Below are 72089 nucleotides of genomic sequence, written 5' to 3'. Positions count from 1 at the left end.
AGATGACGGCTGCGATGGATGCTAGGAAGCCCACCACTGTGGCCTGCACCTGAGAGGAGCCCGGGAGTGGAGCATTTCTCAGCTGAGGTCACCGAGCACTTAGCCAGACCTCTTCCTGGCCCCCCCAGTAGCCCCAGGAGGCAGGCAGGGCTGGATTGTTCAGTCCTCACAGGCTGGAATGATGTCTTTATTTATTTAGTTTCTCACCAGACATTAGTACAGGGCCATGTACACTGCAGGAACCCAGCACATATTACTGACTGAATGAGCGTTCCTCTAGGGGCTGGGTGGATGTTTAACAGAACTAGAGACTTCAGTTCAGAAGATTCCCAGCGGGGAACTCATGTGGCCTCTTTGGGACACGGGACAATGGTGTTAAAGGACACTTCAACATGCCTGAGTCTGCTCCTAGAGCCAGGATCTAGGGAGCTCCCAGCCCCCTCACCACCTGGAACAGGGCAGTGATAACAGAGATGCTGGGACCCTTCTCCCACTGGCGCTTTTCTGGGGTGACTTGAGTCCCTCCTTGAGTTACTTTGGAAGAAGCCAGCTCAGCAAGGTGCTGGAGCTTCACTCAGGAGCCAGCTGGGTGGACCTGAGCCTCTCAGAGATGCCTAACTAAGGGGGGAACTCAGCCCACCCTCTTGGTCCCCTCCTTACTCACCTGGATGAGGGCCATATTCCCGGTGATCATCCGCCAGAGCTCCTTAGGTGTATCCATGTGCCCGATGTTGGCCTGGGAGAGGGAGGCAGGGGAGTGAAATACCAGGCTAGGCAGTGCTTGCAGCTCCACCACTGGGCCCCCGCCTGGATCAGGAGGCTGTTGGTGTGGCCCAGGACTTGGACTGGGACATGGCCACATGAAGAGTTGGTAAGAGGATTCAAGGGGCTTAAAAGCAGTTTCCAAGGCAGCCTCTTCTTTTCTCCTCCCCTTAGCATATCTATTGAGAAGAGGCAGCCCCCTCCCCCATCCCCTGCCCGGCCTCCTTTATCTGGATAGTCCAGATTAGGTTAGAATGACCTAACCCTTTGCCTGGAAGCCAGCTCATTGTTTTGGGAAAGGGGAAGCCAGCTGTTGGCACAGGAGTGAAGCTATAGGAGTGTTTGGGGAGGAGGGAGGTGGAATGGACTCGAGTAGGGACAAACTGGGATGGGCTAGCCTGGTTGCCCCTTCTACTCTGCTGCCTTCTCCAGACTCTTGACCATGCAAGGACACCCTGACACGTGGCTTCCTTGGCCTGCTGAGTTTCATCACCCCATGGCCCTGTTTGTGGTCCAGTCTCTGAACTGTCAAGGCTGATCTAAATGGTGGTGGGAGGGAGGAGCGATGAACCAGAGAGCAGTCCCTCCTTGTCCACTCCCCTGAAGAAGGAATGGACTGGGATGCGAGAGGGGCTGGAAAGCCTGGCTGGGCTCCTGCCCAGCTGCAGAGTGGGGCTGGAGATCAGAGGAGACCCCCATCTGTGCAGGTGGAGGGGCCAGCATGGTGCCCGCCTGTCAAAGCTGCACAAACAGTCAGGAGGTGGGCTGTGAGGCAGGGGGTGGGGCAGGAGTCCAGGAATGGCTGGGACATTCAGAAACTAAGTCTGGGAACTACTTTGGGTGGGGAGCCCCTGATCAGGCGCAGGGTGCCCAGCCTGGGATCTCCCTCCATCTGCCCAGCCAGTCCCCCTTCCCTTCCCAGCCCCTCACTCTAGGCCTGGGCGGTCATGAGACACTGTAGCTGTCCCCAAGTCTGATGTGCCCCTCCCAGCCAGGGCACTCACTGCGGTGGACAGTCTTGAGGCCAGGGTCATTTCTAGGTTCCCCTTGAGCCCCAGCAGCGCAGGCACCAAGATGAAGACTTCTGTCACCTTCTGGAAGACTTCCCAGTGCTACAAGGTGAAAACAGAACCCAAGAATTTCAGTGCGCAGAAGGGCTGGCGTTGAGGCTAAAATGATAGTTGGGGATCAGGGGCTTGAAGAGGAAATGGGATCCGCAGGGAGCAACCACACTGGTTGCCTTCCCTCCAAGAACCCTGGAACCAAACCAAGCCCACAGTTCTTCCAACAATACAGTCCCCCTTTTTGCTGCCCAGAACAGGGGAGGCAAAAAGGCTCTCTTTTGCTGAGGAGGCCCCAATTCTGACTCTATTTCCTATGCCTGTTTCTCTAGAGTTGGGTGAGAAGCTGCTCAGTTCAGCCACCTCGGACTGACTCCCACCCACAACTTCACTGTAAGCCCACCTCAAATAGCAATCCCTAACCCCTTTTGCCTTTAGTCCACTTTCTCTGCAGCCTCAGCCTTGGGTGATGTTGTCTCAGCTGTTGAGAGCTGGGCTCCATGGGGCTGGGGCTGAGGAGATTAGAGGGTTTGTTTGGTTTCCATCTCCAAGGGCTTTGGGCCTCAGCCACAGCAGCTCTCTAGAACAGGCTCTGGGTTACAACTGTGGCCCCCCAAACCTCTGAAGGCTGGTCTGTAAGAGGCTGTGTATTCCTATTGCTTTCCCCAATCTCTCAGTTAGGAGAAGCAAGTGTGACCCTGTGGAATGAGCACCGGACAGGGAATCATAAGAAGTGAGTTCTAGTCATGGGTGGCAATGGAGCCCGGCTCTCCTACCTGTTGCTTTAGTTACCATTTGCTAAGTACTGACTATGTGGCAGCCAAGGTCCCTGGGTAGAACAAATGGTTAACATGCTCAGCTGAGAACGGAAAAGGTGATGACTCGAGTCCACTCAGTCAAGCTCCACGGAAAGCCCTATGGAGCTCAGTTCTACTCTAACACACGTGGGGTCAGCAGGAGTTGGAACAGACTTGACAGCAAATGGTAAAAATGCTAGGTGAATTCCTTTATGTGTATTTTCTCATTACATTTTCTTAGTGAGGGATTATTGTTCATCCCCATTTTTCAAAAAGAGGCAAGAGATTCCAAGAGTAATATCCCACTTTATGTTAAGGAGGGAAACTCTAGGAGCTGGGATTGACTACTTAGAAATCACTTTAGTTGAAAATGAAATGGAGGGCTTGCAGAAAAGGGCTGGCGTGGTGTCTCAGACCTCATGGCCTGGACGGGGCAATGCTGAGTTTCCTTTATTTGTTTTGAGAAATGGAAGGCTTCCAGGTTTGGTGAGGGCAAAGTGAGCGATAGCTGGGCGGATGTGGGAAGGTGGCTCAGGGAACCATGGTCTATAAGGCAAGGTTCTGTCATGGGCAAGGACACTGGATTAAAAGTTTTGGGGCTCCTATTAGAGGTCTCAAGTGAGGGGCTTCTCCACGCAGACCAGCTGGGGACAATAGGCAAATGGCAGAGGCCTAAATTTCCTGACTGTAAAATGTTCAATTCAGAGTCCAGATGAGATAATCTCTGAAGGCCATAGTTAAAGATAAGCAAGGATATTGGAGGAGACTGGGAATAGCATGAGGAACCAGGGCTGCCTAGATACTGGGGAGGGGCAGGAAGAGGGGTGGCAGTAATCTATAAGGCAAATCAGTTGCCAGTGTGTCAGAATTGACTCTTGGTGACATTAGAATAGAGCTGTGCTCCACACTATTTCTAGTGGTTGATATTTTGGAAGCAGACCACTAGGTTTTTCTTCTGGGTGCACGTGAGCCTCTGATGTTTCCTTAGCAGCTGAGCATGTTAACCATTTGCATCACCTAAGGACTCTGGCTGAAGACAAGGATGTCTTTTTTCCTAGATTTCTCTTTACGGGGGAGGGGAAGTCCCCCTACAGGTAGAGGGCATAGCATTCTCCTTAGAGAAGTCTCTCTCTGGGGACTAAGGAGGGAGAAAAAACTCTGTTGCCATTACCTCTACCTCAGCAACAGTTGTTAACCCACAGGAGGAACTAGCCTCACCCAAATGCTGGAGGAACATGAATTCTTTTTTGCCCACAGGGCCCCTAAAGAGAAGGTAGCCCCAGTAAAACAAAGGTGCAGAAGCCATCTCATTTGCCCTGGAGCAACTCTTGGCTGTTGGTGGTACATACCGCTGGGGCTCCAGCTCCCCACAGTCACGCTCCTTCTCTCTCAAACCTGATCCAGTAACTCTGGAGAGGGGGACCATCCCCCTTTCACCCCACCTCCATAAGGGTGGCTGTGGCTGACTGGATTTTTGAAGAGCCTCCCAGAGCAGGGCTTCACGTCCTAGCCTCACCTGTCCTATCCTCTATTGCCTGATCAATAGGAAGTGTAGTTCTCTGTTGTTGTTGTTAAGTGCCGTCGAGTCGGTTCTGACCCATAGCCACCCTGAACAGGGTTTCCGAAAGCCTCATCTTTCTCCCGCGGAACAGCTGGTAGTTTCCAACTGCTGACCTTGCAGTTCGCAGCCCGATTTGTAACCACTACGCTACCAGAGCTCCTTCTTTAGGCAGGTCTAAACAATGTGAATGTACTGACAGTGTGAAAAGTCCTCGAAGGAGACATCCCAAGTGCAGGCAAGTTTTTGGAATTGTTTGCAATGACTACCATTGTGGTTGGGTGGCACTGAGTTGGTTCTGACTCACAGTGACCCTCCGTCATAGTACAACAGAACGAAATACCTCCCCATTTTGAGCCATCCTCACAACTGTTGCTATGTGTGAGCTCATTGTTGCATCCATTTTGTTTATTGCCTGTATTTAATGTTGTTGTTTTTTAAGGTGTAAAGTTCAGTCCTGGAGTGGTGCTGTAGGATAATCACTGGACTGCTAACAACAAGGTTGGAGGTTCAAATCCACCAGATGCTCCTCATAACCCCTATGCTATGAGTTGGAACAAATTCAACAGTACTTGACAACTACAGTTCTTCTAGCTGCCACTATAAAACCAAACCCAAATTCCACTGCCTTTGAGTCAATTCAGACACACAGCAACCCTGTTAAGTTGTTGTTAAGTGCTATCGAGTCAGTTCTGACTATAGTGACCTTTTATAGTGACCTATAGTGACCCTTTATAGGGTTTCCGAGGAGTGGCTGATGGGCTTGAATCGCCAACCTTGTGGGTGACAGTTCTGTGCTTATCCTACAGTGCCATACGAGGTAGAACACCCCAAGTCCTTCTATCACTCCCAACCCTCCATATAACTTCTTTTCAACTACACAGTGTTAGTAAGGATCACACAAGGCAGGCGGAAGAGACATGGAGAGCAAGCAACCTTACCCCAAAGTCTTCAGAGCCCTCACAGAAGATTATTTCACATAATATAGCCTGGAACCTCACACTATCTGCTCCCATCCCAGCCAGAGCCTTGAGTTGGCACTTGAGTCATAGTTGCCAAATTTACAAACATACTTTCTCATTTACAAGACCATCTCAAAGATGCAGTGCAGGCAGAGAAGTCTCTGACACACAGGAGATTCTGGGAAGAAGTGATGCTGGAAGACAGGTGAAGTGGAATCAACCCAGAAAGCAGGGGGGCCCTGAGGCCAAAAAGTGGGCAGGGTGGTAGGGACAGTCAGTGAGTACCTCTACTTCCTCCTCTGGCCTTAATTCACGCCCATCTAGACCCTGAAGCCAAACCTGTCAGCCAAGTGGCAGCCAAGGTGCCACCCACGTTTTCCTGCTCTGCTGGGGATGGAAAAGGGCACGTTGCAGAAAGTGTAGCCCAGTGCGAGTGGGGAGTTATTGACAGATTTTCACTGTTTCTTAGAAACATAGCGACTTTGCTCCTTCTTTCTTTATCTTTGAGGGGCTCCTTAGCAATGGATATTCTGGGGTTGAAGGATGAGACCACTCTCCCATACTCAAAAATAATTTTGCTCAACGCAAACCCCCTTCCAAGACTAAGACTCAATGGAAATGCACACTCTGATTGGTGACCACACACATCACCGATGGGGAGAAGTGGGGTAAAAGCAGCAATGAAGTGGCAAGCTAAGCCCTACAATGTTCAGTGAACTTCTGTGGACCCAGTTGGGGACCTGGATGGCAAGCAGTGTGAAGAGGCCTGGGGACTCTTGGGCCCCCAGAGTCAGTGGTGTAGCCACGGAGGACTCGAGAGGAGAGTGGAGCTACCGGCTGACGGGAAGAGAGGGCATATGCACAGGAGCGCCCACACTTGCAGATGTGACCTGGACTGGATGACTGGATGATCGGAGCTCAACCAGGAGAGGAAAGAAGAGGGGGGAAAAAAAAAGAGTGAGCTGATACAGTCTGATGAACTTGACCTATACCTATGGAGCAGCGACTCAAAAGAGGGAACAAATCCTCACAGCAAGAAACATTCACACACACCCCGACACACAGAGTAGACGGAGAAGGGCAGCTTGGACATTGGATACGCAAATGGGGAGTGGGGGACTACAAAGGCAAGAAGTGACCAGCTTACAAACTTTCAAGAGGGAACCTGGTGCTAGGGAGCATGGCGGAAGGCAGAAGCTCCAGTAGGTACTATTCAATCTGTCTGGGCGGAGCTGATGAAAGGAGATACAGATGGGTAATTTGTGATACTATAGTGAATAATGCTTATCAGGACGGATTATGAGGGTTAGAAATGCAAAGGTGGAAGCTTTGTAACAAGGAAGGGAGTGATTAATTCTCCAGGATAGGAGCGGAGGCCTCTGGGACCATCAACGGAGAAGAGCCAAGAGCGGGACCCTGCCCAGAGAAACAGAGATGCCTGAGATGGAAACAGTGATGATGACGTGGAGTGATGAAGCGACTGGGGACTTTGGACCCAGAGAGGGAAAGGGACTGTGGGCTGAAAACTGGGGGGAGGAGGGGGTAGTGTAGGGGGTGGGTTTCTGGGATATACCCTTTGGGTGGTTGATGATGCATGGAGGGGATTGGAACCATGGCAGTGAGATGATACACGATGGAATGAATGTAAAACTAAAGTTCTCCCATGTAAACTATCATATAATTCACAATAAAACTTAAAAAAAAATAATAATCTTGCTTCAGAGCAATCACCCTAAGCCTCACACTGCTGGTCACACGCCAGCACCTCTTGTCTTTCTGACCTGCCTCTTCCTTCCTCACCTTCTCCAGCCAGCACTTCCCACTCACTCCCACACATACTGATCCCCTGCTCTTAGTGTTCAAGCCTGAGCCTTTTTACACGCTGGGAGACAATAACAGAGAAGAAAGTTGCCACCAGGAAGAGAGGGAATCAACATATCAAAAATATCCCCTGAACAACTTAGACATTGGCTACCCAAAATGGGGGGGTGGGGACTACAAAGGCACGAAGTAACTGGCTTACAAGCTTTCAAGAGGGAGCCTAGTTCCAGAGGGTATGGGGGAATGTAGACTCTCCGCTGAATGGTTTCCAACCTGTCAGGAGGGGGCTGGTGAAAGGAGATGGGGATAAGACTCTTGTGGTTCAGCAGTGAATAATTGCTATCAGGACTGACTGTGAGTATTGCAGATGTAAAGGTAGACGTTCTGTAACAAATGGAGGGGAGTGGTTGATCTTGCAGTCCAGGAGCAGAGGACCCTGGGACCATCAAGGGAGAAGAGTGGAGTGCGGAACCCTATCCAGAGAAGCAGTAACACCAGTGATGGAGGCAGAGATGATGATGTGGAAAGATGGAGCAGCTAGGGACTCTAGTCTCAGGGAGAGAGAGGGGCTGTGTGCTGATGGCCGGGGGGCAGGCTTGCAGTGTGTATCCTTTGATTGTTTGAATGGTTATATATTCCTGAGTGTTTCGGTGTACATCGCCCCCTCTCCAAAAAAAGACAAAACCAGAGGGAATGGAAGCAAATGCTGTTGAATGGTGATGCATGGAGGGGATTGTAATCATTGCAATGAAATGAAATAAGATAGGATGAATGTAAAGCTGATGTTCTCCCATGTAAACTATCACTCAATTCACAATAAAAACTTACCAAAAAAAAACAAAAACAAAACAAAACAAAACCAAAAAACCCTGGAATCCTCTTACAGTCGAACAATATAAAAGTTTAGGTTAACTAGTTAAAAAAAAATGTTTTAAAAGGCTGCCTTGAGCATTGTGCTCTTTTATTAATTATCCATGTGAGATCATATTGACAACAGCAACTGAAGAGGTTAGACAGGAACCTTAGGGGGTAGTGAGTTTATGTTAATGGGGGAGCAACAACTCAAGAAAGGAGGGTGAGAACGGTTGCCCAACTCAAAGCATGGAATTGTTGTCATTGAACTGTACATGCAGAATTGGCATGTTTCACTGTGTATATTCTCAACAGTAAAAACAAATAAATAAAATTTAGGAAAAAAGGCCAAAGGACTGAAATGTTCAGATATAAGCTGCAAGCACCAAGCTATGGAGAGTCTGGGAAGCTGAGCTAGAGATGGCCTTGCAGGACAAGAAGTGGGTCAGATTGTATTCGGGTCAGTCCAGCCTTCACTGTTTGAGGTTCCACACCAAGTGTATTCTAGGTGTTCAAGGAGAAAGGCCTCAGGGCAATACTTGAATATATAAAGCCATCACAGAAAACAAACAGGTTCCTGACAGCAAGCAGCAGGCAGAGACATGAGGAGCAGACAGGGTGGTTAAGTGAGACCACCTGTGAACATCCTGCCCAAGGAGACCAGCAGCCAGGAGAGGAGAGCAGACCACCTGTGAGTGAAATGCTTCTTTCCTATTCCCCTGACCCAATCCCCCCATGTGTTGCCAACTTTCATCTCTCTCACACACACAGCCATGAGTTCTTCACTTGGCAAGACAGTGAAGTCAAGAGTTTGGGGAAGGAGGGTCCGCTTTCCTTGGGATCCTTAGCCAGTAAATAGCAAGTTAAAACAAGGACTTAGGAGTCCCATCTTTCTTAACATCCCTGAGAATTTGCACACCAGGTCTGCACACCACCTCCTGCCATTCCCACTCCTGCCAAAAGCTGGCAGAAAAAGGGAGCTAAATGTTCTGCAGGAGCCTAGCACAATTGGGAAGACACAGAGAGGCTCCTATCTCCCAACCAAATAACGGTTCCACCAGTTGGCCAATCTTGCTTTCCCTCCCAGTGCCACAAGAACTTTTGGCCACCTTGGGGAACTTAGAATGGAGAACAGTCCATTTATCCTTCTCTTACTTTTGTCCAGTGTGCCAGCCCTTTTCTTGCAGTCATGGTTGGCTATGCTTATTGAGTGGAAAGGAGGGTAGATAAGGGGACAGAGAAACAGGCCTTCCAGAATGAAAGGAATCTTCTGCAATAGTAGGGGAGAGGTGACAAATCCAGACCAAGGAGAACCGAAAACCACAACCAGCATGGGTTCTTGATCAGTTGCTCTGAGACACTGGGGACACTCGCTCCTGATGGCCCCATTTTCTTAGGCACTCCCTGACTCTCTGGCCCACTGAGGGCCATCTTAGTTTGTTGATGAGAAATACAGGTGTGACGCCTTAGAAATGATCTTGCTCTTTCTGGCTTCAGGATTGTGAATCACTCCTTTTGCCACCCTGGATGTGGAATAGGAACCTCCCTGTGGTCTCATGTCTGGGCCCTTCTGCACCTACCCCTACCCATGATAGTATTGTAGTCAGCTGCAATAGGTAGGCTGGGAGATGGGGAAAGACAACCCAGCTATTATCATCCATATTAACTGAACCCTAGCTTTTCAGGTGATCCTAAGTACCACATAGAATGCAAGTGTTGGTGTCTGTGGACACAGTGGGCAGGCTCCAGCATTCGCTTCTTGGTGGTGGTGTTGGTGGTGTGCCGTGGAGTCGGTTTCGACTCATAGCAATCCTGTACAGGGCTTCCAAGGCTGTAAATCTTTACAGGAGCAGAAAGCCTCTTCTTTCTCCTGTGGAACTAGTAGTTTTGAACTGCTGACCTTAAGGTTCGCAGCCCAATTCGTAACCACTATGCTACCAGAGCTCACTCCTTAGGCCTCTCAATGTCTCAAGGGCATTAGATAGCTTTGGAGCAAGATGTGAGAAGGCTTTTCCAGCTCTAGACTTATCTAAGTGTTTGGGGTGGGGTCTCTGTGTTCCCCTGCTCTAAGAACTTTGGTTCCTACTCATGTCAGAAAATGACTTGAATTGTTTTAGATTCCAGTCTACCCTGCTCTGCAGGGGAAGACAAGAAAACAGCTCATCCCAGATTCTCTAACCAACTGGTGAGTCATGGCCATGGTGAAAGCTCCAGGAGTGGGTTCTAGAATCAGATGACCAGGGACCAGTTACCTAATGTTGAGATGATTATGATTCCTACCTCACAGGCACACCAAAGAGTCCAACAAATACTTCCTAGTGCCATTATTATTATCCAGAAAATAAGTCTCCTAGTTCACATTAGATCCTGGTTCTGTACCCCTGTTGTTGTTGTTGTTATGTGCCATCTAGTCGGTTCCGACCCATAGCGACCCTGTATAGGGTTTCCGAGGGTGTAAATCTTTACGGGAGTAGAAAGCCTCATCTTTCTCCCGCGGAGCAGCTGGTAGTTTCGAACCGCTGACCTTAAGGTTCGCAGCCCGATTCGTAACCACTACGCTACCAGAGCTCCTTATCTGTACCCCTATGTAGGCACCAAACTACAACTCACAAATTGTAAGAATGTGAATCAAGGTCATAGGAAAGGTCTAGAAGAGATGGAGAAACTGCCACCTCAGTCCCATTTCTCCTCCTCTGAGTACTTTACTCACTGCTCTACAGAGGAGGGATGAGGAATTCAAAGTCCATCTCCCTAGCTCCAGGCTGGTTTCCTAACCTTCAGGCAGAAACAAGCCTTATGAAAACAGTTTACAGGAGAGGGGAGGCAGTATAAGGTACTTTGGCACATCATAAACATGATCCTCATTAGTAACCAAAGGACAGAGTTCTCCTGAAAGTCCAAGTCAAAGTGGTCCAGGTGGATACTGTTGAAGGAATCACCTGGCACACCAGTCACCTGGGATATGGGCACAGTGAGACCCACCAGTAGGACTCACTACATCATAACCTGTATTGTCTATGTTGTTGTTGTTAAGTGCCATTGAGTCGGTTCCGACCCATAGCGACCCTGTAACAGGGTTTCCGAGGGTGTAAATCTTTAGGGGAGTAGAAAGCCTTATCTTTCTCCCGCGGAGCGGCTGGTAGTTTCGAACCGCTGACCTTGAGGTTCACAGCCCGATTCGTAACCTCAATACAGGGAAAGTGATGTTGAGCTACCTCTTTTCCTAAGACACTACATGGTTAGGGACACACTGTGGAGTCTGAAGCGGCAAAGGCCAGATCACCAACTGCCTCTGTATTTCTCAGGGTACCTAGGACAGAGCCCAGTACCTGGATGGAGTTTGAAACAAGCTACTGATTAACTCTGATAAACCCCACACCTTCAGAAAGCTCTGTGTATCTTACTGTGCTTCAAAATCTCTTATCTGGACACATGACTTGATCTCTTGGACCTGGGGTTCAAACTCACAATACACTAAGAGCAAGTGCTCTGCTTCTCAGCTTCCAGGTCCAGCCAATTCTTATCCATAATTCTACAGGAGCCTCCCAAAGAGCCCCATTGCTTAGAATAGTTTCATGAAAGACCGGTGATAAGCAAAGAGAAACAGTTCTTCCCAGGCCTGGTTACATTTTGTCCCCAAGTATATCACATAATTAGCACTTTTAGGTCTTGTCACACCAAACCTCCAAATCATAGATCAGACAGCATGTACCTTCCCCGCCCCTCCCAAGGAGATCAAGCTAAGGTCACAGCCAGATAAGCAACACAAAATGCCTTTAAGAGCCTTCCCACTTCATTTGAGACCCTCTTGGCAATAGAGCAAATTCCTGCCCAGCAGGGAGATGGAGGGGAGACTTGAAACTCAGCTTTTAACTACTGGCATCCCTGAAACTCCAAGTGAAGGGAAAAGAAAGCCTAAGAAGGGAACCTGTCTAAATGTCTCCTACTGGGCTGGGGTCAGCAGGAATATCCAGGAGGGTCGGCAAGCAACCAGCCTCTTTCATCTCTACTTTTCCAAGCCTGATCTCTGGAACCCCCTTCTGCTTTTGTTAAGCAATACCAAACTGACCACCTCCCCAGGGCTACTCAGCTTCCTTGAGAATGCTGCAGAAAGTAACTAGACCAAAAAGAAACTAAAGCCATAATCCAAAGGGAAAGAGTATTCTAGGAAGCAGCAGCTGCTTCTAACATGGAGAGAAAGCTATGAGAGGTAACATTTCCCAGTAGGAAAAGGTGTATGACCCAGAGTCCTACCTGCACAATGTCCAACACCATGCCAGCAGCCACAGTCCCAAAGCCTGCCAGGAGGAAGGGAAAGAGCACTTGCAGCCCGATGGAAAACGAGGTCTCCTTGAGTGGGGAGGGTGGTGCAGGGCCACGGTCTGCGCTGACGTCGTCACTTTCGTTGCTCTGGCTCCCGTTCTCCAGCAGGGCGTCCTCCTCCCGAACCCCCTTGGCGTTGGCCCGAGACTCAATCACCACCACCTCCACCCCAGCCCCATCAGGACCCAGGAACTCCGAGGTCCCGGCCAAAGGCTCTCGTCCGGGGTCATCTGTACAGCAGGGTGAGGCAGTGGGGCCAGTCCCATTCAGCTGGTGGATGTCCTTTGGTTCCGGCTTAGAGGACATGACGGGTAGGGAGGAGGGGAAGGGGGCACACGCCTCTCTTTTGTCCCTTTCTCTCTCCCTCTCTAATTTGGAAAAGAACTTAGTCTTGGGGTGAGCCCAGGCTTGGGTGCCGCGGGACCTCTTCCCACGGCTCTCTGCTCCCACCAGGCACTGCAAAAACTGATCCACCAACAGGCAGCCCCATCAAGCACTGAAGCTGCTAGCTGGAAGGAAGCAAGAAACTCAACAGACTCAGCAGCCAGCCACTAGGGGTGCAGATAGATGCCTGACTCCACTCGGCCTGCACTGTGCTCAAGGGAAAGTGATCTGGCCTCTTATCTTCTTTGGTTCACAGCAGCAGGCTCCTTAGAACAGAGCTGGGAAAGCCCAGTCAAGTGTGAGGTACCCTTTGACGTGGTCCCTCTTTCATGAACAGTAGCTTGAGTTCAGTCTTTCAGAACACAGCCTTGGCTTAAAGCTGCGGCTCCTTCCTGCTCTTCTTGCTTAAGTCCTTTGGCTTCCCACAGCTCCTCAGGCTCTGCTGGTTCCAGGACAGAATCTGCTGTCTGTCTCCTCTCTTCCAGATATCTCCTTCCTTTCTGGGAAGACCTTGTATCTTCCCAAATCCCTGGTCCTTAAAGTCACAGGAACCTTGGTGGAGTACCTTATGGGGGGGAAGAAGCAAAAAAGTAAAGAAAAGGTTATGAATCAGCAAAGTACTGTGTATACTGGGAGAATTCCCTCTCTGAGAGGCATCTTTACTTTTTTTGCCTCTATCTTTCCAATTAAACTACCTATCTTGCTCTGCAACATGTGTCCTGCACCACCATATACAGAGGTCCAGCAGTTGCTCTTTTCACCATCCTTTCAAACCATAACCCACTGACCCATAGGGCCCATCACCACCAGAGTCAATAGTTAGGAAAAGGCTCCACATAGGAAAGCTGCTGTGTAGGAGACCTTGGCATTGTCCTTTCAGCAAGTGGGGATGGGCAGCAAATTCCCAAGAGAGATCCTTTCTTTATGCACATTATGAACCCAGGATCCTCTAAGTGTGGTCTCCCAGTGCCATCAATTGCACATTCAGTCACAAATTTTCTGCCAATGAACCATCTGCCATAGAGGGTGGCTGTTTATATCATAAGGTATAAACAACAGTAAGCCAACAAAGAGAAGACTCGCAGATGCTCAAATGCCCTATCCCAAGATAAAACTCAGAAAGACTCACTCCCTGGGCAGTGGGGCATGCCAGACAAATGCCAAGAACCAGAGGCCTACCCACTCCTGTCCCTGAGAGTCAACAGTGCTACGAAAAGCTCAGATGCTGACTCGTATTCAGGCCTCTGTTTTCTCTTCTTTCCCTCTGCTACTGGCCCTGTGATCTGGCCAGATAGGATGAGGGAGTTATTGAAGTTAGAAGGGAAAGAGAGCACAATTATTAGGTTACCAAGAGTTGGATACCAGCTGTTCCGTGGGAAAAAGATGAGGCTTTCTGCTCCCGTTAAGATTTACAGCCTCAGAAACCCTGCAAAGGGTTGCTATGAGTCGGAACCGACTCCACGGCACTTAACAACAACAAGAGTTGGATATAGTGGAACTCTTCAAAGAAAACAGAACAATAACCAAACAACGACAATAACAAAAGTAAAGCACAAAAATCAAAGTGCATATGGAATGGCCCACTTATTTTGCTTGAAGGAATCCTGGGCCTGAGTCCCACCCTATTTACCCAAATGGCTCTTACAAGCAGAAAAAAGAATTTCCCCAGGTAGGATGAACAGGCCCTTAAGTATTCTAAACACACACACTTAGTCAACTCCACTTTGGGAAAGGTTGGACCAAACTCCCATAATTGGCATTGTTTTGTCTTTCTATCAGTCAACTGCCAGCACCGGTTTCTAAAACACACAGTACTGTGGCTCCTTCAAAGACTCCCGAGGCATCCAGGCAGCAGGACAGCAGCTTCTGCCCTTTGGTAGAAAAGTTTCTGGGTCCTCTAACACTTCGATCTCTCCTTTCCTCCTCCCTGTCTTCTTGGCAGATGACTCAACCTGAAAAGGGGGCTCGACCGGAAGGGAAGCCAATCTCTCGCCCCACTCCTTCCAGTAAAGGCTTCAGACAGGCATAAGACTAAGATGAAAGAAGCAAAAGTGAACCAGAACGCCCTACCCCCTCCTTCCAGACACAGACAGAATAGTCCCGTTTTAGTATACCCCAACCCAGGAAGGAGGAGAAATAACTGGGTGGCCTCCCCCGCCTTTCTCCAAGACTCAGACTCAGCAAATGCGCGGCGCGCCAGGGCTCCCGCCCACCGCCACTCACCCCCACCCCACCCCAGACCCAGGACTGACCAGAGCCTCGCTTGGGAGGAAGGGGGGCGCCTGGCGAGTGGCAGCAGGGACCCGTGGTTTCGGGGGGTGCAGGGTACCCCCTCTTCTCATCACTCCTCATCAGCAGTCCTCCTCGGCCCCAGGCGTGCTCCCCCGACACCCCCGGCCAAGGCGAGCGTCCAGCCGCGACACCCGGCTCGCTACATTTCGCCTCAGCGTTACCGCGAGGCCGCCGCGCTGCTTCCACGAGGGGGAGGTGGCCGGGGAGGGCAGGATATACGGCTTCGGGCCAGGGAACGGTGTACCCGGACTGAGGACTCCGGGGCTGAGCTCACTCGCCCCCAATCGCTTCTTCCCCGCCGACTTGGGCTCCACTGGTTGGCTCTGGTGGCAAACGTGATTTGGGGCAGACTGGGTGGCACCCCCCTCCCATCAAAAATAGATTCTGGATGGACAAGAGCAGCTTCCAATCAGGGACCAGGGAGAGGGCGGGCTCGGCTTCGGCCCATCCCCTTTCGTTGGCTTTGTGGCTCGGAGGCGGACACGGGGAAAACGCTGTACGCAGAGTGACGGAACTAGGAGCCAGCTCGCGGCGCCCATCGGCGGGTGGCCCCAGGTCCCGCGGCCCAGCGCTCACTGCACAGTGTTCCCTCCCTGCTCCTCGTGCCGGGAGCTTCTCTAGGCTTTTAAAAGCTTGAGCGCCTGTGCGCGTCTTCTCTTGCATCCTGAGTGTTTCCTTTGAGCCTCTGGCCTTTGGGAAAACCGAGAAACGTCGCTGTGGAGCCAGCCAGCCGGCCAGCTCTAACCCGGCGGGCTCAAGCTGAGGTACCTAGGCTCTAACCCGCTCTCAGTACCTGGAAAGAACCATCTTTACCTTGTTCTTGGACTGAGCTGCTCTCCTGCTGGCTCGCCACTGCTCACTTCCGACAGATTCCGTATTCCTCTAAGCAAATGGCTCAGTCCAAACGGAACCGGCCTTAATAAAGCCCCGGCCCTGAAAGGGGTGGTGCGGGCGGGAGGGAAAAGAGGTCAGACTCCTGGCTGGGGTCCCACTCGCATCACCTGAGGTAGGGGTGGAGGGGAACCTGGGTTCCTTTGATCCACTGATCCTGGTGACTGTATGGGGAGAGAAGCCTCCATCCAGGGCTAACCCAAATCCAACTTTCCGTGACGCACCTTGTGGAATCAAAGAAGGGAGTTCCTGTGATTTTTTTTTTTTGCCACTTCCTCCCTGGGGTATCTTCACACCCCACACCCCACTCAAACTCAGTACCAGTTCTCTCTGGGATGTTTTTGTGTAAGTATGTTTTGGGTTCCAGCCATAGAGGAACACCCACCCCAGGCTTTACCTCTGGTCAGTGGAACCTGTGACCAGTGATTCCTTCCTACCCTTTTCCTCCAGGGAAGTGGCTAGGGGACAATCGATCATGACTCCAGAACTCTGGATGGAGTTTGGAGCAGAGATGGACCTGGAGAGGGGAGAACACTGCACCCTTCCTCCTTCTGAAACACACAGAGCAATCTGAGCAGGTAATACCTTTGGACAAAGATGAGCATGACAAATACAAACAACACTTCCCTCTGCACAGGACCCAGTAGAGGGAATGTCAGTGTCTTAATAGAATCCCAATATTGGCTTTAAACATTGAGTCTTTCTACTTGAAGAGAAACTAGTAGAAAGACCAGGAGAAGGGTATCATGTTTGGTAAAGTGGAGGGTCGGAGAAAAAAAAGGAAGACCCCTAATGAAATGGATTGGCACAGTGATGGCAGCAATGGGCTCAGGTGTAGCAACGATTGTGAGGTTGGTGTAGGACAAGGCAGTATTTCGTTTTGTTGTTCATAGGGTCCTTATGAGTCAGTACTGACTTGATGGCACCTAACAACAACAACAAAGACAAGGAAACATTGTGTCTCATATTAAAGGATCAGATTTGTAAGTGGGGTGTGAGGAGTTGGATGGGGAATTAAGGCTAATGTATCTAGAAACATTTCAGGCAGGGACTGGACAAAATTTCTGTCCTGTTCCACTCAAGATTCTCCCACGTGCCTTCCTCTTGCCATTTAATATTGCCAGAGTTGAGCCTCCTACACTCCTCAATTATCTACTATCTCATCAACATTTCACACAATAGTAAAAAATAGCTACTCTCCAACTGTTGTGTGCATTGACAATGTATATACATCTGGCAATAATGAAAGCAAAGGTGAGAGGTGAGAGGAATGCTGGCTATGATGAGAAGGGTTATGTGTCAACTTGGCTAGACCCGATTTTCAGAAGTTAGGCAGTAATGTAACAAGGTAATTTGGCAATTATGTAATGATGAATTTCGGAAGTTATGACTAATGTAACTTGGCAAATGTGAAATGATGTAGTCATCTGCCATTGTGTGATCTGATGTGGTCCTCTTCCACTTTTGCATAACACCAATTTTCTCATAGCAACATGGTCTTTGAGCCCTAACCAAGTTGATAAGTGAAGAGTGGATGTGTATTTGTAAAATTTGGATATCCTGTGGATATTTAAAAGATTGAATATACAGACATATGGGCAAGTACACAAAGCTTAAATGTACAGGTTGATAAATTATCATGTAGTAAACATACCCATCAAACCAGATCAAGAATTAGATCATTTACCAACATCCCCCACAGTAGTTGTTGTATGCTGTTGAGTTGATTGTCACTCACAGTGACCCTACAAAGACAGAATAGAACTGCCCCCATAAGATTTCCCAGGCAGATCTCAGATCTTTTCTCCCACAGAGATGCTGATGAATTTGAACTGTCAACCGTTTAGTTAGCACCTGAATGCTTAATCACTGTGCCACCATGGCTCCCTAGCACCCCAGAAGTCCCCTTCAAATCCCTTTCCAGTCACTACTTGTCCTTCTTCCCAGAAGTAACCTCTGTCTAACACTATGAATTAGTTTTACCTGGTTTTGAACTTAACATAATAGAATCATTCAGTTGTTATTATTTGGTGTCTGGCTTCTCTCACCCAATATTGTGTTTGTGAAACTCATTTATAATGGACTAGCAGTACCATATTAATTTTCATTGCTGTACAATATGTCATTAACTGACTATAATTTATCTATCCATTAATCTGGTGATAGATACTTGGGTTGTTCCAGGTAGAGGAAATTATGACTAATGTTACTATGAAGATTCTTGTTTATGTCCTTTGGTGCACTTTATGTTCAGATTTCTGTTGAATATATAAACAAGAAGAGAATTATTGGGTCATAGGGTAGGCACAGGTTGTTGTTGTTAAGTGACATTGAGTCGGTTCCGAATCATAGCAACCCTGTATGGGGTTTATGAGGAGTGGCTGGTGAGTTTGAATCGTTGACCCTGCAGTTCAAACTGACCTTGTGGTCCAGTTTTTATACTATAGCGCCACACCAGGACTTCATAGCTTTAGTAAATGTTGCTAAATAGCTTTTCAATGTGATCATATTAATTTACACTTCTACTAGCAGTGTCTTAGAATTTCAGTTGCTCGGTGCTGTGTCAGACTGCAAAGTCGTTTGAACTGCAAGGTTGGTTGTTCGAGCTCACCAGCTGCTCCTTGGAAACCCTATACAAGGTCGCTATGGGTCAGCATCGACTCGACGGCACTTGACAACAACAAAAAATACCGTCATTGATTGGAGGAAGACTCATTAACAACATGCGATATGCAGATGACACAACCTTGCTTGCTGAAAGTGAAAAAGTCTTAAAAACATTTGCTGATAAAGATCAAAGAACACAGCCTTCGGTATGGATTACATCTCAATGTAAAAAAAAACAAAAATCCTCACCACTGGACCAATAAACAACATTCTTATCAACGGAGAAAAGATTGAAGTTACCAAGAACTTCATTCTTGGATCAACTATCAACACTCATGGAAGCAGCAGTCAAGAAATCAAACGATGTATTGCATTAGGCAAATCTGCTGCACAGACCTTTTTAAAGTTTTGAAGAGCAAAGATGTCAGCTTGAGGACTAAGGTGCACCTGACCCCAGCCCTGGTATTTTCAGTAACCTCATATGCATGTGAAAGCTGGACAGTGAATAAGGAAGACCGTAGAAAAATTGATGCTTTTGAGTTCTGGTGTTGGAGGAGAATATTGAAAGTGCCATGGGCTGCCAAAAGAACCAATAGATATGTTCTGGAAGAAGTGCAACCAGAATGCTCCTTTGAGGCCAAGATGGCCAAACTTCATCTCTCGTACTTCAGACATATTATCAGGAGGGACCAGTCGCTGGAGAAGGATATCATGTTTGGTAAGGTGGAGGGTCAGAGAAAAAGAGGAAGACCCCCAGCAAGATGGATTGGCCAAGTGGCAGCTTCGATGGACTCAATCGTGACAACAGTAGTGAGGTTGACCTAGGATTGGGCAGTGTTTCATTCTGCTGTGCGTAAGGTCGCTATGGGTCAGTACTGACTCGATGGAACCTAACAACAACAGCAACATACCCTCATTGACATTGTTGTTTTTAAGTGCCCTTGAGTTGTCTGACTCATAGCAACCCTGCATAGGGTTTCGAAGGAGCGCTTGGTGGGTTTGAACCACTGACCTTGTGGTTCAAACTGACCTTGCAGTCCAGTGCATTATCCTGCAACACCACACCAGAACTCCATCATTAACATTACATATCGCCAATCTTTTTCATTTGAGTCATTTCAGTGGGTCTGTAATGGTATGTCATTGTGATTTACATTTATATTTCCCTGATAACCAATGAGATTGATCACCAGTACATGTATTTATTTGCCATCTGGGTATCTATTCAAGGCTTTTGCCCATCTTTATATTGTTGTTGTTGTTGTTAAGTGCCATCGAATCACTTCCACCTCATAGCGACCCTGTATAGGGTTTCCAAAGAGCAGCTGGTGAGCTTGAACTACCGACCTTGCAGTTCAAACTAACCTTACAGTCCAGTGCATAAATCCACAGTGCAAGCTTTATAGGAGTTTTTAAAAATATATTTCAGATACCAGTCATTTATTGGTTATAGATATTGTAAATATTTCTGAGTACAGAAGACATTGATGGTGGGATCTTTCAAAGCTTTAGGGCCCCTGGGACAAGACTATACATTCTATGTTTATTTTGACCATTAATGTATCCCCAGCCTCTGGCATATAGTAGGTGATCAAAATAAATGTGTTGAGTGATTGAATGGATGAGATGGATGAGCACCATCCCTGTAGTTTTCCCTGTGCTGATCCCTAGAGTTGTAGACCAAGAGAACCTGAGGAAGCTGATTTCCTTCCAGTCCAACAGCTGTAACCTTGGGAAAGGGAAGACACCCTGACCCTTTTCTATTGAAAGGGCAGAAATAGCTACTGTCTGTCAAGAGAGAAACACAGGAGTAGGGACAGAGGTCACAGATGAAAAAGTAGTAAGCCAGCTACTTGCTTAAGAAGGGGACTCCATTGGAGGTGGATGGTGGATGGAGCTAGTAATGCCAAGGGAACAGTAAGGGCCATTTGAGTATCATTGTGAACTTCTAAATATTACACTGGCTCTCCTCCTATCTTAAGACATGCCCACTCTTTATTTTCAGGGGCACTAGATTTATTTAATTTTAAACACTGAATGGCTTTAAATGAAAAAAGATGTGCAACAAGGTTGTATTCTTTCACCATACTGATTCAACCTGTATGCTGAGCAAATAATCCGAGAAGCTGGGTTCTATGAAGAAAAATATGGCATCAGGATTGGAGGAAGACTCATTAATAACCTGTGATATGCAGATGACACAACCTTGCTTGCTGAAAGTGAAGATGACTTAAAACATTTATTGATGAAGATCAAAGAACACAGCCTTCGGTATGGATTACATTTCAATATAAAGAAAAACAAAAGTCCTCACCACTGGACCAATAAACAACATTTTAATCAACAGAGAAAAGATTGAAGTTGTCAAGGACTTCATTCTTCTTGGATCAACTATCAACACTCACGGAAGCAGCAGTCAAGAAATCAAATGATGTATTGCATTAGGCAAATCTGCTGCACAAGACCTTTTTAAAGTGTTGAAAAGCAAAGATGTCAGTTTGAGGACTAAGGTGCACCTGACCCCAGCCCTGGTATTTTCAATAACCTCATATGCATGTGAAAGCTGGACAGTGAATAAGGAAGACCGTAGAAAAATTGATGTTTTTGAGTTCTGGTGTTGGAGGAGAATATTGAAAGTGCCATGGGCTGCCAAAAGAAACAATAGATCCGTTTTGGAAGAAGTGCAACCAGAGTGCTCCTTTGAGGCCAAGATGGCCAAACTTCATCTCTCATACTTCAGACATATTGGCAGGAGGGACCAGTCGCTGGAGAAGGATATCATGTTTGGTAAGGTGGAGGGTCAGAGAAAAAGAGGAAGACCCCAGTGAGATGGATTGACCAGGTGGTAGCATCGATGGACTCAAGTGTGGCAACAGTAGTGAGGTTGGCCCAGGATTGGGCAGTGTTTCATTCTGCTGTGCATAAGGTTGCTGTGGGTTGGTACTGACTCGATGGCACCTAACAACAACAAATTTATTTGAAGTCCTGGTGTGGTGCTGTAGAATAAGCACTGGAGTGCAAGGTCCTTTGGGCCACTAAGTTGGAGGCTCAACCTAACCAGTCACTCCTTGGAAACCCTATACAGGGTCACTATGAGTCGGAACAAATTTGATGGCATTTAACAACAGATTTATTTACTTTTTAAAAATAGTAAATATACTTCTCAAAACTTAACAATCTAACAGTTTCTATATGCACAATTCAATGGCATTGATTATACTCTTTAAGATTTTCCCACTGTTAGTAATTTTCAGCTAAGAGAGCTCTTCTATACTTACCCCTTTCCAAAGTAGGTCCCCTGAGATTTTGGTTGCAGGGTCTTGTTCCTACCTCCTCTTTCAAGAACTCTTTTTCAGATCTGGCTTAAACTTCCTCTTGGCCTGAAGATGGAAGATGATTTGGTCACTGCCAGCCCTTTCTTCCCCAGGAAGTCTTTTCACAGATCTGTTGCATTCTACAATTTTCCATCACTGTATTTCTTCCCATGAACCTTTTCTCTTCCTTTAGTTATAATGCCAAGACAAGGTCAGGTCAGGAGTACCATTGCTGTGGGTGACAGGGATCCTCCCCCGATGTAACACCCTAACAAATTCCCAACTTTAGAAGATGATAGAGCAGTAGCAACTCCAGAATTTTTTATATAGGATGAGCTTGTCATTGTTAAGTGTTATTGAGTCAGTTTTGACTCATAGCAACCCTGTAGAGAGAGGGCTTCCAAGGAGCAGTTGCTAAGTTTGAACTGCTGACCTTGTGGTTCAAACCAACTTTAAAGGGTTTGGTGTTTATCCTATAGCACCAAACCAGGACTCCATAGGATGAGCTTAGTTGTTGGTGATTGTGGTATGCCATGGAGTCAGTTCCGACTCATAGCGACCTTGCATAGGGTTTCTGAGGCTGTAAATTTTATGGGCGCAGAAATCCTCATCTTTCTCCCACTGAGGCTGGTAGTTTCGAACTGCTGACCTTGAGGGTAGCAGCTTGATTCATAACCATTATGCTACCAGAGTTCCTTAGATGAGCTTAGGAGCTACAGTTTAGAGGAACTAGGTGACGTGCCATGAAATTGTGTTTGTGTAGTAAGTCCTGTTGTGGCACTGTGGTTTTGAACCACAAGGTCCTGTTGTGCAAGGTTGTTTTGAACCACAAGGTCAGTGGTTCAAGCTCACCAGCAGCTCCTCAGAAACCCTATACAGGGTCACTATGGGTCAGAACCAATTTGATGGCACTTAACAACAAATCACAGGTCACTTGTCATGAAACTGTGTTTGTGTAGTAAGCAGTGTTTTTACTTAGGCTATAAGTTTATTTGGGAGTGGGAGTTGGTGGGAAAGTAATGGGTTGCTGATTACTGCCTGGGGCTCATGGAACAGCCTGGGAAGGAAGAGCCTCTGTGGGGTAGACTTCTTAAGTCTTGCTTGTTTCTTCTCTCCTAATATAAGGAGCTCTGGTAGCGTAGTGGTTACGAATCGGGCTGCGAACCTTAAGGTCAGTGGTTCGAAACTACCAGCCGCTCTGCGGGAGAAAGATGAGGCTTTCTACTCCCGTAAAGATTTACACCCTCGGAAACCCTGTACAGGGTCGCTATGGGTCGGAACCGACTCGATGGCACTTAACAACAACAACAATATATGAATCACTTAGCCTTGATCCTGAGGTCTTCCAAGCCAGCTGCTATGTAGCAGTGGCTTCTGAATTGAATTTGGTCCATGGTTTCAGGGTAGGACTGTACTCCACTGGGATTTCAGCAGCTGTGATCTTTCAGGAGTACGTTGCCTGGCATCTCTTGCCAGGGTAGATTAAAACCACCAACCTTTCATTTCTTAGACGAGTGCGTATCCATTTGCTCCATTGTAGGGCTCTCCTAATCATCTGGATTGTTATTGTTGTTGTGAAGTGCCACTGAGTCAGCTTCCATTCATAGTGACCCTGTGTAGGGTTTCTGAGGAGCAGCTGGTGGGCTTGAACTGCTAACCTTGCAGTTAGCAGTTCAATGTTTATTCTACAGTGCCATACCAGGATTCCACTCATCCTGAAATGACAAAACTCTAGAGCCCTGTAGATCCTGGTGTGGCACTGTAGGATAAGCAACTGGAATGCTAACCACAAGGTCGGCGGTTCAGACTCACCAGCTGCTCCCCAGAAACCTTATAGAGGGTCCCTATGAGTCAAAACTGACTTGACTACACTTAACAACATAGATCCTGGACCCCCAAATAAGCATGGCATAGTCACAATACTGGCCTGACATGGCTGGAAATTTTTCTACCCTTTGTTTCTGCTGGGAGAGGGTACCCCCTCCCATTTTTCCCCTTGCTATAACCCCTCCTCTGTTATTTCCCTCCCAGAGGTCAACTTCTTTCCTGCTGCCCAGAGCAGAGGTGACATCCCCTTCCGGCTTCTTTCAGTCCTAGGAGGATGTAGTGATGGGGGTGGAATGGGGAAATGTGACCATCTGTCTGCCTGCTCTGGTCACCATCCTCTTTGCTTCTCTCCAACTGAATTCTCTTTTTCCAAAGCTCCCTGAATACCCATCCAGGGATTACTTTCAGCAAGATGGTTCCAAGTATTTTGGCGTTTCAGTTCTGAAGTTACAGGCATTCCCCAGGTTATGAAAGCCCAATTTCCAAACATCCTTCCCCCTCCCCAAATCCTACTGTATTAAAAAATTGAAGATGCATACTATGGTTTGTAATAGCAAGTCGGTGCTACTTTGTATGCCAAAAACATTATTATTATTCTCACTGTATTAATATGTTAAAGTTCTAGAAGTGTTTAATGTTTTTTAGAAAGACTACACTAGATATTAATTTCTTCAATGCTTTTTAGAAAGAATATACTACATACTAAGGCAAAAATTTGACTAAATGAAGTTATACACAAATTGTAACTAACTTCCAATTTACATACAAAATTGATTTAAAGATAGATTTAAGAGAGGAACTCGTTTGTAATTTGGGGTCTGCATGTACTGAGTATAGCTAGGAAGTCACAATAAAAGCAAGTAAGTTCGTCTGGTGAATTATATAACTGGGAACTAAGACGTATTCAACATGCACAGGGAATGTGTGAGAGCTTTGTAATCGTAGGACCTGGGTTTGAATCCATATTAGCTATGCAACCTTTGGCAAGCTACTTCTCCTCCCTTTCTCAGAGATGTTGGGAGGATGAATGCTGCTATAGCTCTTGTAGCATTCCCCACACAGTAGGATTGTTAGAACTTCAGTGCCAACAAAGACACAGAACACAAGCAAGGATTAGGTGTTTGGAGAGAGAACTCTGCCTTTCTCTGGGCCTCCCACTGAAGTCTAGAATGTACAGAGTTTGATAGCACTCCTAAGTGGAAAGGGTTAAAGATGGATACCCTCTGGTACATGGATGCTGGTGGGGAACAAAGATGAGCAAATTTTATTTTGTCAGAGTCGGTATGCAAGAAGATTCTATCTTCCAAACCAGATGATCTAGTTTTAAGCTACCCTCTGTGTTTATTGACCTTTGATTATCCCCCAATCCAAGGTTTCCTAAATATATTGGCTTATCTCCTGGAAATTCTTTTTCTAAAGATCTGGTATGGTGTCAGGATATCCACCCTTTTAATTAGTGTCCGGAGTCCTGGTGTGGTGCTGTGGGATAATGCACTAGATCACAAGGTCGGTTTCAACTGCAAGGTTGGCGGTTCAGGTTCACCAGTTGCTCCTTGGAAACCTAGACAGGGTTGCTATGAATCAGAACCGACTCAACAGCACTTAAGAACAACAATTAGTGTCCAGGTGATTCCCATGATCTGACCAGTTTGGGGAACAGTGCTCTAGTTGAGCAGTTTTCAACCTGGGGTTGCATATTAGAACCTCCTGGGGAGTTTTAACAAGAACATACTGTTGTTGTTTGGTACCTTTGAGTCATTTCCTACTCGCACTGAACGAAACCCTGTCTGGTTCTGTACCATCCACATAATCACTGCTCTATTTGAGCCTGCTGTTGCAGCCACAGTGTCAATTCATCTCATTGAAAGTCTTGCTCTCTCTTTAGCTGACCCTCTACTTTGCCAAGAATGATGACCTTCTCCAGGGACTGGTCCTTCCTGATAACATATCCAAAGTATATGTGGCAAAGTCTTGCCATCCTTGCTTCTAAGGAGTACTTTGGCTGTACTTTTTCCAAGATTTGTTGTTGTTGTTAGGTGCCATTGAGTCATAGCGACCCTATGCCCAATAGAATGAAACACTGCCTGATTCTGGGCTAACCTCACAATTGTTGCTGTGCTTGAGCCCATCCATCATGCTGGGGGTCTTCCTCTTTTTCTCTGACCCTTCACCTTACCAAACATGATATCCTTCTCCAGCAACTGGTCCCTCCTGCCAATATGTCTGAAGTATGAGAGATGAAGTTTGGCCATCCTGGCCTCAAAGGAGCACTCTGGCTACACTTTTTCCAAAGCGGATCTATTGGTTGTTTTGGCAGCCCATGGCACTTTCAATATTCTCCTACAACACCGTAACTCAAAAACATCACTTCCTCTATGGTCTTCCTTATTCACTGTCCAGCTTTTGCATGCATATGAGGTTACTGAAAATACCATGGCTTGGGTCAGGCACACCTTAGTCCTCTAGCTAACATCTTTGCTCTTCAACACTTTAAAAAGGTCTTGTGCAGCAGATAGATTTGCCTAATGCAATACATCATTTGATTTCTTGACTGCTGCTTCCATGAATATTTTTCAAGATAGATTTATTTATTCTTCTGGCAATCCATGTTATATTCAATATTCTTTCTCAACAGCACAATTCAAAAGCATCAATTCTTCTCTGGTCTTCCTTATTCATTGCCCAGCTCTTGAATGCATATAAAGTGATTGAAAATACCGTGGCTTGGGTCAGGTTTACCTTCGTCCTCAAAGTGACATCTTTGCTTTTTAACATTTTAAAGAGGTAGGTCTTTTGCAGCAGATTTGCCCAATGCCATATGCCATTTGATTTCTTGACTGCTGTGTCCATAGGTGTTGATTGTGGATTCAGGTAAAATGAAATCTTAGACAACTTCAATCTTTTCTCTGCTTATCATGACGTTGTTTATTGGTCCACTTGTGAACATTTTTGTTTTCTTTGTGTGATGGCATAATTCATACCAAAACTGTAGTTTTGTGTTTTTTTTTAAGTTTTTATTGTGAATTGAATAGTAAATGTTTACAGTGAAAGTTATAGTAGTGAAAGTTTACATCAGTTTTCCATTCAACAAATCATACACTTTGTTTGATTACAATGATGATAATCCCCTCCATGTACCATCAGTTAACAGTATTTCTCTCTATTCATTTTAGCTTTTTTTTTTTTAAAACACTCAGGCATGTATAATAATTTAAACCACCAAAGGGCACATTCTGCAAGTCTGCCTCCCGGCCGCCAGCTCTCAGTCCTTCTCTTCCCATGAATCTAGAGTCCTCAGCTACTCCGTCTCTCCATGTCCCCATCTCTGCTTCCGTCTTTGGTGTCGCTGCTTCTCTGCTTAAGGTCCTGGATTCCGCTTGTGCTCTTCTCCCTTGATGGTCCTAGAGTCCTCTGTTTCTGGACCATAAAATTAACTACCCCCCCATTTTTGTTCCAAAACTTCTACCTTTACAATTGTGACAGTCGCAATTAGCCATGATAGCAATTACTCACTATTGAATTATAAGAATTTTATCCTCATCTCTTTTTACCAGACCCTTCTAGACAAGATGAAAATTATTCAGTGGGGACTCTATCTTCCCCCACATACTCCTAAACTAAACTCCCTCTTGAAATCTTGTAAGCCTTGTAAACCTTCATGCCTTTATTGCCCCTTTATTTTAGGTAGCCATTGTCTAAGTTGCCAGTCACTATTTACCCTGTATACAGAGGGGATAGAATTGATACTTGATGTGAAGACTCCTTCCCTCTCTGTTGGTATTTTGAGCTACTGTCTCCATGAATATAGGTCAAGTTCATCAGCTTGTAGCAATTTACCCTTGTTTCCTTTATCAAAAATTGTTTTTTTAAATTTTTTTTTTATCTTCCCCTACTCGAGTTCTGATAATCAAGCTGTCACAGCTTGGGTACTATCTGCAAGTTTGGGTGTTCATGTGTATCTCTTCTTACTTCATATCTGCTGGATGTTTCACTCTCAGCTCTAGTCCTCTGTGGTTATGTCTTTGTCTTTGGGCTCATGTGTCCCCAGGTCTCACCACACTTTGGACCAATCAGCCCTTCCTCTTCTCTTTCATCACCAGGTCTATGGGAGTCTATGGATCGTGGTTGAACTCAACCCATTTATTCATTGCTGCCTTTCCCCCTTTTCCACTCACCAGTAGACCAATATGGTTGCCAACAAGTTTGCATGCCTGCTCATCTGTTCCCTTTGAGTTTCAGTCTTAGAGGGGGATTTGTCCTGAAGGGACTTGATTGCTTGCCTGGATGGCTTCCCAGCAAACAACTTACTTATTCTTGTGGTAGCCAACCATACTGCCATTTTTGTTTTGGGTTTTTCTGATGATCTTTCTTTGAAGATGTATCTTCTGTCACTCTAGCTGTTTCAGGCTGGTCTGCTTGTCCTTTCTAGTGAGAATGTCCCATCTCAGAAGGTTCTGGATGGGGCTCAGGATTCCACCTAAGGTCCTATACACTGCCAAAGCTCCACAGGAGGTCTATTTCACTGAGTAAATTCTAGAACCCCTTTTAGGATTCCAATCAGTTATAGGCTGAAGACAGGCTTATAAGCTTTGTGTAATCATGTTTCCTGACATTCCTTTCTATCCCACTCAAGTGTCTATTTTACAATAGCAGGCAAGGGAAACCAATATTCATAAGACAGTGAGGCATCTTAGTATTGTTTCCCCTCTTCAGACCATGCCTTGATCCTTGTATCACAGAGCCCTGTTGTTTCAAGGCTCAGCATGCATCACTATTTACCCCTGTTCCATTTAGGCTCATCAGCTTTTAAGATTTCATTTGCTACTCACCTAAATAGGATGTAGAACATTGTCTTTGTGGACTATGTTATTTTGACATCATTTTTATCATCAAGGCCAAAATTTTCAATTACCAGTCCTTTGTTTCCAACTTTTTAATTCTATTCATCATTAATTATCAATTGATCTTGAATGCATATTTGATCAAGTTCAGACTGCAGGAGTTGGTAAAAATCTTCAATTTCTTCATCTTTGGTATTAGTGGTTGGTGCATAGTTATATTAATTGGTCTTCCTTATGGGTGGATGGATATTATCCTATCAGTAACAGTATTGAATTTTAGGTTAGATTTTGAAATACTCTTTTTGATGATGAATGTGATACCACTCCTCTTCAATTTGTCATTTTCAGCATAGTATATATGTTTTCTGATTCAAAATGGCAAATATCAGTCCATTTCAGTTCAGTAATGCATAGGATACTGATCTTTATGTGTTCCATTTCATTGTGTTCCATTTCATTTTTGATTAATTCTAATTTTCCTAGATTCATACTTTGTACTTTCCATGCTTTCATTATTAATGGGTATTTGTAACTGGTTTTTTCCTCATTTTGTGTCATGCCACATCAGCAAATGATGGTTCTGAAAGCTTTACTCCATCCAAGTCGTTAAAGTCGCTATGAGTTGGAATCGATTCATTGATAGTGAGTTTTCCACTTGAAGAGACAGCTTTTCCTCAGTAGTATTTTGAATACTTTCCAACCTGATGGACTCATCTCCCAGCACTATGAGTATATCAGACACTGTTCTGCTGCTTTTATAGGATTTTCACTAGCCAACGGTTTTCAGAAGTAGATTGTCAAGTCTCCCTAGTCTCTCTTAATCTGAAAGCTCTGCTGAAGCCTGTTCATTATGAGTGGGCCTGCTGGTATTTGAAATAGCAGTGGCATAGCTTCCAGCATCACAATACACTAGCCCCCACAGAACAATAAACTCATGAATGAGTGGTAAAATAAAAATATACCTTTGTCAAAAACTTGCAAGTGGATACACAAGGCACAACAAGTTGTCTCTATTTACCTGAGAACCAGGAAATGGAATAGGAGGGAGAAATGCAATGTGTGCTAACTGCCTCCATAAAGAACTCTGTATCTATTAATTTATTAGAATCATCCAGGACTCAGATGTCAGCATTCCTCCTGAAAGTATACATAAACAAATGAAATTGGGAAAGAATCCAAATAAAAATGATATAACAAAACAGCATTCCATCACAAAAGTGTGTAAAATTATAAGAATGCTATTTGGAAACACTGAAGAGAAAGATCATCTCAAAACTCACAAAATTTTCAAATTGTTCCTTAAGTTTGAGTTCAGCAAGTAACTGTACCTCTAATGAGGAAGAGTTTGGGTTTTGTGAAGAAAAAATAAAAGTGGAATACATTGATAGTTGGTAATGAGCTGTGAAGGTCATGTCTTCTTTCCTCATGTTTAACTTATAATGGGATAAACTACAACATAGGGAAATATACCCTATTTTAAATGTGGAATCATGTTAGAAGATGGCCTAACTAGAAAATCTAATTATAATAGAGAATCTCAAGTTTCTGCAACAGTTCATACTTAGATCAATGGGAAGGTGGTCATAGCCAGCGTTTTCATAGAGACTTTGTAAGGTTCTACCATCAGCAAAAAACAATATGGTAGCCTTTTAATTTAAGCTCTCGCTTTTGAGGATACATTCTTAGACCTTCTTTAATGTGGAAACTATAAATATAACTGTCATTGCATAGTAACGGGAGCTAAAGAATGTATAGTCCTCACATACAAATTAGAAAATACCTTTCTATTAGTCCTCCAAGGACAGTCTTTCAGAATGTGTGGTTCTCATAGTCTCATCCCACAAATAGATACTGGTTGTTCTTCACTTTGAAAATGTGCTACCTGGGCTATGTGAATTTGTTATCAACTGATAGGGATTTGCATGTCTGTTATGAATGAAAACGTTTCAACTCCACTTACTAAAGTAGTCAGGGTGTGTAGATGAAAGCTTTTTTTTTCCAGTCAGCTGAATATATGACAAGATGAAAAATATAAATCATGTGACCCAAAATGGGCAAAAGCAAGACTAGCTTGTCAGTCAAGAAGAACCATATCAGAGCTAGGAAAAGGACAACTTGTATCTACATTCAGAATATCAACAGAACAGCAGCAACATTCCTTTTGTTTGCAATTACAGAATATCATTCACTTACCAGAACAACAATCATTTTGTATAAGCTGCATTACTGACAACTAAAGATGAATAAAAACAAACTACCATTCCCGTATATAACTTCTTTGTGCTGTACACCAGCAAATACCTGCTTTAAATTTCCATGCCAAGTTATATAACACCCATACTGTACCAGGCAAGGCTAGTGGCTATTAAAAATACCACCAGGACAGTGCTAGCTAAAGACCTATTAGGTAGTGTGTTAATTATACAAAAAAAGATGCTGCACCTTTAAAAAACAAATCTAACACAGCCTTAGCATCTCAATGTTTTTCCTTTTAAAGGAAGGAGTTGTGTATGTTGTTGTTTGCTTGTTCAGACTCATAATGACCTTATGCACAACAGAATGACACACTGCTCGATCCTGTGCCATCCTCACAATAGTTGTTAAGTTTGAGTCCATTGCTGTGGTCACTTTGCCAATCCATCTCATTGTGTGTCTTCCTCTTTTTCGTCGACCCTCCACTTTACCTAGCATGATATCCTTCTCTAGGGACTGGTCCCTCCTTATAATATGTCCAAAGTCTTACCAGCAAGGCTTCTAAGGCATTCTGGCTATACTTCTTCCAACACAGCTTTGCTTGTTCTTCTAACAGTCCAAGGTACATGATAATATTTTTCTCCAACACCATAACTTAAATGAATCAATTCTTCTATGGTGTTCCTTATTCACTGTTCAACTTACCCATGCATATGAGGTTATTGAAAATACTGTGGCTTGGGTCAGGTGCATGCACCTTAGTCCTCAAACAAACATCTTTGCTTTTGAACACTTTAAAGAGATTTTATGCAGCAGATTTGCAGAATACAATATGTCACTTAATTTCTTGATGGCTGCTTCCTTGAGTCCACCACTCATCTGTCAGTTTGCTGTACTGTGGTGGCTTGCAGTGTTGCTGTGATTCTGGAAGCTTTGCCACTGGTATTTAAAATACCAGCAGGGTCACCCATGATAGATGTGTTTCAGATGAGTTTTCAGCCTAAGACTAGAAAAAAGGAAAGACGAACTACTTGTGAATATTTAGTCAACTGAAAATCTTTTGAATAACAATGAAACACTGTCAGATAGCACCACAATACTGAATATTGAAACATGATGAAAAGAACCCGTATATTGCCAGATAACAGTGCTGGAAAATGAACCCCTCAGGTTGGAAGGCACTCAAAGTACAATTGGGGAAGATCTGTCTCCTTAAAGTAGAGCTGACCATGAGACACAAATGGAGTAAAGCTTTTGGGACCTTCATTTGCTGATGGGGCACAACTCAAAATGAGGAGAAGCAGTTATTAACATCCATTAATAATCAGAACATGGATTGTATCAAGTATGAACCTAGGAAAACTGGAAGTTGTCAAAAATGAAATGGAATGCATAAACATCAATATGCTAGGCGTTGTTGTTGTTAAGTGCTGTTGAGTCAGTTTTGATTCATTGCAACACTGTATAGGGTTTCTAAGGAGTGGTTGGACGGATTTGATTGGCAGACCTTATGGCTCAAACTGATCTGTGGTCCAGCACATTATCCTGCAGCACCACACCAGGACTCAATCTAGGCGTTAGTGAGCTGAAATGGACTGGAATTGGTCATTTAGAATCTGATCTGCTCTATAAGCCTTCACTCAACTCACAATAAAAAGTTTATGTAAAAAATAATCAAACAGTGTATTTGCAGTTGGCAAATTTGCTACACAAGTTATCTGTAAAGTGTTAATGTGCAAGATGTCAATTTAAGGACTAAAGTGAGCCTGACCCAAACTTATAGTATTTTCAATAGTCTCATAGGCATGTGAAAGTTGGAGAATGAATAAAGCGGTTGGGGTTTGGACATGCAACTCGAATTGCCAACTTCTATCAAAAATGATCCCTCATGATATTTGGACATGGGCAATCACAGGGAGGAAGTGGGACAACTGTTATTGCATGGAGGAGATTGCAGTCATTGAGATCAAACAAAGTGTATGATTTGAATGTAAAGCTGATGATCTTGTTAGTAAACCTTCACTCAACTCACAATAAAAAGTTAAAATAAAAATTATCCCTCAGAAATTTACTGGGCTTGCCAGTTGTTTACTGAATGAACAGAAAAATAAAAATGGCAAGTTTTTTTTAAAAAAGAAAGAAAGTTAGACAAAGAATATAGAAGACTGTAGAAGAGTTGATGCATTTGAATTATGGTGTTGATGAAGAATACTGAAAGTGCCATGAACTGCCTGAAGAAGTATAGCCAGAATGCTCCTTAGAGGCAAGGAAAGTGAGACTTGGTCCCATGTAGTCTGGACATATTATCTCCCTGGAGAAAAACATCATGCTTGGAAAAGTGGAGGGTCAGTGAAAAAGACGAAGCCCCCTAACAAAATGGATTGACAAGGTGGCAACAGGAATGGATGGGCTCAAACTTAACAACAATTGTGTGGGTAGCCCAATACCAGGCGTTGTTTGGTACTGTTGTGCCTGGGGTTGTTATGAGTCAGAATGACTCGATGGCTATTAACAACAAATTCTTCTCTTTCTCATTGTTTTTAAGTTCAAAATCTCCATCCTGACTTACAGGGCTCAAGTAAGTCTCCTCTCAAAGCCCTGAAGGTATCATGCTTTCATTTAATTCAGAGTCTTCTCACACTTTATTCTCGGTCTGGCACAATGTCCCCTTAATTCTTTGCCGAGTTAACTTTCATTTAACCTTGAAGTCTCAGCTTAATCAGTACCTCCTTGCCACAGATGCCTTCCTGAATGCCAGATCAAAATAAGACCTCATCTCTAAAACTTGGGCTAGAAGGAACCCTGCGTTTGGTATCATGCTTTAGAAGGTACTATATATATATATATATATATTCCCACCTCAAAAGAAGGGAATCTGTTAAAAACACAGAAGTGTCTCTGTCCCATGAGATTCAGAACTCAATGCTGATACAAGCAACTGGTAACACTAATCACACATTCCTGAAACTATTCAAGTTCAAGTGTATAGGAAAACACTTTTTTACATCTCTTACCCTGTCTTCAGATAACAAAACCGCACAAAAAACTATGTCTGGACACCTTGGGGGTTTGTGGGTTGCATCTCTGTGAACTTTGGAGACAGATAATGACTTTGGAGGGCACGAAGAAATCAAACTAAGGTAAGGAAAGAAAATGAACTTGTTAAATCCTCCCTCTCATGTACTATGGCTGCATTAGATTCTTACTTGATGGGCTATTTCCCAGTAGTGCTAAGTGTCCATTTTCTTATTACTCTTTGAGTTCCAGTTTCTGGTCATGAATTAGTATAGTATCTGCAACAGCTGTATATGGTGGCCTGAGGAATATTTTGTACTATTGAACCATTTATATTATTCTTAAATTTTTATGTTTGTAGGTTTTGATGTAACATACGTGAAATTTAATACCAATCCTTTCCACTGACAACTGTTGTTACATGTCTTCGAGTTGATTCCCACCCATAGCAACCCTGTATGGGTTTCCAAGGAGTAGCTGGTGAGCTTGAACCACCACCCTTGTGGTTCAAATGACTTTGCAGTCTGACGCATTAATCTACAGCATTACACCAGGACTCTTAGATGAGCATTAAAAACTAGAATTACAGAGCTTTAGTTTTATAAAAATATTTCATTAGATTTAAGCTTTAAAAACATTTTATTAAAATGTTCTACTCTTGAGTAAGAACTTTGTCTCCTTCTCTGACCTTCTCTAAAATAAAAGAATACTAGGTCCAGAATGGCCCAAATGCTTAGCAACCCAGGTTCAAAATCACAAGGGCTCTAGCCAAATTTTATTTATTCTTTTCCTTTCCCATTCTCTTTGCTTATGAATGAGTGAGGGATAAATTTGAGCTAATTCCCCAATGGGGAGTGGGGTATAGGATACACCTCTGATTATCTGTCAGAGCTCTCTCAAGGTAGATTTAGGGAATGGTAGGAGTCCTGGGTGAGGCGCTGTAGCATAAGCACTGTATCAAAAGGTTGCTTTGAACTGCAAAGTGCGTAGTTCAAACCCACCAGCCATTCCTGGGAAACCCTTATACGGGGGTTACTATGAATTGAAACAGACTCAATGGCACTAATCAACAACAGGAGTCCTGGTGTGGCGCTGTAGCATAAGCACTGGACCGCTAACTGGTTTAAACCCGCTGCTCCTTGGAAACCGTACACAACATCACTGTGAGCTGGGACTGACTCCACTGCATGTAACAAAAACAAGATGGATAAGAGTAGAGTTCTCGGGTAGTTAATATACTGGGTTGCTAACCTAAAGGTTGGAGGTTTGAGTCCATCCAGAAGTGCCTCAGAAGAAGGCCTGGTGATCTAAAAAATTAGCCACTGAAAACCCTACGGAGTAGTACGGAGTCATCATGAATCAGAAGCAACTTGATGGCAATTGGTTCACATGAATGAGGGTGGGCTGAGCAAAGTCCTTGGGGCTCATGCTGTCTTGGCCAGGTTAGCAGTTTGAACCACTCTCTCCAGAACTCTCAGAAGCTGCAAAGCTGGAATGTCTGTGTTCTCAAAGTCAATATTTGCACCAGTTCCCACTCAGGACTTAGAATAGTGTCCTTTCTGGGGCTGGAGAATGGGATGGGATGGGAATAAGAGTCCCCTGCTCATTCTGTGGATCGTTAGAGACCTGGCTGCCCCCAACTCAGAGAAGCAAGGAAACAAGCTGAACTCAGAAACTGGCAGTGGAGGGTGGCAGAAAGAAAGAGAGAGGGAGATGTGAAAGGGGGAGGGAAGGCCAGCCAGGGGAGCAGAAAGCCCAAACTAAGAACATAATCCAAAGGTAGATCAGCCTTTATCCTTGAGATCTCCCTGGGTCCAAATGAATGAGCCACACACCACAGGTTCTTGTGGCACACAGCATGGTGCAACTGAAAAAACACTGGATTTGGAGTTTTGTTTTTGTTTTTGTTTTACTTTCCTTTGAGCCTCAGTTTCCTCTTGAGTATTATTAGCACAGTCTTTGGATTCAACTAGACTCTATTCCTAACACCTACGTGACGTTGGATACATTACCTAGCCTTTGAGTCTCAGCTGCCTCATCTATAAAATGGACAATAAGTTTTGTGAGGATTACCCACTGCTGCTGAGTTGATTCTGACTCACAGTGACCCTATAGGACAGAATAGAATTGTACCCCCTGGGTTTCTAAGGCTGTAATCTTTATGGAAGTGGGTTGCTACATCTTTCTCCCAAGAAGTGGATGGTGGGTTGGAACCCCAGACCTTTGATTTGCAGTGGCACACTTAACCGCCATGCCACCAGGCCTCTGGTGGCATAGTGGTTACGAATCGGGCTGCGAACCTCAAGGTCAGCAGTTCGAAACTACCAGCTATTCCGTGGGAGAAAGATGAGGTTTTCTGCTCCCGTAAAGATTTACAGCTTCGGAAATCCTGTACAGGGTCGCTATGAGTTGGAACCAACCCCATAGCACATAACAACAACAACAAAAAATACAATTGACACGAAATAGCTTTTATTAGCAATGTATTGTTAAGTGCCGTGGAGTTTGTTCCGACTCATAGCGACCCTGTATAGGGTTTCCAAGGAGCAGCTGGTGAGTTTTAAATGCTGACCTGTGGTTCAAACCACAGCACCGATCATAGAATCACAGTGAGTTTGGGGCCTGATGACATGACTTTGAGGTTTCTGCCCCCAGCCAGTTGTGTAACCTCTGTAAGAAAGGATAACAATACCTTCTTTTTGGGGTCCTTGTGGGGCTCCAGTGAGATAAGGTGTACGGAAGCACTCTGTACAGCTCTGTACCAACATGAAGGGTTATTCTGTTCCTTGGCTCACCCACTAACAAAGGCTGAATAAGTATTGAATGGGCCAAAAAAGGGAGGGTGAGGGAAGGAATGGCAATCTTAGGGGGAGTAGCAAAAAAGCTTGAATAATATCCACACTGTGTTTCTAGCTTTCTCCATGAAGCCTCTCCTCCAAGCAGCAGCTCACATCCACAGGAAGGAGGTGAGGAATCCAGGGCAGGGGGAGGCAGGGGAACTGACAAACCCCAGGAAGGCAAGGGAGGTCCTTGTCTGCTAAGGAAAAAAGGGAGTCTCTTAAGTCCCAGCCCCCTCTGCGTCTCCCTCTGTGACCCTAACTCCCTCGTGATCCAGAGAGCACAGCGCTCAGCTTTGAGCCAAGAAATGCAGTCTTTCAATGCTCCCCACCTGGCATCTACTGAGCAGATTCAAATACACTCAAGGTTAGATTCTAGAGGATCTTGATAGGAGCTCTGGTGTTCCCTAAGGGAAGACACCTTGTCTCTCCCCAGCCAGAGCACGGTACCTCAAATCTGTCTCCCTCTCCCTCTCCGTTACCCTTTGATGACTGAATCAGCACACATGCCTGGGCCAGGGCCCTGCTGGTCCTGGGCTCCACAGAAAGGCTGGGTTATGGAGTTCCCTTCCCTTGGGAGCTCAGCCCATATGAAGTGCCAGGGAAATGTTTCCACAGCTCAATGCCTCCTAGGGTGAGGCAGCAGCAGCAGGTGACAGGAACAGATCAGGGGAGGAAGCAAAGCCCAGGGAGCCCTTGGGAACAGCCCAAGGACAGAGGCCTTCTTCTTCAGTCTCCAGCTTCCAGAACCAGTCGTTTGGGGTTCCCCAAAGCCCTTTACTTCATTTTACCCTTGCGTGTCCACTGGTGCTGCAGAGATGATTTTATTTGATGGATTGTCATAGCAGTTATGGAAACGTTCCAGGGAGATTGACTCCTGTCTATAGAATACAGGCAGTCCTGGGTTACAACGACATTGTTTCTGAAGTGGAGGTAAGTCGGGATTGGTTGCTGTGAGTCAGAATCAACTCAATGGCAGTGAGTTTGGTTTTAGTACAAGAAGAGGCTTGATTTAAAAGCTGCACACATAGGGGATGGCGATGAAGAATTTGTTGGGAGTACAGGGAACATGTTGGCTCCATACAATAAACATCACAAGGTTTGTAGTTGACCCTGCCTGTTGCCCTTAAGGAGAAAGATGAAGCTTTTTTGTTCCCTGGGAGATTTAAAAGCCTTGGAAAGCTTATACACAGTTGGTCGCTATGAGTTGACTCAATGGCACTTCACAACAACAACAACGTAGGTGGGCTCAACCATTTCAAAGAGAGAGAAAATTTTACACATTAAAGGGCAAGTATGAGTTGTCTGACACTGTAATCTGAGGACTGCCTATAAATTGGAGGATAGGAGGGTTGCTAAAGAACTGATTCTGACTCATGATAACCCCATGTGTTATGGAGCTGCTCCATAGGGTTCTCTTGGATGTAATCTTTCTGGAAGCAGATTGCCGGGCCTTTGTTCTGTGGCAGTACTGGGTGGATTCAGACTGCCAACCTTTGGGTTAGTAACTGTTGGTGACACCTAGGGATCTTAAAGGATAGGGAGAAAGCAGTGACAAGGAAGTTATAACAGGGAGGAACACACAAGCCGGGAGGAAGCAGCCAAGTAAGAGTGCCTACAATTAAAACACTTTCACCAAGTCAATCTCGTTGGTAAATCAGACTTGGAGGGCAGGGCATTTTTATAAGTAGCATTAAACAGACAAGGCAGACAGTTCTAAGATAGGAGACACAGTAAAAACCAGGCAGTTGAAGGATGGAGATGCCAGAAGGAAGGGGGGAAGCCAGACTCCTGTTGGCTGGCCTTTCCCCCAAGCTGTGTTGTCAGGCATGTTTTCAGGCAAGTCTAGAAGTGAGCAAGGCAGCTGGACAATGCATTACAATGTGGTTTGGGCCAGAAGTTTCATCCAGGTTGGCTGTTTCCTCCGGGCTAGTCCTGGCCCAGGACTGGGCACTCTGACCCAGCTGATGCCCTGACTTCAGAGTTCGTGCACATGAGGAGCCAGCACGCGGGCTGTGTCTGCATTCTGGATCAGCTCAAAGATGAATTTCACCTGGGTCTCATAGGCTTGGACTGAGATTTTTTCATTGATTCCGTGGATGCTAAGGGAATGAGAGATGATGCATTTTGGAAGGAGAGGAAAGAGCCCATTGTTATAATACAGTTTTATTAAAAAGCATCCCCCACTTCATTGCCTCACTCTCTTCCCCCGTGTCCCCTGAAGCCACAGGCCCCTGACCTTCAGGGATAGGAAGTGGACAGGTGGGAGAAGTCATTTGTAGGACAAGTTGGGCATCCCTCTAAGATCCACCCTTATGGCAAACAACAATGGAGTAGATAATGAATACACTCAGGGCGAGTTCAAAATCATCCCCTGCACTAGAATTCATTTCATAGTTTCTCCTCTGGGAGATCTAGCTTCCAAATTCACCTCTTAGGCCAGAGTCCCTATCTGGATTCATCTCCACTAGCCTCCCAGGCTCCCAATTTACTAGGAGTATGAGAGGGAGTCCTGCTGTGGTACTGTGGGTTAATGCACTGGACTGCAAAGTCATTTGGACCACAAGGTCAGCGGTTCAAGCTCACCAGCTGCTCCTTGGAAATACTTTATAGAGTCTCTAGGGGTCAGAACCAACTCAAAACAACAACAAATGAGTGGGAAGGTAGGGAACTGTCCAGAGCACCTATCTGATTCTCTGCGTCACTTAGGAACTTTATCAGATCTCATGCCCAACAACTGGCCTTCGCTTAACACAACAAACAGCAACCAAACCAGACAGGGAGTCTCAAAGATGAAAGGAAATGAAGAGTAGGTACCCACTCCCCTTTAAAAACAAAACAAAGCATGAAAGCTGTTCTTCAGTTCATATTAAAATATTTCACTCTGTTGGCAACTGATTCATGGTGGAGGAAACTGGTTGGAATGTGGTAAAAAGCTGAGAAGGAAATGGAAATCACTCCCCATTCTGGTATTAAAATTTTTCAGGGCAAAATAAAAAATCCCCAGCTTGCTGTGGAGTCGATTCCAACTCATGGCAACCACTCATGTGTCCCAGGAAATTTGTGCTCCCTGGGGTTTTTAATAGCTGGTTTTCAGGTCTTTCTTCTCAGGTGCCTCTGGTTTTGGTTATCAGTCAACCAATAAACAAACAAAAAAACCCAAACTCATTGCTACCAAGTTGGTTCTGACCCAAAGCAATGCAATAGGACAGAGTAGAGCTACTTCCTAGGGTTTCCAAGGCTGAAACCTTTACAGAAGCCAACTGCCATAGCTTTCTCCTGAGGAGCAGCTGGTGGGTTTAAACCGCTGACCTTTGGTTAGCAGCCAGGTGCTTAACCACTCTGCCACCAGGGCTCCTTTAACCTTTTGCACCATCCACGAACCACAAAGAATCCACAAAAGAGTATTCTTACACAGTAGTTGGACCTTTTCTCCTGGAAATTAAAAGTGCATGCCCACCTTTGACCTTATGGGTTTTACATTTCATTGAGTGGTACAAAAGGTCTCTGAGGAGTTTCTCCATTTTGTGGATAGAGACAATGAGGTCCAGGGGTTTTGTGCAGTCCCAAAGGGTGGAAGAGGTGGGATTCATACCCAACGGTCATAATTCTACCAGGTTCTTACCAAGTCACCTGATTATCTCCATCCCTAGAAAGTAGGAGGCCATTCCTACAAATTCTGGGAATGTTTCAAGATACGACAATGAGGACATTTGGCCAGCCACATTCTGTAGTGTCTCCAATTTAGCTTGCACAAACTACGGATTTCCCTGGTCTGTAGATTGTCAAGAGAATGAGGTAGGAAATGGACAGGTCAGTTGTGTCTTCTCTTGCCCTTGCTGCTGGTTAAACCCGTTCCACTCACCTACTGAAGCCCTGAGGCTGGAGGTAGACGGGGTTGAATCGGTAGATGCCATTGGAGAGGTTTGTATAGTGTCTGCTGTCTGTGTTGCCAATACAAGTACCTAGAAAGGAAAGAGGAAGAGGAATGGAGCTTTATGTGAGCAAGCAAGCCAAGGAAGTAGCTAGAAATGGGTTGGCTAGAAAATTTGGATGCCTGGGTTTTACAGAGCTGTGCCTTTGGGGGTCTGTGCTTCTGAATTTTTGTCCCCCATTCTCAAAATCTTAGGAAAATACCAGGAACATGGAATTCCCCTCCCAGACTAGCTCAACTCTAGATTCCCCCTTTTCATGTTGACCAGGGTGGTTATCTTCATTTTATACTCATGTCTCCACAATGAGATAGACTGACACAGTGGCAGCAACAGTGGGCTCAAACCTAACAACAACTTTGAGGTTGGCACAGGGCTGGGTAGTGTTTGGTTCTGTTGTGCATAGGGTCTCTATGGGATCAATTGAGCTGGCAGCTCCTAACAACAAGCCATGGGCATTTGCTAGTTTAGACACCAGATGGTTAGCTATGACATCCTTTGAAAATTATTGGTTTATTTTGTTGCTGTTGCGAAGACACAGAGGAAATAAACTGAATAGTTTCTACATGTACCATCCAATGACATTAAGTATAGTCTTTGAGTTGTGCAACCATCCTTATGCTCCTTTTCTGAGTTCTTATCCCTTGTTAATACAAGGTTCCTATCTAATCTTTTCAGTTGCTCTTGTCAGTTTAATTCCATATAGATAGCTCTTAAAAGAGCATAAGACTTAAGGAAGACATTCTTTACTAGTTAAGACAAATTACTGCTTGGTTTTAAGAAGTGAATAATAAAAAAGAAACCCATTGCCAATGAGTAAATGGAGTTGATTCTGACTCATAGCAATCTATAAACCAAGAAAGAAATCAAATCCACTGAGTCCTGGTGTGGTGCTGTGGGCTAATGTGATGGACTGCAAAGTTGGTTTGAACTGCAAGGTCAGCAGTTCAAGCTCACTCCTTGGAAACCCTATACAGGGTCACTAAGGGTTGGAACCGACTCAACAGCACCTAACAACAACAACAACAACAACAACAACAAACCATCAAGTCAATTCTAACTCATAGAAACTCTATAAACAAACAAACAAAAAAACCCCAAACAAACGAAACTCAGTGCTATTATTGATTCCAACTCATAGTGACCCTATATAGAGTGTCTGAGACTGTAAATCCACTGCTTGCCTGTCAGTTTGTCCTACTGGTGGCTTGTGTGTTGCCGTGATGTCACTGATATTTTAATTCCAGCAGGCCCACCCATGGTGGACAGGTTTCACTGGGTCTTGTCTAAGACAGACTAGGAGATGTAGGCCACTTCTGAATGGTTAGCCACTTTAAAACCTTATGAACAGCAATGCAACATTGTCAGATATGGTGCCTGAAGATGTCCCTTCATGTTGGAAGTCACTCAAAATATGACTGGCTCCTCAAAGTAAAGTTGATCTTAATAACATGGTTGGCATTAAGATTTCAGGACCTTCATTTGCTGACAATGAAACAAATGCAAACATCCATTAATAATTAGATATTGGAATATATGATATATGAAACAAGGGAAATTGGAAATCATTAAAAATAAAATAAAACACCTAAGATAGATATTGTAGGCATTAACGAGTGGAAATGGACTGGTATTGGTCATTTGGAATCAGACAGTAATATGGGTCACTATGCCTGGAATGATGAATGAAGAATGGTGTAGAATTCATCATCAAAAAGAATATTTCAAGATTTACCTTGAAGCACAATGCTGTTTGTGATAGGATAATATCCATATGCCTACAAGGAAGACCAGTTAATATCACTGTTATTCAAATTTGTGCACCAACCACTAAAGCCAGTGATGATGAAATTGAAGAATTCAACAAACTTCTTCAGTCTGAAATTCATCACACATGCAACAAGATGCTTTAATAATTATTGTGATTGGAATGTAGAAGTTGGAAACAAAGAGTAAGGATCAGTAATTGAAAAATATGGTACTAATGTTAGAAATTATGCTGGTGAGCACATGATAGAATCATATAAGACCAACTACTTCTTATTCATTGAAAATACCTCTTTAAGCAATATAAAAGGCAACTGTACACATGGACCTCACCAAGTGAAATACACAGGAATCAAATTGGCTACATCTGTGGGAAGAGACAATGGAGAAGCTCAATATCATCAGCCAAAACAAGGCCAGGGGCAGACTGGGGGATAGACCATCCATTGCTCATCTTGCAAGTTCAGGTTGAAGTTAAAAAATATTAACACAAGTCCCCAAGAACCAAAATATGACTTTGAACATATCCCCCCTGAATTTAGAGATCATCTCAATAACAGCTGTGAAGCATTGAACACTAATGACCAGAAGAGTTGTGGGATGATATCAAGAACATCATACAGGAAGAAAGCAAAATGTCATTAAAAGTCAGAGAAGAAAGAAAAGACCCAAAATGGATGTCTGAGGAGACTCTGAAACTTGCTCTTGAGCATAGAGAAGCTAAAGTGACTGGAAAACATGAGGAAGTTAAAGAACTGTGCAGAAAATTTCAAAGGGCAGCTTGAGAAGACAAAGTCAAATATTACAATGAAGTGTGCAAAGACCTGGAGTTAGTAAGATGAAAGAACTGAAGAAAAAATTCAAGCCTTGGGTAACTATTGAAGGATTCCATGGGCAAAATAGTGAATGATACAGAAAACATCAAAAGAAGATGGAGAGAATATACAGATTTACTGTACCAAAAAGAAATGGTAAAACAACAACAACAACAACAAATGGTCGATGTTTAACTGTGTCAAGAGGTACCATACGATCAAGAACTGATAGTACTGAAGGGAGAAGTTCATGCTGCACTTAAGGCATTGACTGAATGCAAGCTGAAATATTTCAACAAACTGATACAACCGTAGAGGATCTTATTCATATATGCCAAGAAATTTGGAAGACAGCTTCCTGGCCAACTGATCGGAAAAGATCCATATTTGTGCCCATCGCAAAGACAGGTGACTTAATGGAATGCAGAAATCATCAAAGAATATCATTAATATCTCATGCAAGTGAAATTTTGTTGACGATAATTCAAAAATGGTCACAACAGTACATCAACAGGAAACGTTCAGAAATTCAAGCTGGATTCAGAAGAGGACATGAAACTAGGGATATTATTGCTGATATCAGATAAGATCTTGTCTGAAAACGGAGAATACCATAAAGATGTTTACTTATGCTTTGTTGACTATGCAAAGGCATTCTATTGTGTGAATTATAACAAACTCTGGATAACATTGTGAACAATGGGTATTCCAGAACATTTAATTGTGCTCATGAGGAACCTGTACATAGACCAAGAGGAAGTCTGTAGAGCAGAACAAGGGCATACTGAATGGTTTTAAATCAAGCAAGGTGTGCACTAGGGTTATATTCTTTCACCATACTTATTCAATCTGTATGCTGAACAGATATCTGAGAAGCTGGATTATATGAAGAAGAATATGATCTAAGGATTGGAAGAAGATTCATTAACAATCTGCTATATGCAGATGATATAATTTTGCTTGCTGGATGTGAAGAGGACTTGAAATACCTACTGATGAAGATCAAAGAAAACAGCCTTTAGTATGGATTGCACCTCAATGTAAAAGAAACCAAAAATCCTCACAACTGGACCATTAAATAACATCATGATAAACTGAGAAAAGATTAAAGTTGTCGAAGACTTCATTTTACTTGGATCCACAATCAACAATGAAATACCACAATGAAAGTAGTAGTTAAGAAATCAAATGACAGATTGCATTAGGCAAATCTGCTGCAAAAGACTTCTTTAAAGCATTATAGAGCAAAAATATCAGTATGAGGACCAAGGTACACCTGGTATTTTCAATTGTCTTATGTTCATGTACAAAGGAACTCTGGTAGCATAGTGGTTACAAGCAGGGCAGTTAACCTCAAGGTCAGCAGTTTGAAACTACCAGTGATTCCATGGGAGAAAGTTGAGGCTTTCTGCTCCTGTAGAGATTTACAGTCTCGGAAACCCTGTACAGGGTCTCTATGAGTTGGAACTGACTCCATGGCACACCATCACCATATGCATGTACAAGTTTAACAATTAATAAGGAAGACCAGAGAGACTTGATGCATTTGAGTTATGGTTTTGGAGAAGGATATTGAAAGTACCATGGACTTCCAGAAGAACAAACAAATCTGTCTTGGAAGAAGTGCAGCTAGAATGCTCTTTAGAAGCGAGGAGAGTGACACTTTAGTTCTGTTACTTTGGATGTATTATCAGGAGGGGCCAGTCTTGGAGAGAAACATCATGCTTGATAAAGTGGAGGGTCAGCGAAAAAAGTGGAAGACCCCTAATGAGATGAACTGACAGAGTGGCAGCAATGGTGGGCTCAAACATAACAATGATTGTGAGGATGGCATAGGGCAGGGTGGTGTTTGGTTTGGTTGTGCAGAGGGTTGCTATGAGTCAGAACTGACTAGACAGCACCTATCAGCTATAAGAAGACTACATTTTACAGGTACAGAGAGTCTCGTCTTTCTCCCATAGAGGGCTGGTGGTTTTGAACTACTGATCTTCTGGTTAGCAGCCCAACGCCTAATCCACAGTGCCACTGGGGCTCTCTATAGCAACCCTACAGGAAAGAGTAAAACCGCTCCATAGGTTTCTCCATGCTGAAATTTTTACAGAAGCAAACTGCCTTTGAGGGGTGGCTTGTGGGTTCTAACTGCCAACTTTTTGGTTAGCAACCAAGTATTGAAGCACTAAGCCTCTAGGCCTTCTGAGAAGTAGATGTCACTTCTTTTTTGCTTGACTCTTTCGTCTCTGTAACTCTAGGTCAGAAGTAAATACCCTCTGGGGAAACTTGGTTATTGTTGCATGCCCTTGAGTCAGTTCTGTCTCAGTGATTCCATAGATAACTCTATGGTGGTGGTGCTTACATGCTGTGAAGTTGGGTCCGTCTCATAGAGACCCTGTACAGGGTTTCCAAGGCTGCAAATCTTTACAGGAGCAGAAAGCCCCATCTTTCTCCTGTGGAATAGCTGGTAGTTTTGAACTGCTGACCTGGAGGCTTGCAGCCTGATTTGTAACCACTATGCTACCAGAGTTCCTTATAGGACAAAGTAAAACGACCCCATAGGGTTTCCTAGACTGCAGTTGGTATGGGAGCAGATCTATTTATTTTCTCCCATGAAGCAACTGGTGGGTTTAAACTGCTGATCTTTTGTTTAGCAGCCAAGTGCTTAACCACTGTAGCACCTGAGCTCCTTAGGGGAACATTATTGCTGTGCAGTGTAATCCTCCTGAAATTTAACATAATTTCCTGTTATTGTCTTCCTTTGAAGGATGACCTTGTCTGCCTCGAGTCAAACCTCAGGTTTGGAAAGTCCCAGGGTACTCTCTCTAGTTTTCTGCTTTGGAAGGTGGTAGCAGGTGACCCTGCCCCCAGCTGGGGTTAGAACTTGTTCCTGATAGCAGTGCTTTTTTTGGGAAAGGTATCTTGGAGTATCAACAAGCGTAGTGGGTGCTTTGAGATGGGAATTTGTGCTTTGCTCTATTTCCCTCTCTTGATTGTAAATAAGTAGGCAGGCCCCTCACCGTTCCTTTGTGTTGGAGGATTTCTGCCAGTCCATTTCTGCTTAACTTTTTTTCTGTGAAGGCCTAACACTGTTACTGGGATTATGATAAGTGCCTCAGACAGGAGGGGTCCTTGAGGATTAAGCAAGGAGAATCTGAAGACAGTGAGGGGCAGGGTCTTTGGGTGGTGAGGACCCAGGCCCTGCCTTGTAGCAGGACTCTGAGGAGGTGGTAGGACCTCAGAGGACATGTGTGACTCTTAGTCTAGAGTAAAAAACCCCACTCCTCAAACAGACCAGGGAATCAGGAAACCTCTATCCTGAAGTGACCTCAGGGTAGGACATGGATGTCTCAGAGGTAACCATGAGGACCAATAGCCACTGGCTGAGGGACTCTGATGTTCTATGTTGCTGCATAAGACCCTGAAGACCCAATTCCAGGTGTGCTTGAAGGAATGGGAGCTTGTAGTCAGATTAAAAAAGAATTTTTTTAAAGCTACTTTTTGTACACCTAAATCTATAAATAAACATTTTCACCGTAACTCTTTAAAGGCCCATGCTTAGCACAGACTAGGTCCTAAGTGTGATCTCAGCAACCATTTGGGGAAACCCATTATTGAACCCAGATTCAGGAAAGTGGACCTTCATATTAGAACTTTGTGTTCTCACATCATAGACCAGAGATTCTCAAGCTGTGTTGTTGTTAAGTGCAATCTAGTCGATTCCAACTCATAGCAATCCTGTATGGGGTTTTCATGGAGTGGCTGGTGAGTTTGAACTGCCCACCTTACGATTCAAACCAACCTTGTGGTTCAGTGCAGCTGTTGTTGGTGTTAAGTGCTGTGGAGTTGGGTTCCAACTCATAGTGACCCTGTATAGGGTTTCTAAGGAGCAGTTGATGAGCTTGAACCGCAGGCCTCCCAGTTCAAGTGGACTTTGCAGCCCAGTGCATTAACCAATAGCGCCATACTAGGACTCCAGTGCAGCTGGAGTCAACCATTATTTGTGTACAAATCCCCTGGGTATTGCAGATTCCACGGCTTCATCCCAGATCTGGTTAAGCAGAATTATTGGGAGTGGGTCCAGAAAATATACATTTTAAGCATATTTCCTAGTTGATCCATTTCCACTCTTAAATTTGAGAACAACTGTCTACATCACAGAGACTCACTCAGATGGCATACTAGATGACTAGGAAAGGACTCAGAAGCAGAGCTGTTGACATGGACCTTGGCTGGGAGTAGTGGATGGGGCTAATGCAAATGGTGTGGACTTTGAGACTTTTCTGGGCCAAGAATTCTGAACTCTGCTGCTGAGCTGTTATCTTAAGATGGATCAGAACAAGAATCTGGGTGGGACTTGTGCTGCTCAGTGGCTCCTATGGAGGCACAGGAGAGTCCAGGCCATTGTTTCCTTCAAGTTAGAGTGACTGGCCTAGGTTAAGCGAGGACCCAGGCTTGACTGACCTAATTTATTTCTGCTCCTTTCCTGTTTGCTTTCTCACTTCCACTCTGAGGGGAAAATACAGTTCCAGTCCCACCAGGAGGGGAAGTAGCCAGCTGTTTCCAGGCTCAACAGCTGGCATGGGGGTGGGAGAGCGGACATGAGATAGGAAACAATTCCACTCCCTCCTGCGCCACCCTCCAGTCACATTTGATGAAGTCATACCTGGGGTGATAATACTGACTTCAGGGAAGACTGCCTGTATGGTGTGGCGGAGCAGCTGGTAGCCCAAGGCCGAGTCGTCAGAGGGGCTGATGGGCAGGGGGTCAAAGGCACTCAACACATGGTACTGGACACGGTCATCAGCCACAATGCTCTTGACAAGTTCTAGGACCTCCAGGGTGGAAACAAAGACAGTTAGATTTTTTACTGATCTGCTATCCAACTACTATATGAATTTAAACAATCCTGATTTCTCTTCAGCAAGGCAAAGCCCAGGAGGATACTCAGAGGGAAACTCAATTTCAACTCTGGGACCTCAATTTCAACTGGCTGGCTGCAGAAGAGCTAAGATCTACAGCATGATAGATTTAGGTGTCCTTTGATTTGGGATGTGATCATGGGTCAGAGGACCAAGAATAGAAGAAGGCAAAAGTGGCATAGAAGAGACAGCAGAATATGAATCTCAATAATCTTGAGGCAGGGGGATGGATGTGATGACCTCGTCTCAAAATTGGGGAATTCTAAAACAAGTGATGAAAGGATTACATGCTTTTCTTTCCCCTGTGGGCATCCCTGCTTCCTGTTTGTGACCAACTGCTCTGATCCAGGAAGATGAGCTCAACAAAGACAAAAACTCAGGTGCTAAGGGCCTCAGATTCAATTTTTTTCTCTTTGCCTCTTTTCCTCAGGAAGGAACCTGAGGAAACTCCTAGAAAATTCAGTCTAGAATGACTAGAGCTGAATCTAGCAAAAGTCCTGTTCACAGGCAGGATGTAGACCAGGGCCTGAGGATCAGGTCACATAGATCCATGTGGGGATGGACCAGGAGGCTGGTTTAGGGTGACCCCAAAACCTAACCAGGGATTAATCCCAACACATTTGAACAGTAGTTGCATCAATGTTGACTGCCCAGGAAGTAGGATATCCCAGGGCTGGGATTACCTGAATGGGGGCATTACATCTGCAGCATCCCTCTCGGGTCTGTCTCCTAGACATGTTTCTATCTCTGGTTTAACCATTTGCTGTTGAGTTCACTCTGACTCATGGTGACCCCATGTTGGAAGTAGATCTCCAAGCTTTTCATCTGAAGTATCTCTGGGTGGACTCAAAACTACAGACTTTGAGTCAGCAGCTGAGTGCATTAACCATTTACACTACCCACAGCCTCCAACTTTGGGCTTAGGAACTACCATTTGAGCCAAGCCAAATTTCCTGCGTTGGATAGGTGAAGTCCTATCAATATGAACAGTTCTCTCCAAAAGTCTTCCTCTTAAAAGTTTCAGCAGCCTGAGGTGGGAGACTCAATTACTGGCAGGACTCTGGAGAGCAGCCCACTTTTCAAGAGCAGACATGGTCAGCCCCATCTTTGAGCAGGGCACACTGTTTATTTCCTGTAAAATGCTGTTGTTGTTAAGTGTTACTGAGTTCATTCCAACTCTAGTGACCCTGTACAGGGTTTCTGAGGAGCAACTAGTGGGTTTGAATTGCTGACCTTGGTTAGTACTCAAGTGCTTATCCTACAGTGTCACACCATGACTAGTTGTTAGGTTATTGTTAAGTGCTGTCGAGTCAGTTCTGACTCATAGTTACCCTATGCACAACTGAATGAAACACTGCCCCATCTTGTGCCAGCCTCACAATTGTTGTTACATTTGAACCCATTACCATGGCTAGTAGAACTTTCTGAATCCTCCACTGCCTTGGCCAAAATACCATGAAGTGACAGTATTTAGTAGCTATATGATGGGGATTGGAGAAGAATATTAAAAGTAGCATGGACTGCCAGAAGAACAAACAAATCTGTGTTGGAGGAAGTACAGTCAGAATGCTCCTCAGAAGCCAGGATGGCCAGACTTCATCTCTCATACTTTGGACATATTTTCAGGAGGGACCAATCCCTGGAGAAGGACATCATGCTTGGTAAAGTGGAGGGTCAGAGAAAAAGAGGAAGACCCCCACCCAACAAGATGGATTGGCACAGTAGCAGCAGCAATGGGCAGAAGTGTAACAATTGTGAGGATGGTGCAGGACCAAGCATTGCTCCGTTCTGTTGTGCATAGGGTCATTATGAATCAGAAATGAATCAGCAGCTAACAAGAATGACATACAACGGGAAGTGACCCTTATTTACTATGGCAATTACTGGACCAGTTAGAACAAATTTGAAGCCCTGATGCCAACTCATTTATTAGAATTCATTTTCTCTCTAGTATGTCTGACCCAAATATTCAAATACAAATATTAATGTATTGTTGTTGTTGTTAAGTGTCAATGAGTCAGTTCTGGATTTCCAAGTTCTAGGGTTTCCAAAAAGCAGCTGATAAGCTTGAACTGCTGACCTTATGGCTCAAACCAGTGCTGCAGTCCAGCACATTAACCTGAAGTGCCATAGCCTTGGTATATTCTGGATACATTAAGTGGTTCTTGAAGTCATCTCCTATCAAGTGGGTTGAGACTGTGCATGCTACCCACTGCTCCCAATTACTTGGAGAGTCCTAGGAGGCCCCAGAAATCAACTGAGCACACAGATTGGACCTCTACAGTGGAGAAGCCACGAGAGTCCAGATATCCCATTAGCTGTTAGGCCAGACTCTGACTTAAGGAAGTGAGTAAGTCGACTTCATTTCTGTATTTTTAGTGCCAAGCAAATGAAAGGCATGCAATAAACACTGGATCATGAAATCTGAAAGAGGTAAACTAATAAAAACAATAATGGGAGTTGCTCATTAAGTCACTTGCCCAGGGTTACTCAGTATGTTTCACTGCGCTGGGTCTCACAGGGTCTGCCTGACCTCACAAGCTCTGTGGGTTACTGCTTCCTAAGTACGTACAGGTTGAGCTGGGATGGGCTAGAGGCAGAATGTAGGCAGGATTGATCTAAGATAGATTTCTAGTGGCATGAACGTTGAGCCAGAGTTTGAAGGGAACTTATGGAGAAGAGGCAAGAGACAATCCTGTGCATGAGTACATGTCTGGGAGAGCTACTTAGAGCACTATGACCTCGGGCAAGTGCTTCAGCCTCTCTATGCTGTAGCTTGCTCATCTGTTCACATGTGGACTACAATAACACCTGCTTTAGGAGACTGTTAATAGCATTACTTGAGTTCATAATATATTTAATGTGCTTAGACCAGTGTCTGGCACCCCGAGTAAGCACTCAATAAACACTAGATGATAGGACAATAATCAGAGACACAAGGCTGGGACTAGGACTAGGACTAGGAGGAGGGACGTGTCAAAGGGAGGAGGGGCATCAACGCTTACTTTAGAGCACACTGGTCTCCTCCAGTCCTTATAGCACATTCTCATAACTTAGCAATTAACTCATTAAATAAACCATGGCGCTGCCTTCTAATTTTATGTGTAGATAGATATACTTCCTCTCAAATGAATGGTACATTTGTTGAAGGCAAGGACAATGAATACTTAAAAATTGTCAAGGTCTTAGAATTCCAACTTTGACCCTGCTGTGGGGTTCCTTACAAAAACATCTTGTCGTTGTCAGGTGCCATCGAGTCGGAACCGACTCATAGCGACCCCATGCACAACAGAACGAAACAATGTCCGATCCTGGGCCAACCTCACTACCGCCGCCACACTTGACGCCATCAGTGATGTCACCTGGCTGATCCATCTCTTTGGGGGTCTTCCTCTTTTTCTCTGACCCTCCACCTTACCCAGCATGACATCCTTCTCCAGCGACTGTTCTCTCCGGACAATGTGTCCAAAGTATGAGAGACGAAGCCTAGCCATCTTGGCCTCCAAGGAGCACTCTGGTTGCACTTCTTCCAAAACAGATCTATTGGTTCTTTTGGCAGTCCATGGCACTTTCAGTATTCTCCTCCAACACCACAACTCAAAGGCATCAATTCTTCTACGATCTTCCTTATTCACTGTCCAGCTTTTGCATCCGTATGAGATTATTGAAAACACCATGGCTTGGGTCAGGCGCACCTTAGTCCTCAAGCTGACATCTCTGCTCTTCAATACTTAAAAAATGTTCTTGTGTAGCAGATTTGCCCAACGCAATATGTCATCTGATCTCTTGACTGTTGCTTCCGCAAGTGTTGATAGTTGATCCAAGAAGAATGAAGTCCTTGACGACTTCAATCTCTTCTCCATTGACAAAAACATCTTAGCAGACTGTTATCCAACTTCTGCTTGAACACGTCCAGGGGCAGGAAGCTCACCATCACATGTCACATGCCATTCTGTTTGTTGGACAGAGGTTTGATCTAACCTCTGACACTCCTCTTTATTGTTTGATACTATGTATACGCCATTCCCACTCAGCAGAGTCTCACCTGTGTGGGAATTAGAGCACACCTTGCATAGTTCCCTGCTTTGAGCTGGTGCTCCTGCTGCCTAGACGCTGTTCCCAGGGTCTTTACAGGCTGCCTCCTTCTCAGGTCTCTGTAAACCTCTCCTTAAGAGAAAACTTCACTGATCCTTAGACTACTGTAGCTTGCTGCTTTCACTCCTACCCTATGGTCACTCTGTGAGACATCATCCTGTTATTTTCCTAGTGCTGCTGCAACTTAAGGGGAGCACAGCGGCTCTGTAGGCTAAGCACTAGACTGTGAACCACAGGATTGGTGGTTCGAGTCTCTCCATGGGAGAAAGATGAGGCTTTCTGCTCCCGCTAAGATTTACAGCCTTGGAAACACTAAATGATGTCAGGATCATTAAGAGTCAGAACCAACTCAACAGCACATAACAACTGTTAACTTGAAAAATCAACTTGTTTATTTATCTGATTACTTCCTATTGCTGTCTGTTTTGCACAAGAATGTAAGTTCCCTATCTGGCTCACCCTTATTCCAAGTGAAGGACTAGCTCACCCTTGTTAGTTGCCATCAAGTTGGTTCCAACTCAAGATGATCTGGTATATAACTGAACAGAAACTGCCTTCCTTCCTTACAATCATTGGTGTGTTTGAGCTCATGTTGTTGTGTTGTTAAGTGCTGTTGAGTCGGGTTTCGACCCATAGTGACCCTGTATCGGGTTTCCACCCTCCACCCAACAACAGTACAGATAAATGCTATGTTAGGCTATAAAGCAAGTCTTCATAAATTTTAAGAAAAGATTGAAATCATACAAAGTATTTACTCTGACTACAGTGGAGTGAAGCTAGAAACCAATAACAAACAAACAAACATATGGAAATGAAACAACTAAACTACCAATAGGTCAAGGAAGAAATCAGAAGAGAACGCCTAAATTTCCTTGAGTCAATGAAAATGAAAGCACAGCATGTCACAATGCATGGGATGGAGTAAGGGCTGTACTCAGAGGGAAACTTACAGCAATATCTGACTACATGAAAAAAGGAGAAAGAAAAAGGGAGAAAGATCTCAACTCAACAGTCTAACTTGGCAATTCCAGAGAAGAACAAACAAAGCCATAACCTACCAGAGGAAAGGAAATAACAAAGATCAGAGCAGAAATAAAATGGAAAGAAAAAAAAACCCAAAACAACCAACAGACTATAGAATCAATAAAACCAGCAGTTGTTTTTTTGAAAAGATCAATGAAATTGACAAACCTTTAGCTAGACAGACAAATAAGACGCTAGAAAAGATGCAAATAACCAAAATTAAAAATGAACTGATCCAATAGAAATAAAAAGAATTAAGAATAGAACCAATGTTTCTTTCTATTTGGCAGCTAACTAAATTTCAGAAGACTCTAGCTCCTCAAATATAGGTGTGCTTGGAGATCTATCTATGTCTGGAACATGGGGAGATGAGTTAAAGGTAGAAGAAGAGGACTCTGGGAGTTGCCAGTGTTTCTGTCAGGCTCTGCTCAGGGCTTTCAACACTGGGCCCTCAGACCATCAGGGAGTGCCCCTGATACATGGACCTGGTGCATAAGGAAGAGGAGTTCCCTAGATGAATGGGTCCTGTGAGCTTTCTGAGTGATGGAGGCTTTCCATTCCTCACTGGGGCAGGGGGCAGGATGGGCTAGGGACTCCAGGGATTTCATCAGCTGGACCAAAAAGGAAGGCTGCTGTGGTAGAGCAATGGAGCAGAGGGATGAGTGCCAGAACCTGGGGGAGATGAAAGTCCCAGCTGGGTGGAAAACAGCCTTGGATAGGGAACAAAATTGGAATGAGGCTGGAAAAAAAACTGGTGGAAAGAAACTCAATGAGGGGAATTGAGTGATTTGCTGGCCCATGGAGAAGACAAAGGTTGGCACCTGATAAAAAGCAGTCAAGTCTGGGCTCACACCTGCCCCAGCTCTCCAGAAGGCCTGTCCCCACTCTGGACTGATGGGTGTGCCTCCCTCCCCATGTAAGGACAAATGAAACCATCTGTGGGAAAGAGCATAGGGAGAAAGGACCTCAGAAATCCAAGTGTCTGACTCTTCAACTACCTGTACCAGAGACTCAAGAAACATCTCTTGCCTGAACCCTGCTTATTTCTGGAATGTAGTATTCATCTGATCATTGTTGGGTTGCATGTCTTTGATCACTTTTTGAAGGAGAAGATTTATGTTTTGAGTTCATTTTAGCTCAACCTGATACTTCTTTATTAAGCCGTCATTCCCTATGCATACCCAGTAAGCTGTGTAACTTCTATTGGCCCTTTAGATCTCAGCTCCAACAACAATTCCTCGGCTGCTTTGCCTGACTGGCAGACAAGGTCTGGTTCCTTGTTATATTCTCAAATAGCACTAGTTTCTATGCATCACAGCACTTGGCACAGTCTGTAATTATACATTCATTTTTGTCATTTAAAAACTGATGTTCATAGCAGATCATTGCAAGGCTCTGTCTTCAACCCTCTCCTAACTTTGCATATCTTTCTTATGGGATTTTAGTGACTCAGAGTCCTGGTGTGGCACTGTAGGGTAAGCACTGGACTGCTAACTGAAAGGATGGTGGTTCAAACTCACTGGTTCGTTGATCCTTGGAAACCCTATACAGGGTTGCTTGATGGCACTTAACAATAGCAACAATTAACAATAACACAGTTGTAATTAGGATCCCTGGTGGAACTGTGGGTTAGACATTGGGCTGTTAACCACAAAGTTGGTGGTTCAAATCCACCAGCCACTCCTTGGGAGAAAGAGGAGGTTATCTGCTTTCATAAAGATGTATAGGCTTGGAAACCCTAAACAAGGTCCCTCTGAGCTAGAATCGACTCCATGGCTTTTGGGGTTTTAGAGTTCCAATTAAGGATCCCTACAGATGAAGATCAAAGAGCACAGCCTTCGGTATGGATTGCATCTCAATGTAAACAAAACAAAAATCCTCACCACTGGACCAATAAACAACAATGTTATCAACGGAGGAAAGATTGAAGTTGTCAAGGACTTCATTCTTCTTGGATCAACCATCAACACTGATGGAAGCAGCATTACATTAGGCAAATGTGCTGTACAAGACCTTTTTAAAGTGTTGAGGATTTTTGTCGGTACCAATTCAATGGCACCTAACAACAACAAATGGTACAATGGTTAAGCATTCATCTGCTAATGGAAAGATTGGTGGTTCAAGCCCTCTAGCCTCTCTTTGGAAGAAGAATGTGGCAGTCTATTTCTATAGATTACATCCTTGGAAACCATATGAGACAGTTATACTCTGTCCTATAAGGTCAATATGAGACAGAACCAAATTAACAGTAATGAGTAGAGTCTCAATTATGATAATTACACCTCAACCTGTACCTCTAGTTCATGTCTCTCTCCACACCTGGGGCATTTATAACCGACTATTAGGGAGTCCTGGTATAGCACTGTAGGATAAGCACTGGATTGCTAAATGCAAGGTTGGTGATTCAAACCCATCAGTTGCTCCTTGGAAACCCTGTACAGGGCTGCTATGAGTCAGAACCATCTCAAAGGCACTTAACAACATTAATGTATTAGGAACCTGGAGGTGCAATAGTTAATTACTCAGCTACTAACCAAAAAGTTGGCAGTTCGAACCATGCACTGGGAGAAAGACCTGGTAATCTGATCCCATAGCTATTGTTGTTGTTGTTATTGTTGTTAGGTGCCATAGAGTCGGTACCGACACATAGCGACCTTATGCACAGCAGAACAAAACACTGCCTGGTCCTGGGCCAACCTTACTACTGTTGCCACACTTGAGTCCATCAATGCTGCGACTTGGCCAATCCATCTCATTGGGGGTCTTCCTTTTTTTCTCTGACCCTACAACTTACCTAACATGATATCCTTCTCCAGTGACTGGTCCCTCCTGACAATATGTCCAAAGTATGAGAGACGAAGTTTGGCCATTTTGACCTCCTATTATAGCCTAGAAAACCCCATGGGGAAGTTCTATTTCGTCACATGGGGTCTCAGTGGGTCAGAAACTGACTCAACAGCACATAACAACATTAATATATTACAGACTTTTCAAGCTTTAAAACTCTCTTTAAATAACTCTTCTACCCATATTCCTAGACTTAATCAACAGTGTCTACAGCTGGTTAACTACCTAGGTTAAAAATCTTGGAGCTATTCTCCCTTTCTTTCATCCATTTATCCACCATATCTTGTTGACCCCATCTCTCTCACCTCAGTCGGTGCTGTCTTCCCCACCCCACTGCTATGACCTCAGTTCCGACCTCCATGCCCACTGCCTGCAATGTTGTAACAGCATCCTGTCTTTTCCTGCTCCAGCACTTCCTCTGCATTGTTATTAGCATTTTCTCCTTAGAAGCAAATCTAAGCATATTATTCTCCTACTTGAAGACCTTTAACAGCTTTTCTTATCCACAGATTAGAGCCCAACCTCTTCAGTACAGCATAGAGTCTTGTTTCCCCACCTACAATTCCGTTTTCATCTCCCATCACTTCTCAATTGATTATACTTTTTAGCTGCAATGAATGTCTTATTTCTAGCAAACTCCTATCTGTCCTTTAAGTGTCTGCTCAAATTTCTAGTGCTTAGAAAAAAGTCCCTTCTTTGCAGTAGCCCTATGGTAATTGATGCATCCCTAATTGTTATAATCACAGATGGTACTGTAGCCAAAATTACAGACTCTGGAGCTGAACTGCTAGATGTGTTATGTTGGACATTCTACTTAGCTGCTTTGTTGCTTTGTGCGTCAGTTTCCTTAACTGTTAAATGAAGGTAACATAGTTCCTACCTCATAGGGTAGCTGTGAGAACTAAATAAGCATATTAGAACAGTGGCAAATACATAGTAACCCCATTATTTAAGTGTTTGCTACTTGTTATTTTTAAATACCATGGAGTAGGTTCCCATTCATAGTGACCCTGCACAGGGTTTCTGAGGCTGCAAATTTTTATGGGCACAGAAAGCCTCATCTTTCTCCCGCAGAACAGCTGGTAGTTTCAAACTACTGACCTTGAGGTTAGCAGTCTGATTCATAACCACTTCGCTACCAGAGCTCCTTGTGTTTGCTACTAGAGCTATCATTTATTAGTTTTCATCTCCCACTCTCAGGCTCCAAGTTCTCCAAGCCAGAGTTCTCCTATCCTAGCTAAATACCTGGTACATAGGAAGCCTCTGAAAAATGTTGATTGAGCAAGTAGAAATGGGGCTAGCTCTGGGATTGCATGTAAACCTCGGTCCTGAGAGTCACACTTCCCTAATACTGAACCAGTTGTCTGAAACATATGGTACATACCTCCTGGACTGTCTGTGCTGGGTGAATCCGGAAGTTGATTGTGGCCTGAGCCACTGGTGGGATGACATTCACCTAGAGAGATAACCACAAATTTGGATCTGAGCCAAACTCAAGTCTCCCGTATCAGATCTCTGCCCAGGAAAAGCCGACCACTCCCAGCAGGGGCAGAAGAATTGGGTGAAGACCTATAGACAAGTCAGTTCTCCATTCAACAGTTCATACACATTTTGTTTCATCTCATTGATTGCAATCCCCACAATGTAACATCACGTATACCACTTCCTCCCTGTGTTTCCTGTTTCCATTTCTCCTTCTTTCCCAACACTTCTGAACTTTGTCCTTGGGTAAATGCTGCCCTTTTGATCTCCAGTAGATGATTATTCTAAGGAGTGCCTACTCCCTAGTGTTACTGTTCACCTTACAGATTTGTCAGCCTATTGTCTGGCTGAAAATTGAGTCACAGGAGTGAGTTAATTCCAGACCTGAATGGTGATGAGGTCCATCATTTTGGGGGTTACACCAATTTCATCTGAACAGTAAGCCTGGTCTTATTTATGATTTTGTGTTTTGTTCCACATTTTCTCCCACTGAGATCCCTTTCAGTGGTAGTTTGGCACCACCTAGTTCTTCTGATCTCAGGGTGATAGTGACTGAGGTTTCTGTGGCCCATTAGTCCTTTGAACTAATTGCTTGCATTTGTGATTTTCTTTGTTCTTCTTTGCTTTGGACAGAGGAAGACCAATAGTTGCACCTTAGATGGCCACTCACAAGCTTTTAAGATCCCAGTTGCTATGCACCAGAGTACAATGTAGAACATTGTCTTGTGGACTATGTTATGACAATTGACCTTGGTATCCCCCGAGACTAGGGTCCTGAACCCCCAGATCCAGTGACTCATTTTCTCAAGGTGTTTGGTTATGGCTAAGAAGTTTACATAATGTTGCCCCCAACTATGTATCTTTCTTTGAATTGGTATGGTACAAAAAAACCACTAGATTAGGAATAAGTGAACTATGTAATTTTGAATAATTACTTTCATTGAGTTTGTTTTCTCAACTATCATATGAGGACAATATACTCATTCTGCTGTAATCAAGCTGATTCCAATTCATAGGGCTGTTTTTCCCCTATTGCTGCCTGGTCAATTCCAATGCAAGGCAATCCCATGTGTATCAGCATAGAACTGTACTCTATAGGGATTTCAATGGTTGTGCTATTTTGGAAGTAAGTTACTAGCGCTTTCTTCTGAGGTACCTCTGGGTAAATTTGATCCACCATCCTTTCAGTTAGTAGCTGAGCAAATTAACCACTTGTGTCATCCAGAGACCTCATAGAGTTATTGGTAGTGTCCTGTGGAGTCGGTTCTGATTCATAGCGACCCTGCATAGGATTTCTGAGGCTGTAAATTTGTACAGGAGCAGAAAGCCTCATCTTTCTCCCGTGGAACAGCTGGTAGTTTCGAACTGCTGACTTTGAGGTTAGCAGCCCAACTCGTAAATGAAGCAACAAAGGTTAAAAGTATGTATTCAGGGAAGGTAGAAGCCCTATTCAAATATATGGACACAGTGCAGTTATTTGGTGACTACTATAGATAGCAGGGAGTTCTGGTGTGGTGCTGTGGGTTAATGCGCCAGACTGCAAAGCCATCTGAACTGCAAGGTCAGTGGTTCAAGCTCACCAGCTGCTCCTCGGATATCCTATACAGTGTCGCTATGGGTTGGAATTGACTCGACGGCACTTGACAACAACAAAATAGATAGCAGATGAGCTTCCAGATGAACACAGACTAGGAAGAAGGAAAGACAAAACTACTTCTGAACATTTAATCACTGAAAACCTTATGAATAGCAGAGAAACACTGTCAGATACAGTGCCAGAAAGTGAGCCCCTCAGGTTGGAAGGCACTCAAAATGCGAGTGGGGAAGAGCTGCCTCCTTAAAGTAGAGTTGACCATGATGAAGCTAGTGCAGTAAAGCCCAGAAAGATGTTTACCTGTGCTTTATTGACTATGCAAAAGTCTTCGATTGTGTGGATCATGACAAGCTATAGACAACATTGCAAAGTTTGAGTATTCCGGAACACTTAATTGTGCTCATGAGGAACCTATACATAGATCAAGAGGCAGTTGTTCGAACAGAACATGGGAACACTGAATGGTTTAAAATTAAGAAAGGTGTGCAACAGGGTTGTATTCTTTCACCGAATTTATTCAACCTATATGCTGAGCAAATAATCCGGGAATCTGAGTAATATGAAGAAACATGTGGCAACAGGAAGACTCATTAACACTGTGCAATATGCAGATGATACAACCTTGCTTACTGAAAATGAAGAGGACTTAAAATACTTACCAATGAATATCAAAAACCATAGCCTTCTGTATGGATTGCATCTCAATGTAAAGAAAACAAAAATCCTCACCACTGGACCAATAAACAACATTCTTATCAATGGAGAAAAGATTGAAGTTGTCAAAGACTTCATTTTTCTTGGATCAACTATCAACACTCACAGAAGCAGCAGCCAAGAAATCAAACGATGTATTGCATTAGGCAAATCTGCTTCACAAGACCTTTTTAAAGTGTTGAAGAGCAAAGATGTCAGCTTGAGGACTAAGGTACGCCTGACCCAAGGCATGGTATTTTCAATAATCTCATATGCATGTGAAAGCTGGACAGTGAATAGGGAAGATAGTAGAAGAATTGATACATTTGAGTTATGGTATTGGAGGAGAATATTGAAAGTGCCATGGGCTGCCAGAGTGCTCCTTGAAGGCCAGGATGGCCAGACTTCATCTCTCATATTTCGGTCATATTGTCAGGAAGGGCCAATCACTGGAGAGGGATATCATGTTTGGTAAGGTGGCAGGTTAGAGAAAAAGAGGAATACCCCAGTGAGATGGACTGGCAAAGTGGCAGCATCAATGGGCTTAAGCGTGGCAACAATTGTGAGGTTGGCCCAGGACTGGGTAGTGTTTTGTTCTGTTGTGCATAGGGTCACTATGAGTCAGTACCGACTTGATGGCACCTAACAACAACAACATAGGTAGCAGGTGAAGACAGATCAAGTTCCACTAACACACTAGATACTAGTGGGTTATGTCAGGAATGAATTCCTAGGCACCATTCAATTATACCCAATTACCAGAGCTTTGCTAGGTCACAGTGTAGTTTATGTGCATGGTGCTCTCTGAAGTTGTGCTTGTTGTTGTTGTTGTTAAGTGCCATCGAATTGGTTCCAACTCCTAGCGACCCTGTGTAGGGTTTCCTAGGAGCAGCTGGTGGTTTTGAACTGCTGGAGTTATGCTAGTGGTACTGATAGTAATAGGGACAGTCTAACACCCTTCAGGAGTCTTGATGTAGTGCAGTGGGTTAATGTACTGGACGGCAAAGTTGGTTTGATCTGCAGGATTGGCAGTTCAAGCTCACCAGCTGCTCCTCAGAAACCCTCTACAGGGTTAGCCAATCTTATGGTTAGCAGTTGCAATGTACAAGGTCATTGTGAATCAGAACCAACCTGATGGCACTTAACAGCAACAGTGTCCTTCAAGATTTTGGAAAAATTTATTACCAGACTAACTAGTATGTTGGTGACTTGGACCTTTTAACAGAGTTGTTATTTAGTGGCCAATCCGACTGGAAGTGGGCCAATTTGCTGAATGTGATTTGTGGGACAAAAATTTATCAAAGTATTAATCCATTCAAAACTTAATTCTACAAAGTAAACCTCATATGAAGTCTACAGCAATTTATGTTCGCAAAAGCCACCCAATATATTTTAGGAAATGATAATGGGCTGTATGTATCACAAAAGAACCCTGGTGGTGCAGTGATTAAGCACTTGACTGCTGAATGAAAGGTTGGTAGTTCAATTCCACCAGCTGTTTTGCAAGAGAAGGATGTGGCAGCCTGATCTGTAAAGATTTACAACATCAGAAAGCCTATGGGGGCAATTCCACTGTGTCTTCTAGGGTCACTATCAATTGAAATCATTACAGATTTTATAAACAGTGAGCTTTCTTCTTGCGACTGAGTTAACACCAGTTATATCAGGGGAAGGTGCATTAATCACTCACTAAACCTGTTAGGAGGACAAATCTCTCAAAACACAGAGAGGAATAATAATAAAAGAAGACCCTTGGTGGTAGAAAGATTAGTCTCTATCAGCAAAATGCTTGGTAAATAGAAGACATATTGAATTACAGCCTAAGTATAGGTTTTAAGAATTAATCCCTAAATAGCCCCTCTTCACCCTGACCCAAAGAACTTGAGGAACCATTCAGTGGGACACCTCCCATTGAGATACACCAGTATAAAATTTGGCCAGCAAGTTTAGAAGCTAGAACTTAGACTAGAACCTTTGCATTTGAGACTTAGTCATCAGATGACACAGGACAATTCAATACTATCCTTTCTATTATTAATATATTTTAATCAGAGAAAGAAGGAGGAGGCAGAAGATAAGCCCAGAGATAGAGGGGTGGATGAGAAGGGAATAACTAGGCAATGTTACCTTGACTCCTGCATTGAACATGGTGAGTGCTTTGGTGGTTGTAACCATTGCATTGGTTATGTAATTTCTCTCCAACAACCTAAAGCAAAAGGATTCATGTTAGCCATTAGAAACAACTGTACAATAGAGAGAAAGAAGAGGATTGGAGGAGGATCACTCAATATCCTGAACCCTGGATGTCTTTATGACTAGGAGGGATGTCCTGTATATGAATTAGATGTAGTGTCTGGTGGTTGAGAGACAATCAGGCCCAGTTAAGATAAGAAGAGGGGACTAGGAATTAGGTAGGTTTGGGATAGGGAGTATATGGGAAAGAAAGATAGTACTTTACCTTTTTACAAGAGGCTGAAATAGCCACAGATTGTTCAAGATAATGTTAGCAGGGAAGGAAAACTGAAAGGGAAAGAACCAGGTCAACAGAATTCCAGAGGGGTCACTCACCTCTCTCTGTCTGCCTTGGGGGTCTTCAGCAGCCAGGAGTGCAGCTGTGTTTAGCTAGCACAGTCTCTACCAGAGGGTAAAGGATGAGGAACCACTTCCCACCTAGCTAGGCTTATCCAACTGTTTAGAGCAATTGTTCTGCAACTTTAAGGATAGGTGGGAGATAGCTCCCAAAGAGTGCCTGGTGTGTTAGACCTTAAACTCTTGGATAAGCATCAACATCATAAGCAAACAAGCCAGATCCCTCTTCTTGACTCAGCTACTGGCTGGGAATCGGTGGGAACAGGCAGAGTAGAGCCTGTCTATTATTTGGAAGGTTCGTTTTCTGTTACTCTTTCTTCCTCTTCCATGGCTGACCAGGAGTGTGTGATATTCTATTCCATACCTCATTTGCCAGAAGTTCCAATGTTGTCTTCAGTGGCCCATCGCCAAACATGTTAGGCAATGATGCCTGCTCTAGTCTGAAAGAGAAATGGTGCTCTCAAGACGCACTCAACCCCAGCTAAAGATGAGCAGCCCAAAGAAAAGAAGAAAGGAGATGAGAGGAAGTTTTGATAAGACTAACTAGGAGGTCTCCACCAAAGCAACCATTCTGAAGGTCTTGAAGCACCAGCAGGACCACCTGTACTCTACCAGCAGGGGCTTCCTTTGTCCTCCAAATGTGAGTTAGGACAACCCTGTGTCCTCCTCCTCCAGCTTCCTTGGCATCATCTTTTATAGCAAGCAGTCCCACACTCCTCCAGTGACAGTGAGTTCCTGTATCTGTTTTGTTCACTAGCATACGTCTCTCATCTAGCAAAGAGCCTTGAATATGAAGGTGGGTGGTGTGCCATGGAATCAGTTTCAACTCATAGAGACCCTGTATATGGTTTCTGAGGCTGTAAATCTTTACGGGAGCAGAAGGCCTTATCTCTCTCCCGAGAACGGCTGTTAGTTTCCAACTGCTGGCCTTGCAGTTAGCAGCCCAACTCATAACTCACTACACTACCAGACCTCTTTTTGGAATATGGTAAATGCTGTCAATTATTCGTTGAATGTATGTAGCTCTCCTTTCCACTTTGTGATAAGGAAACAGAACTAGAGGCCAGCTCTGCTGTTCCTGACCTGTAGTTCTCACCCATAGCCAGCAGCCCATATTTACCATTGTCTTCTTCCAGGACAGTGGAAGATTCAAACAGTTCTAGTCCTGGTGTGGCATTATAGAATAAGCACTGGACTGCTAATCACAAAATCAGACGTTCGAACCTACCAGCTTCTCTTAGAAACAGGTCGTTCTGAGTTGGAACTGACTCGACGACACTTAACAACTAGTCATTGCCATTGTCAATTCTCTTTGTCTGGACTCTGGATTACTCCAGCTACCATATGGATATACTAAGAGATCCTCTTCTGACCACTAGAACTTCCCTGATTGCTGGTGTCTTTGTCCTGCCTGTGGCCCCCACTATGGCAGGAAACTTAGCTACTCAAACCCAAAGTGGGAAAGTGCCCAGGAGTCTCTTACCGACTGACAGCTGCTGCAAGGATGCCAATGCTCGTCTCCTTTGGAGGAGCTGAAGAGTGGCCTGGAGTCATGTTTACTTGAAGCATGAGGTCTATGGCACCTTTCTCTGAGACGGCAATCCTGTGGGAGACAGCCCTCCTGACTTCCTCCCAGAGGCCCCCAGGGTGCTCTGGTGGGCAGGGAGGTCAGCTTCATGTGGCTGAAAGAAATTTACCCTAGAGGAAGACCAGAAAGGGGAGCCCAGAACTGGTCAAGGATTGGGGTGAAGGAGGTCTGAGTATTGTCTCAGCTATCAGGTTGGGGTAATTTCTCACCTGATGCAAGAACCCTTGCCTAGGTAAGGCATTACTTACTGGGCAAAAGGCTTCTTGATGTTGGGGATGAAACCATCCAAGATGAAACTACCCTCGTCCACGATGAAGGCTAGCTGGACACCCCTTGCCTGTAGCAGGGCTGAGATCTTCTGAGCCCCATTCCTCCCTGATACCTGCAGACATTGAACCCAGACCCAAAGTTCCTCTCAGCTTGACTTCCAGACTCTACCCATGGACTAGGGTCCTAGACAGTCCTGCCTCACCGAATCTTGGAATGCCACAGCTGGAAAGACCACATCTCCTCATTTCACAAGTGAAGAATCTGGGACCCAGAGGGTGAAGTGACTTGCCTGACTAAAGTAAGTGACGTTGGAGGAAATGCAGCATTTATCCTCCTGTTCAGTTATCTTTCCGTCACACCAACGTTTCTCGGGATGAAGTTGATGGACCACCTATCTCGGAATTCACCAAGGAGATTTGTTAAAAATTCAGATCTATTACACAGGGTCTGGGGATCTGCACCTGGGTCAAGGCCCTCAAGTCATTCTGGCACACAGACACACAGAGAAGTTTGTGCGCCACTACATCACACCGCGGAGACCCTTAAGCTGGGGAGCAAACTGGACTAGGATGAAGTACCTCCACCCTCACAAAGTTCCCAGAGATGGGACAGGATAAGGAGACACTACCTCCTCATCATGGCCTAGAGCAATGAAGAAAGGCCTTTGAGGGATGTAGTTCCGGATCAGCAGTAACTCCAAGGCCTGCAGGATTGCCTGGGTGACAGAAGCACAATAGAAAAGGAGAAAGAATGATTTTCTAGTAGAGACATTCAGCTACCTACAGCAGGGCTTGGGGGAGCTAGGATCAGAGAGTCCAACCTCTTTAAAGCAAACAAATTCAAATGGTTCCAGGGGACTGTATGAGGAGAAACAGAGCACTGCATATAACTTGTACCACCTGGAGAAAAGTATAAACTTTTGAACCACAAGGTTGGCAGTTCAAACTCATCAGTTACTCCTTGAAAACCGTATCCAGGCTCTCTATAAGTCAGAACCAAATCGACAGTACTTAACAACAGCATTAATGTCAAACCTGAAGGGGTCCCTGCAAATCATCTCCTTGAATCCCTATTGCACAGTTGAGAAACTGAGGCTCAGAAAAGGAAGGTCGCAAACTGACGGCTGGAGTCAAGGTTCTTTCTACTACAACCTCCTGCCTTCCAGTATGTCAGCTGAGGCACTCCACCCTGGGTTGATCTACAGGGCCCCAAGGCAGAGTGAAGGTATAGTTTCAGACCATCACAGAGTTCTTGTTGTCCAGTGTGCCCCGACCGTTGATGAAGCCATCACGCTCCAGCCCAGAGAACGGGGGCACCTCCCAGCCTTCGACAGGGGCAGGGACCACATCAAAGTGAGCCAACAGCATGTAGGGCTGCAAACTGGGGTCTGAGCCTTGAACAGTGAACAGGTGGCTGTATCCTCCAACGACCTCATGCTGGATAAAGCTGGTGCTGAACACTGTAGGAAAGGCTAGGGGTAAAGGGGTAAAAAGCATGGAGAGAAAGCCAGGTTTATGTTTCTTTTGATTTAGCTACCATTCGATGTTCTTCTGATCCCACTCCCCAGTCCCTCTCTCCCCACCCCCACCCCCCTTTTTTTTTTTTTTAACTTGCAGCCTCTTTTGGAAGCTCTGATTCCAGATCTCCTGGGCAACTTCTGAAATATTTCTCTTATATTTTAATGTACTCTTACTATCTAATAAGGAGCCCTGGTGGTGCTGTGGGTTAGGCATTAGGCTGCTAACCATAATGTCAGCAGTTCAAACTCATGAGCTGCTCCATGGGAGAAAGATGAAGCTGTTTGCTTCCGCAAAGGTTTACAGTCTCAGAAACCCTATATAGGGTCACTATGAGTTAGAATCGACTTGATGGCAAGTGGTAACTATGTGATAATATGCATATCAAGATTCCACCTCTGTTGTTGTTGTTAAGTGCCGTCCAGTCGGTTCCGACCCACAGCGGCTCTGTACAGTGTTTCCGAGGAACGGCTGGTGAGCATTAGGGCAGTCAATATGTGGCTTGGTCGTCTGACCTATTATCACAAATACAGAGTACAGAGCTTTGCAGACTTTGCTGTTGTTGCTAAGTGTCATCGAGTCTATTCTGACCCATAGCAACCCTGCACAGGATTTCTGAGGAGCAACTGATGAGTTTGAACTGCCAATCATGCAGTTCATACTGACTTTGCAGTCCAGAACATTAATCTACAGTGCCACACCAGGGATGTTAAATTTTGAATACAGTAGGCTCTGGGACTCCTGGTGTGGTGCTGTAAGATCAGCACTGAACTGTGAACCACAAGGATGGAGTTGCTCTGAGACAGGAAGGAGGTACGGGCAGCCCTCAGAATGTATGCACCAGCAGGACCGTGGACAGAATCTGCACTGTCTGGATGGAGGCAGGCCTTGCTGGGCCCTGGCCCCCACATTGGCAGGGACCACCTAGACCATCTGGGGGATGGGTGCTGTGGGGAAACTTCCAGGGTCAGAGGTCGGTCAGGCTGCAGGTGGGGCGGGAGCTGCAATGTTGCACTACCACTCCTGACACCCACACCGCAGTTTGAACCCAGCAGCGTCTTCTCAGAAACCTTATTCACGGTTGCTATGAGCTGGAACAGACTTGACGGCACTTAATAACAACAAAGTAGCTAACTTGCTGGGAATCAAACATGACATGCATATATGTTAATCAGATATTTTTTCAAGGTTCTTTTAAACAAAGTAACACTCTTACTACTTATCTTATATGGAGACAAAGAATAAATGTTGTTCCACCTAGCACAAGGTCACTCTTTTGTGCACAGGTGTAGATGTTCCCAGGGTTAATTCTTGGTCACAAGTAGGCCTTAACACAGGTGGCCTTAGATACATGGGAGAAGGAATCCACATAGTCCTTTATGGATACCTAAAGACATGTACTTTTTTCCCAATTAAAAATGTTTTCATTTTTATTATTATAATCAACCAAACATTATGCAACAGAATCCTATTTTTTCTTATTATTATCAATTTCTACATGTTTGGGAAAACCTAACAAATCTCAACTGACACTAAAAAACTGATAATAGGGGGACCATCCCAACATCTTATGTTAACATATTTATCAGGTTTTTCAGTCAGTAGGTATTAACCACTAAATATACTATTTGCAAAAATCCTAATAATATGTAATAAATAGCTCTGGGTCATATCATACCCTTATAACATTTGTATGTTTCTCTGTAAAATTTACCACTGAGTTATAGGGAGAATTAAAGAAAAAGCCATGAGACCTCCAGATCCCTACCTAACTTGTATACCAACAAATTACAACAGAAATAACAAGACATTTGACCTTTTTATTATTCAACAAAGCTCCATTGTTTTTTATTTAGCTTTCTGACTCTGTGCTTGTGCCTTCAACACTTCCACAATGATTTTCTACTCCTCAATAAGGAAGGAAAGCATGCTTGATCCTGTCACGGACACATTTAGCACACATGGAGCCATCACAGGCCCTGCTGACATGTTTCTTTATCTTGTACAACCTCATGAGAACTTTAGGTCTCACAGCATGGACCCCTCGAAGTTGGCCTGGGCACACACCACATGCAGATTTTGGTGCTTTACCAACCTTCTTGGCATGGAGATAAACAATTCTATTACCAGGGGTTTGGGACAGCCTAGTTATGTTAGAGGCTGTATTGTAGGACAGCCTGTGACGGTATGTCAAACGCTGAAGTATTTTGAATGCCTCTGCACAGCGTCCCCGGAAGAAGAAGCAAGAATGCTCTTTTAACTTATCAACCATGTCATCTAGTTTATTACCATTGTATATTTCCTATTTTTATCTCCTCCTGCTTAGTAAAGACTTCCAGCGGGGCCTCAGATTGATTACTGGGTATGAATGCCAGCTCTCCCCATCCCAGAATGTAAGAGAGACTACGTCTTGCCTCTAGGTCATCTTCTTCTATACCTGATGGCTTTGGAGAGGCTGATTTTAATTTGATTTAGGAATATGACTTCACTATTCTCTAATGAGATGGTGGGTGGGTGGGAACCGTTCCCTAAACCTTTTTTTACCTCATCACTGTACTCCATGGGTGTTGAGGGTAAGGGGAGAGGACTAATGCTATGGCTCCAAGTTGTTGACTGCCCAGAAACTTAGAAATGTGTATTGATGAATCTGGACTAGAGTCTGGGTAGGTGAAGTATGCATATGGAGGAGGAGATGGGGAGAGCAGGTGGCACAGCTCTGGAATCTTGTAAAGGTAGCAGGCCCTTGTACCTTTGTAATTATGTATTTATTGATGGACATATATATAGGGCAAAGATTGAGAGAGTTTGAACTCTGACCGAATAACTATGTGCCTTAATTCTTCAAAGGGGGGATCTATATACTCTACTCTGTCTCCATTCTGACACCTAGGTTCTTCCTTCTGTAACTCCCCTCTATACACAAAACTCAAAAAATGACCTGTGGGAATTAGGTTTGTTCTCTGGGCCAGTCACAAAATAAACTTCTTTATCATCTTGTAAGAGAACCATGTTTCCAGTGCTATACCTCCTGCCCTTTGTCCCTAGTTTGTGGTGGATCATACCTTTATAAATGTAGTCTCCAAACTCAGCCAGGGCTGTCGTATTGGACTCGTCGGCGCTGAAAGACACTGTTGGGATCTGGATGGCACCTATCAAAGCCAGATAGTCAGAGATGGAAGGTTTAAAATGATAACAGTCATTGGTTTTTCTATAGTACTCTACTGTGTTGTCTTATTACAGAGGACATAAAAGTCCTGAGTGGTAGACATTGTTGTCTTTCTTAATTTGAAGATGAGGAAACAAGTTTAGAGAAGTTAAATGAGCTTCTCAAGATTGCATAACAATAAGCAACAGCACTGATCTTCTAGGTTGACTTAGGCTAATATGATTGATTCTTAAAGAAGAATAATGCCCAGGATCTGGGGAAAATAGATTTGGATCCTGGCCCTGTGTGATTAGAGCAAAGATGAAATTTCTTCCTAAGGTTTCACTGTCTGACTCTGAAACCACCATTCCCTTTGCTGATTTCGACCTCCATCATTCTCAAGGAAACTGCTGTCCTTGGCTCTTCCATCATCCAGACTTTGTGTGTTGAGAATGGGCTTATTTCACATGTGCTGGCTCACCCAGAGTTCCACCGATCTTCTCAACTCAACTCTTTGGGAAGATGATGCCTGTGAAGGGTTGGATTTAGAAGCTCCCAAACAGGGACCTCTGTCCTAAGATAACACCTTCCTCCCTATTCACATGTTCAGTTCCCCAGTTGCCACTACTGGCTCACTTTTTTGAATCCAATTATTAAATGCAAATTTGAATCCAATTATTAAATGCAAATAACATTGGAATGAAAATCTCAGGAGTCATAAAAATATTTGCTTAGGTAGCCATCTATGAACACAGTGGGAACAAATTCACCTGGACAGCTTGACATTGAGGAAGAGTGACTTCAAGAGAAACTTAATTCTATAGTGAGTTTTGCTAAGATAAACTCTGTATCACAGCCCAACACATAGATGAGGAAGGTGACATTCAAAAGGATTAAATTAATTGCTTTAGAGGCAGACCCAAGATCTGATCTTAGAGTTGTAAACCACGTTCCTGTAAGCATGATCGCGTTTTTGCTTTCTTCCATGTGAAGAGGTTCTGGTGAGCTGCTGCCCATGCCTTTCAGTATTTATTGTGTGCTTTGGGAGAACCCAGCCTGCCTCTGAGACCTGTCATCTCATGATATGCAGTCCCAGGGCTTAGCTCTGGGTCCCTGCATCTGCTTGCATTTGTTTATATAGGCAGTTTCTCTTAATCCATTATTTAACCAGAGGGGGTGAAATGGAGTTTTGGAAGTATTCTGTTATCCTGCAGGCTCTATCTAGCACTCATCAGAAACTCTCCTCTTTTCTTCAGGTAAATGAAGTTTCCGAAGTGAATCAGTTTTTAGTCTTGTTTAGAGGTCTTAGCATAGCTGAAGATGGCACGGGACTGGGCAGTGTTTATTTTTGCTGAGCCCACTCCATGGCCCGTAACAACAATACTTTAGGGTCACCCCATTTTGCACTCTCCCACCTCTTCTTAGGGCTAGATGGAGCCCAGTGATGTTGTCACTCAGTGTGCACACTTTTGCTGTGGGGATCTGGGGACAGCCCATTAAGGTAAGACTACAATCATTCAGTTTTAAAATACCACAGAAATTCAACATATAGGAAAATTTACAAAGGTTAAAAGTGCCGTACAATACTCGAGACAAGTGAGTAGGAGGTAGGGTGGGCAACAACCACGTCAAGAGGGGCAAAATTGGAGCATTTCAAGCTAGACAGGACGCACCTGGAGTCCCCAGGTGCTAGGTTTGGGGGAGCGCGGTGTCCCTAACTAGGGCACCGGGCATTGGGACCGGGACTGGGGCTGACCTGGATGGGCTGCGGAACTCGATCTTGAGAGGTGGACCCTCTGCTGAGGGCGACAGGAGTCATGGGTTGAGCTGAAAGAGACATGTATCTATCTGAGTGTAGGTGGGTAAAGGGAACCCTGGTTCACCTTTCAGCGCCTCTTTCATCTCGACGCGCTCCTCTTCGCTGAAGTGAGAAGGGATTCGCAGCGATCCTTGAGGCTGCTTTCCGCTCAGGCCCTTCGATCTGGAGACGGTGGCGATACCTAGCAGCAGCACAACTACCAGGGCCAGCACATAAACGGATCGTCCGGCCATGCTTCCCTCGAGTCGCCTAAACCGACCTACAGCTGGAATTTGGACCTGAACACCTTTACGCCTACCCAGCGCCGTCATTGCTTTATTTCCCCTCAATCTACTGTAGACCCACCCTATCTCCAGAGAGGACCAATCATCGCTTGACGCCGGGATACGGGACAACCAATCAATTGGCGGGATAGCCTTGCCCCACTTCAGAAAGGCCTATTTAGGAGTGGGTTTTTTTTTTTCTCCCTCGGAGCCGGTCTCTGCGAATCATTGCTATATAACACAACAAACCTAATTAAAGTTCAGTTTCTTGAATATTTATTAATGCATCAAAATTCTCTTAATTTACAGCAATTTTTCTAAAAATTAAATGAATAAAATGAAACAAACGGAGATAATTACTTCTGAAGTTTAGACCTTGACTGCCATTTCCCCAGGTTCCTTGTGGACTCTCCTGCCCCCTGGTTGGATTTCATCTGAAATTGGAACAGTATTGTTCTGTTTGTAGATACTGCTTTGAAGCACCGGCTCAGAGGGTTTTGCTCTTGTTTTAGAATTTTACTGAAAATGTTTTGATATTAAGGCTAACATTGTATTTTTGCAACTTCAGTGAAACGCAGTGACTTAAAATTTTTTAGAAGAATTAATGTAAATTAAGAGAATTTCGATGTATTAATAAATATTCAAGAAACAAATTTCATAACTATTCAGAGTAGAGGTTCATTATTGGGGGAAAAAAATCTATTTTACAATACAGAAATATAAAATTTTAGCTCTACTTTTAGGAGTCCAGAGGTACCCCATTCTACAAGTAAGCCTTGGCCCCAAAATGCACTCAGCTGTCTCACTCAGTGGGAGAGGAAACCCACTGTGCTGTCTCTGCTGCTGCCATTGCTTCTCTTCATTTCTAGGGTTACAATTCCTTTTCTCTGTCTCCTGGGTCTAGGAGGCCCTTAGCACAGGGACCCCTGGTCTAAAGGATACACTCCACTCCCGCTCTTCTCTCTTGGTGTTAATGAGATCCTCTATTTTTTTTTATTTTGGGATGGCTCATTTTAACCTATTGGAATTTCAAAACCCACAAATCCCCTTGTTAGTGTTCAATCAACTTATTTCCATGGCCCCACCCCCACAAGGGTGTCATACACCTTGGTTGGCCACAAACACTTCATTTGCATAGTCCCACCCAGTCAGGTCCTGGTGTGACCTTCTAGGATAAGTACTGGATTGCTAACAGCAGGGTAGCAATTCAAATCCACCACCCGATCTTTAGAAACCCCATACAGTATTGCTATGAGTCAAAAGCAATTCCAACGCAACAACCCAGTCATTTGGGGGGGGGAGGGGGGGAGTTACGTCAGTTGTTCCTTGGAAACCCTATACAGGGTTGCTATGGGTTGGAATTGACTCGAGGGCACTTAACAACAACGCAAAGACTATGA

At 44.3% G+C, this 72089-nt stretch overlaps 2 protein-coding genes across 2 annotated transcripts in view; both read right to left on the bottom strand.

Annotated features, from left to right (window-relative positions):
- Positions 1 to 12557, bottom strand: part of SLC41A1 (solute carrier family 41 (magnesium transporter), member 1) — a 23229-nt gene extending 10672 nt beyond the window's left edge. The window contains exons 1-4 of the mRNA XM_006834075.1: positions 12068 to 12557; positions 1767 to 1874; positions 665 to 736; positions 1 to 49 (exon numbers count right to left, since the gene is read on the bottom strand). The exon at positions 1 to 49 is cut by the window's left edge and continues 96 nt beyond it. Of these exons, the coding sequence (XP_006834138.1) occupies positions 1 to 49; positions 665 to 736; positions 1767 to 1874; positions 12068 to 12442 (604 nt within the window). The 5' untranslated portion in view covers positions 12443 to 12557. The remainder of the gene's footprint in view (positions 50 to 664; positions 737 to 1766; positions 1875 to 12067) is intronic.
- A 25758-nt stretch (positions 12558 to 38315) lies between these two features.
- PM20D1 (peptidase M20 domain containing 1) lies at positions 38316 to 70659 on the bottom strand. The gene is made up of 13 exons (XM_006834074.1): positions 70491 to 70659; positions 68525 to 68611; positions 65184 to 65416; positions 64574 to 64660; positions 63924 to 64057; positions 63571 to 63690; positions 62452 to 62527; positions 61957 to 62018; positions 61626 to 61704; positions 57114 to 57185; positions 47509 to 47677; positions 40203 to 40302; positions 38316 to 38439 (listed from the first exon to the last, which is right to left on the bottom strand). Exons 1-13 carry the CDS (start codon positions 70657 to 70659, stop codon positions 38316 to 38318), a joined length of 1512 nt encoding a protein of 503 aa, XP_006834137.1.
- Positions 70660 to 72089: the final 1430 nt, after the last annotated feature.

This window comes from Chrysochloris asiatica, unplaced genomic scaffold, assembly GCF_000296735.1.
Source record: "Chrysochloris asiatica unplaced genomic scaffold, ChrAsi1.0 scaffold00009, whole genome shotgun sequence".
Lineage (NCBI taxonomy): Eukaryota > Metazoa > Chordata > Mammalia > Afrosoricida > Chrysochloridae > Chrysochloris > Chrysochloris asiatica.
This window is presented reverse-complemented; position numbering and strand designations above follow the sequence as displayed.

Bases quoted from the DNA above. Each gene is read 5' to 3' on its own strand.
- PM20D1 (XM_006834074.1), bottom strand. From the start codon at position 70,659: ATGGCCGGACGATCCGTTTATGTGCTGGCCCTGGTAGTTGTGCTGCTG. The intron at 47,678-57,113 runs GTATGTACCATA...TCCACCCTGGAG, and splicing joins CAGCACAGACAGTCCAGGAG to GTCCTAGAACTTGTCAAGAG. The intron at 38,440-40,202 runs GTGAGTGGAACG...TCATTCCCTTAG, and splicing joins CAGCCTCAGGGCTTCAGTAG to CATCCACGGAATCAATGAAA.